Source organism: Quercus lobata, chromosome 12, assembly GCF_001633185.2.
Source record: "Quercus lobata isolate SW786 chromosome 12, ValleyOak3.0 Primary Assembly, whole genome shotgun sequence".
Classification (NCBI taxonomy): domain Eukaryota; kingdom Viridiplantae; phylum Streptophyta; class Magnoliopsida; order Fagales; family Fagaceae; genus Quercus; species Quercus lobata.
The window spans coordinates 19005572-19077660 of record NC_044915.1 but is presented as its reverse complement, the minus strand read 5'-3'; the positions used below and the strand labels follow the sequence as shown (position 1 = coordinate 19077660).

Sequence of the window (72089 nt, the reverse complement as noted above, 5' to 3'; positions counted from 1 at the left end):
AGTTTTTCCCTTTCTTGCTCCAGGAGGGCACTGACATTTGCCAGTGTTAAGTACTGGGGGTTAGTTCTCCCTCCCACTGCTGACCCTCCTTCTAGTTGAGTTCTATCTTGGTTACCAACAAAAGGAACATTATCTCTGATTTCCTGTGTCCTACTTTCTTTGAGAATGCGAACTTCTTGCTCCAGATCCTTCAACATCGCTGTCATCGGAGCCATGGCGTCTGGTTCCTGCCTTGCGTGCCTTTGTCCTGACACGACCTCCTGCTCTACCAAGGGTACCTCGCCTCTCTGTCTGGAAGCTACCTCATTTTCTCCCACAGGCTCAGAGGCCGCAGGTGGCATATTAGTACCTTTACTCTTCCTTTGTCTTGGAGGCATGCTCTGCGAAGGGATTACTTCTTCCCTCTTCTTTACCCAGTCTCCAATGAAGTCGCCAAAATGTGAGAGTGCTTTTTCTTTAGCACACAGGCCCAAGGATCCTGGGCCAAATGATTATGGTTTGGTGGACTGGGCCTTGATTCACCGCAGCTAAAGGGCTGTTTAAGAATCAAGTGGTGCACAGGGATATTTGTATTGAATCAACAATCAAAATAGTAAAAATAATGCAAAGCAAACAGTAAATATACAAGGTAATGGTTAGGGATCCTCAAATCAATAAGAAATACTTCATTGAATTTTCTTTATTATGATTACAGTGTGCTCACTAAGACATGATACAAGGTTCAAGTAAGCTCAAAAATTACAGTCTTAGATGGCTATTCAAGCCTCTAAGACTTGCAAAGTTTGATTCTTTTTGAATCCGAGTATGTGCTATAGTGGCTGTTTCTGGAATATAGAGAGATAATTTACTAATTTCTCTAAGTTTTCTTCTCGACAGAACTTTCTCAATGATTTTGTTGTAATTTTTCCCTCTATGTCCTTCTTTGCAATCCTTCCCCCCTTTTTATAGTGTTATTTTGGAGTCCCGGGGAACTATTGATTCCCTTGTTTTGCCAACTGGGTACCAGAGCCTGTTTTGTGCCCATTGCCAAGAAGGTTCAGTTTTCCCTGTTCTTTATTCTTTTTTTCCTTTTAGTGTTGTTTATTCGAAAGTCCATGGCTGACTATCTATTTCAGAGTGCACTGATGTCACATTCTTCACGATTCAACTTTTGGCCGTCCTTCTTCTTTATCTTTTTTCTCAAATGGGCGGAATCCCACTCTACCGGTTCGAAAGTCCTTTGCTACTACTCCCTTTTTTATAGCCCTTCATTCTAGTTCCCCGGGTACCGTCCACTTGCGCTATGAGAAGTCACTCCAGGTTTTCTTCTTTTCTTGCCGGATCTCTGGTACCTGAGAAGGACGTATCCATCATCTGTTTCTTGTATTCTTTTGGCTTTTCCTTTGAGCTGTCTTAATCCTTTCTTGACTGTGCTACACGCCTCGGGAATCCTGAGCCTTTGGTAGCCTCTGAGAATGCCGACTCAGCTTTCTTTTTACGCTGATAATTTTTCAATCTTCTAATCTGGGCTTCTTTTCTTTTTCTTCTTTCTTTTATCATAAGCTTCCGGGCTTCTTTTTTTTCTTTATGTTTTTGGGCTTCAAGCCTTTTGGGCTTACCATTTCTTTTCATTTTTCCATGGCCCCTTGTGCTTATTTCTTTGGGCTTGAGTGTTGTGATTTTTTGGACCTCAACAAGGTGCTGACTAGGATGAGGCAAACTTCAACTGTGGCTTTGTATAAGGCAGAATTTGAAGCTGTCTAACAAAGTCAAAGGCCTTTCTCCTTTATATAGGCTCAGCTACTTCTTGAGTGGTTTAAGGGATGAAATAAGGTTACCTGTAAGAATGCTCAATCCTCAATCCTTGAATGAAGATTTTGGATTAGCCAAGATTCAAGAAGAATATGTGTGGAGCAACAGAAAAAGCATAATGAGTCATCCAGAATCAAGTAACACTTCAATTCTTGGTCTACCTAAGAGTAATGTAGTGTTAGATACTAAACCAAAAATACCAATTAAGAGAATTACTCCTGCTCAAATGGATGAAAGGAGAAAGAAAGGGTTGTGTTATAATTGTGATGAAAAATGGGGGTCTGGGCATAAGTGTAAAAATGTTAAACTGTTTCTTTTAGAGGGGATTGATATAATACCTAGGTTGCAATTTGGAGTGCAAATTACTGAGGTGGATGAGGAAGTGGGCAGTGATCTTAATAAACCAATTGAACAGGAAGAAGATGTGGGAATTACATTGTATGCTTTAACTAGAACTCTTACACCAGGCACTATGAGGGTTAGAGGAAAGATTAATGACAGTGGGTTAGTGTTACTGGTTGACACAGGTAGTACTCATAATTTTGTGGATGCATTAGTGGTCTCTAGTTTATAGTTAAAGGTTGATGTTTCAAGAATTTTGGAAGTTAAGGTGGCTAATGGTACTGTGGTGAGAACTCAAGGTTTTTGTAGTGTACTAGTGTGTGTGCAAGGAGTGGAATTTTGTGTGCAATTTCATGTTTTGGCATTGGGAGGCTGTGATGCTATGTTGGGCACTCAGTGGTTAAGCACCTTAGGTGTAATACACTGGGATTTTCAATTGTTGACTATGAAATTCCATTACAAGGATCAACAGGTTTTGCAGCAGGGTTCAAGTCCCTTTTTAGGCACTTCCTTCATGGATTGTAATCAGTTGCTTAAGGGATCAGTGAGGAAGGGCTTACTGCTTCAAATCACTCCTACAGCTGATGTGGTGTTGAAAGATAGTGTACCTGCAGAAGTGGAGTTGTTATTGCAGGAATTTAGAGAGGTTTTTGAAACTCCTACTTGTTTACCACCTATGAGGGGTTATGAACATCAAATCACTCTCATGGAGGGCTCTCAACCAGTATGCCAGAAACCCTATAGATACCCTTTCTATTAAAAGAATGAAATTGAGAAGATTGTGAGAGAGCTATTGACTGTTGGGTCAATTAGAAACAACACCAGTCCTTTTGCTTTACCTGTCTTATTAGTAAGGAAGGCAGATGGATCTCTGAGGATGTGCATTGACTATAGGGCATTGGACAACATCACTGTGAAGGATAAGTTTCCAATTCTAGTCATTGATGAGCTGGTAGATGAGTTGAATAGAGCAATTGTCTTTTCCAAGCTTGATTTAAGATTAGGATACCATCAAATCAGGATGAAGGAGGAAGATATAACCAAAACAAACTTCAGAACACATGAAGGGCATTATGAGTTCTTGGTAATGCCATTTGGCTTAACCAATGCCTCCTCAACCTTCCAATCCTTGATGAACTAGGTTTTTAAACCTTATCTCAAAAAATTTGTTTTAGTTTTTTTTTAGGGATAATTACACATAACCCACCTGTGGTTTGGGCGAAAATCACTTTGCCTACCCGTAGTTTGAAAAGTATCACTTAACCCACCTGAGGTATGTTTCCGTCACTCTCCGTAACCCACCTCGGTCTCTGCCGTTACAAAAACACCTTTTAACCCCAAAACAGAACATAACGCAAATCAAAACACCCAAAACTCAAACACTTTTCGAGAGAGAGACCCAAGGTGCGATCAGCTTGTTCTTCGTGGTTTAGAGCGTCTAGAGAGGGAGAAAACACTTGTTTTGCATCATCAAAGCTAGGCAAGGTATATGTGACTGTTGTTCATCTGCATTTGGGTTCTTGATGTCATTTTTTATCATGACCCACCCACGTAGTTAGGTTTTGCTGTTCATCTGCACATTAAAATTTTTTTTGTATGTTAAATGTGCATTTTGCTATTTATATGTAGAATCGCTTAGGATGTAGCTAATGTATTGCTATGGTTGTTTATATAATGCATATACCTGAAAGAATCAAGTTTATTTGTCAATGATTGCACTTGTTTGTGAACTGTGGGTAGTGTGGTCCTTATGAATTTGTTGGGAATCTGGTTTTGTATGTGCTTTATGTGATCCTTTGTCCGTGTGTTGTTGTCTTGTTGTCAATTTGTTGGCTTATTGTCTCTTTTGGCTTCTTGTCATTTTCTGCATGTCAGTGTGTAAACAAACTACTTATTTTAATTGCAGATGGTTGACTTCACATTTGACATTGAAATTCATGTTAGGGGATGTTTTGTGGAGAAGCCAATCATTCAATATATGGGTGGGTCTGTACGTTTACTGACAGAGATTGACCCTGACAAGTAGAGTTTCTTTGAAATTCGGGATTTATGCCATTTAGTTGGTGCTCCTAAAGAACACAATAGATATAAGTATTTACTTCCTGAAGGTGATCTACAGGATGATTTAAGAGACATAGAAATAGATGTAGATGTCCTAAACATGACTACCCTTCATAGGGCATGGCCTGCTGAAAAAATCATAATATATACTGACATAGATGTGGAGCCACTAGCAATTGAGTATCCTGATGGATGGGGAGTGGCAGATGGTAGTGTAGGTGGTGATGGAGGGGGAGCGGCAGATGGTGTAGGTGGTGATGTAAGTGGTGATGTAGGTGGTTTAGGTGGTGATGCAGTAAGGGATGAAATAGATTTGGATAGTGATTATGATAAAGATGATGAGAATGATGATGAGAATGATGAAGAAGAAGATGTTGAGGATGTTGAGATTGGTGCAAGAGATGAAGAACAGAATGTTGAAGGAGATGATGATGATGATGATTGGCTAAATGAAGGCCTAGAGGGGGATGACTTTGGTGATGATATATTTGCTACTCAAAACTCAGCTCCACAACCATGTGCTCAAAACTCAGCTCCACAAGGTTCTGCTCCCAATACAGCCCCAGAATCAAGCAATGCACCCCACACAACCCCAGAATCAAGCAATGCATTCCATGCAGACCCTGAGTGGGCTGAGCCAACCCTTGAAGATGTCCTAGTAAGCATGGATGGGTCTGATGATGAGCAGGTACCTGAGCAAGTAGAGTTTAATGCTAAAAGTGACATGAGAAATGTTGTATTGAAGAAGGAGATGAAGTTTCCTAATGCAAAGGTGTTCAGAGCTGCTTTGAGGGAGTATGCAATCAAAAAACCTATTGACATCAAATTCAAGCTTAATGAGAGGACCAAAATATCAGTTCACTACAAGAATGGGTGTGGGTGGAGATGTTATGCATCTTAAATAAGTGGAGAGCTAACATTTTAAATTAAGACCTTGACTGATGACTGTACTTGCCCCAAGTCTTTTAAAAATAGCCAAGCAATATTAGCTTATGTTGCTAAGAGATTCATTGAGGATTTTAGCAAAAATCCAAATTGGGAGGTGAGTGGTGTACACAACCATGTGATGCAAAATTTATCTGTTGACCTAAGTGTAAACCAAGTGTATAGGTCAAAGAGAAAGACAAAGGATTTGATAAATGGAGATGAGCAACTGCAATATGGTGTCCTTAGGTATTATGCACAAATGATAACCACTGTAGACAAGGGGAGTAGGGTTATACTGCAGACAGAAATGGCTGATGAGACTTCCCAGCCAAAATTTAAAAGGATGTATGTTAGGTTCAATGCTCAGAACGTAGGATTTTTAGGTGGATGCAGGTCATTTATAGGTTTAGATGGTTGTCACATAAAGCACAGATTTGGTGGGCAAATCTTATCTGCCACTACCAAGAATGCAAATGACAACATTTTTCCAGTAGCCATGGCTGTTATGGAACAAGAAACTAAGGAGTCTTGGATATGGTTTTTGGAAATTTTTGTTGATGATATAGGGAGGCCAGAGGAGCTTCAATTGGTCTTCATTTCTGATAGGCAAAAGGTATGCAAGTTTTGTTTTGTTCAATTACACTTGAATAGTTTACTTTGTTTGCTGAACTAACTTGTTTTATTTGTTTGTTTGCTTATTTACAGGGGCTTATACCTGCAATAGAGACATTATTCCCTACTTGGAGCATAGATACTATGTGAAACACATCTACAATAATTTCAAAGTTGATCACAAGGGATTGGAGCTAAAGGACGCATTGTAGAGGTGTGTTGCTGCCACAACAGTAAGGGAGTTTGAGAGATGCATGCAGTACATAAGGGATTTTGATGAAAAGGCATATGAGTATCTTGCAAACATTGCACCTGCACAATGGACAAGGTCACACTTCACTACTAGGGCCTTAACAGATTGTTTGGTAAATAATTTGAATGAGTCTTTTAATGCAATGATATTGAAGTCTAGGGACAAGCCTATCTTGGCAATGTTGGAGTGGATTAGGGTTAGACTTATGACTAGGCTTTACACAAAAAGGGAAGGGATACAGAAGTATACTAGAAAGTTGTGTCCAAGCATACAAGATAGGTTGGAGAAATTGAAGGTTGAAAGTAAGCCATTTAGTGCTACCCCAGCTGGCAATTTCCTTTATGAGGTAGGCAGTCAGTATGAGAGGCATATAGTTGATTTGGTGAAGAAGACATGTAGCTGTAGGTCTTGGGATTTAAATGGCATTCCCTGCAAACATGCCATAACAGCCATTTATATAAACATTGAGACACCAAAAGACCATACCTACCCATGCTACTTCAAAGAAACTTATATGGAGATATACAAGGAGGTACTTCCTCCCATGTCTGGCCTGTCAGAAAAGGCTAAGACTGGACAGCCTGCTCCCCTGGCACCTCACATATACAAACCACTAGGCAGACCACCCAAGCAAAGCAAGAGAGCTTCTGATGAGCCTAGGAACCCTTACAAAGCAAGTAGGCTGAACAGACCTATAAGATGTGGGAAATGTAAAAAGGAAAGGCATAACTCAAAAGGGTGCAAGGCTGGCATCACTGGGGAGACACCATGGCAGTGGAGACAGAGACTTCAAAGAGAAAAAGCTATAAGTAATTAGGATTCAAATGGCAAAAAAAAAAAAAAAAACTTGTTTTAAACTTACAATAAACACTGTATTGAAACTGGGTTTGTTGCAGGCAAGGGGAGGGGTGCCTGCACCTCAGCCTGCACCCCAGCCACCATCCCAGCAACCTACCCAGACCTACAACATGATGTCTACCACTCAGCCTTCATCCTCACAGTAAGGAAATTAACCTAGGCCATCTCACAAGAGTACAGGATGGTTCTCTTCCTCACAGCCAGAGTTTCACACACCTAGGGAGACCTGGGATACTAAGTTCTTCACAGGTAACTTAGTTGAGTAACCTCTTTCTCTTTCCTGGATGGTTGTGTAGACTGGGATATTTTTTATCAAGTGGATCTATTTTTTATTTTGTAGCTTTCACATGCAAATAGGAGCACTGGTGGTGTGAGGACTAGAGGACAGCTTGCTGCACAAAGGCCACCAAAAATGAATTCAGTGGGTGGAAAGAGGAAAGAGTAAAGGCAAGAAATGAATGAAGCTAGTGGGTACGCATGCCAGCATTGGGAGTAAAGCTAGTGGGAACATGTGGGCCTTTTTGTTTTTTTGTGAAGACCACTGTTGACTTTTTGTAATTATCAATTAGTGTAAAAAACAATCACCTTGTTTTGAGCAATTATATGTATGTGTATAGATGTGTGTATATATATATATATATATATATGTAGCTGGCCTTGGAATGTGCTTTTTTGTAATTAAGGTACAATACACTCTAGATTGTTATATGGAAGTTGTGGTATTATAGTTTGTATGGAACAATATTTGTCCAAACTAGATTATATGAAAGTTTATTTATTGCTACTACAGATTGTGTCCAAGTAGATTTTTCCAATATAGATTGTATGGAAGTTGTTATTGTGGAATGGTTGTTATGGTATGCGCAGGTAACTGTATGAAACAATATTTGTCCAAACCAAATTATATGGAAGTTTATTTATTGCTACTACAGATTGTGTCCAAGTATATTTTTCTAATATAGTGTATGGAAGTTTTTATTGTGGAATGGTTGTTATGGTATGCACAGGTCATTGATAATTGACCAATACTTCTTTCATTATATGCCCACAGACTAGTGGCATGACCAATATTTCTTTCATTGAATGATTGTTATGATATGCACAAAATACTCAATAATTGACCAATTCTTCATTCATTGACACATCAAAACATTACATCAGTAGGGTAGTGCTATTACAATACAAATTCATCTAACCAATTAACTACTTCAGGGCAACAATCTAGGTCTCTTCACTCCAGAGAACTCAATTGAGTCAAAACACAACAACATAACAATAACAAAAAAGATCCATGACAAAATGCATGCAGACTTCCACATTCTCTGCTTCTCTTCAGCAAACATGGCTTTTTCCTTAGTTTTTGCACAGACAGCTCGAGCCTTTCTCTCCCTCTCCTTGGCTTTGGCTTCCTCTTCAAGAGCCTTTTCTGCCATTTTCCTAGCTTCTTCTGCCGTTTCCAGAGCTGTCATTTCCCTCTCATTGGCAAGTTGGAGAGCACTCTGAAGCCTAGACATCTTCTCTAGAGCCAAAGGTGCAATGCCATTCCCACGAGGACAGATTGGGTTATCAATCCAAATAAAGAAAGGACACTTAGGACCAACCTTATAACGGCTACAACCCAAGAACCTCCTCCCAAAATTGTACAAACTCAAACTTGTTCTCAAAACACAAGTCTGCTCATTACACATATGTCCACATGAACCCGAGAAATTACCACTTGATGAAGACATATCAACATAACACGATTCCTGGGAAGTACAAATTTAGACTTTCACACAATAAGTTCACACTTGAACAAAATCTGAAACCCTAAATCAAGAACAGACACAAATACGTGGGTGGGTCGCGATAAACAGCAGTCACACATACCTTGCCTAGCTTCAATGATGCAAAACATGTGTTTTCTCCCCCTCCAGACGCTCCAAACCACGAAGAACAAGCTGATCTCACCTTAGTTCTCTCTCTTGAAAAGTGTTTGAGTTTTGGGTGTTTTGATTCGCGTTTTGTTCTGTTTTTGGGTTAAAAGGTGCTTTTGTAACAGCAGAGACCGAGGTGGGTTACGGGAAGTGACGGAAACATACCTCAGGTGGGTTAAATGATACTTTTCAAACCACGGGTAGGCAAAGTGATTTTCGCCCAAACCACAGGTGGGTTATGTGTAATTATCCCTTTTTTTTTTAATGATATCTTGGTTTATAACACTTCTTTGTCTGAGCATGTGACTCATTTGAGATCTGTTTTAGAGGTTTTGGCCTTAAATAAACTGTATGCAAAAAGGTCCAAATGCAAATTTACTTGTAATGAAGTGGAGTACCTACGGTATGTCATCACTGGTGCTGGGGTTCACACTGATCCTAAGAAGACTGTTGCCATGCAGCAGTGGTCTACCCCTACTGATCTTAAGTCCTTAAGAGGGTTTTTGGGGCACACAGGTTATTATAGAAAATTTGTTAAGGGATATGGACAGATTGTTACTCCCTTAACTGCATTTTTGAAGAAGGCTGCATTTGAGGAGGCTGAGCAAGCTTTCCAGCAATTAAAGGCTGCCATGGTTCAACCGCCTATGTTAGCTCTTCCAAATTTTGATAAGCCATTTAGGCAAAAGGCTGGGAGTAGTTTTGATGCAGCAAGACAAGCCTATTGCCTTCCATAGCCAAGCTCTCAAAGGTAGGAATTTGGGCCTATCTACCTATGAAAGGGAGTTATTAGCTCTAGTTATTGCTGTCAAAAGGTCGAGAGCTTACTTGGTTAGTAGTCCCTTCATTGTTAGAACTAATCAACAAAGTCTTAAGTACATACTGGAGCAAAAAATTGGTACTCCTACTCAACAGAAGTGGTTTGCCAAATTATTGGGATATGCATTTGTGGTCCAATATAAAAAGGATAAGGATAACCTTGTTGCTGATGCATTTTCCAAAAAAGTTGAAACTGAGGTGGATTTGGCTGTTGTTGGGCCTTCTGATATGGCTGAATCTGCTCATCTTAATTATGAGGATGAGTTATACTTTCAAGGGGGTGTTTTGTGTATGCTTTCCTTTCCTTCCCCAACTTAGTTGAGTGATCTCAAAACAAGCTATGCCACAGATCAGCAGGTGAGAGGTATTCTACAAGCCTTTAGTTCAAGGCAGGCTACTCCTAAAGGTTATTCTCTGTAGAATGGGTTGTTACCGTACAAAGGGAGGATCTACCTAGGCACTTGTGAAGCTTTGAAGGTTGATGTTCTGCACCAGATTCATGACAACCCATTAAGAGGTCACTCAAGCTTTCTTAAGACCTTGCATAGGGTTAAAAGAGATTTCTATTGGCCTGGGTTGAGAGCTGATGTGAGGAAGATGGTCAGAGAGTGTGACATTTGTCAAAGATTGAAGTATGAAACTTGTAATCCAGCTGGCCTCCTGCAATCTCTACCAATACCAGAAAAGCCTTGGAAGGATGTGAGTATGGATTTTGTAAAAGGACTCCCTAAATCTCAGTTGAAGGATGTGGTGTTAGTGGTGGTAGACAAATTTACTAAATTTGTTCATTTTGTACCCTTGTCACACCCTTATTCTGCAGCCAAAGTAGCTCAATTGTATATGCAATATGTCTTTAAATTGCATGGTATGCCTACCACAATTGTGAGTAACAAGGACCCTGTATTTTTACATCACACTTTTGGTAAGAATTGATGAGGTTACAAGGTGTACAGCTTACCATGTCAACAGCTTATCACCCCCAAACAGATGGACAAACAAAGGTAGTCAACAAGAGTTTAGAGCATTACCTAAGGGCTTTTGTTGCAGACAGACCACAATCTTGGGTGGAGTGGTTACCCTTAGCTAAATTTTGGTTCAATACCAATTTTCATGTCTCTCTTAAGATGACACCTTTTGAGGCCTTATATGGTTTTGCTCCACCAAGACTCTTGGATTGCATTCCTGGCACTACTAAGGTAGACAGTGTGGAGGTGCACTTGAGGACCAGACAGTAGCTCATTTCCTTATTGAAGCAGAATTTGGTGGCAACTCAAGAGAGAATGAAGGTTGCTACTGATAAGCATAGGACCATGAGGGAGTTTGCAGTTGGTGATTGGGTGTATCTCAAGATACAGCCATACAAACATATGTCATTAAGGCAGAAACGATTGGGGAAGTTATCACCTAGATTCTATAGTCCTTTTCAAGTATTGCAGAGGGTTGGCAGTGTCTCCTACAAATTGGATTTACCCCCTGAATCAAAACTCCATTCCACCTTCCATGTTTCATGTTTAAAGTAAAGGTTGGGTCAACATGTGGTGCCTTTGCCATCCTTATCACCTATGGATTCAGAGGGCATTCTTAGACCTGAACCTGTTGTTGTTTTACAAGAGAGGACTCGCCAGTAGAGGAACAAGTCTGTCACTCAGGTTCTGGTTCAATGGCAAGGTGAACGAGTGGAAGATGCTACTTGGGAAAGTCTATACTTGATGCAGCAACAATATCCTCACCTTGTGGGCAAGGTGTTTTAATTGGAGGGGGGGGGGTATTGTTAGGCATAGTTGTTTGTTGTATAATAAGAGAGGGTGCTAGTTTGTATGTTATGCAATAAGAGGGTGCTGGTGCTAGCAAAGGGTGTTGTGATGCAATGCATGATGTTACAGGGTGCTGTGATGCAGCGTAAGGTGATGTGATGCAATGCAGGTTGTGATGTAGTGCAGGCTGTGATGCAATGCAGGGTGCTATGATGTGCAGTGCAGGCTGTGATGCAGAGCTATAATGCAGCAGATGCAGCAGTGACTAGTCTGGCTGTGATAGGTGCTAGTTGTATACGTGACTAAGTGTCCATATGTGAGGTACATTAGAGTTGGTTAGTAACTGTGCCAGTCAGTTAGAGTTAGTTAGGGACTGATGGTCATTGACAATTGTTGTGGGGTTGTATAAAAGACCAATGAGTTATATAGTGGGTAATCAAGCAAAGTGTATTCTTTCAATGCAACCTTTCCTTTCTTTTTCTCTGTTATCTTCTCTCTCTCTATTCTGGAGGCCTAGCTGACCTCGAATCCAGCTACACCATAAATCCACCAATCCAATCCTAACATTCTCTCTCTTTGTCCATATTCACAAACTGATCGTCGACTGGCTATTGATTGAACTTTGACTTTTTCCAAATGGTTGCTTTTTTTTTTGTTGAAAATTTGATACTTGGGAAGATGAAATTTGAACCTTGAATATCTAAAACAAAACATTAAAAATTATACATGAAATCAAATTACATATAGGATTGTGGGTTCCAGTTAGCTTAACTGGTAAAATCTTTTATGGTTTTTTTTTTTTTTTTTTTTTTTTGAATAAGAGATCTACCCACCTACACCAAAAGTCAACTTTTTTTTTTCTTTTTTTGAGAATGAACACCAAAAGTCAACTAGTGTCTTGATCTCATAATAAAGAACATAATCATTAGAAGCAAACGTAGTAGGTAAAAGAAAATTTTACCTATAGGACTTCTCTAAGATAGAGTCCATCCAATAACAAATTTCTAACCCTAAAAATTTGGAGTCAGGATTGACCAAATTTATTCTTCTTCTCCGCTATTCGATCTATCCATCCAAATTATAAAATTTTCTCCATCATTATTATATCCAAAATTATAGTAAAATTTAGAGCTATTTCGTTGCACTTAAAGAAATATGTAGATTTCCTAAAAATCAACGCTAAGTAAATACATCACACAAGTAGTGATTATGATTTGATTACCCATATCACACGCATAATAGCTATTAGGCAAAAATGCAAAACTGACCCTCTAATTTTCATTGTTTTTCATTTCAGTCCTCTAACTTTCCATTTTTGTCAATTTAAGGCTCCGTTACAATCTAGTTACTATTGCCGTTAGATAGGCTCTGTGGAAAAGGACAAAATGGTAAATTGGATTGGAGGTGGAGTTGAGAATTTTCTCGTGATTTTTGATCATGCTGATCATGCCTTTATCAATGAAGATCCAGCCAATCGATTTTAACACGCCAGAAGAGACGATGAGGATCGACTCAGTGAAGCCAATGGCGAAGTCTCGACTAAAGAGGTTTTTTGATTTCCCGAGCATTTTGAGGAATTCCACGGTGGCACCGGAAGAGACGATGAGGTCCAACTTCAATGCGAGAACAAAGACGATGGAGGTGGTGATTAAGACAGAAGGCCAGACAAGGGTTTCTAAACCGAGAGCTGTGGCTATCAGCGCAGTCATTGCACTCATGGTTGATGAGAGAAATACCCACATGAATGTTAGTATTGCGTCCCCGATTGCCGCCTTTATCGCACCCATCTCCTTCACTTCAACACACACACACACACATACTCCATAATTTGTGTTTTGTTCTTTTGGCAGTGGCAAAAGAAAAAGATTGGCGGCAGACACCACAAACAAACAAAGGCACCAAAACACTTTTAGCTCCCTCTCTTCTCCTCTCTGAGTCTGACTGGCTCTCTTCTTTCTCTCTTATCCATATCTAATTTTCTATATACTAATATGACTCAGTTCCCAAGCGTTCTAAGGAATTCCACGGTGGCGTCGGAGAAGGACGTGGACGAGGAGCCACATTTTCAGAAGGACGGCTTTAATGGCTCAGTTGTGGTGGCGCCAGTGGTGGCCGCTGAGTTTGAGCCGAGTTCTGTGTGCTTGGACAGTATGGTACAGAGCTTCATCAAAGAGAACAATAACAATAACAACAACGAGAAGCAATCCGGTGCAGTCAGGTGTGGCCGTAACTGCTACAACTGTTTTAACCGGAATTGTATTGATAGTAGTTCGGAAGATAATTGGGACTCTTTCAGCAATTCTAACTATTCTTCCACGGCGTCGTCTCAACTCCACCTCCAATCTTCAATTTACCATTTTGTCCTTTTCCGTAGAGCCTATCTAACGGCAGCAGTAACTAAGTTGTAACGAAGCATTAAATTGACAAAAATTGAAAGTTAGAGGACTGGATTGACAAAACTGAAAGTTAAAAGACTGAAATGAAAAACAGTGAAAATTAGAAGGTCAGTTTTGCATTTTTGCTTAGCTATTATTATGATTCTCTTGCCCCTTAACTTTGATGAATAAAATATAGCCTTTAAGGAAGGCCAAAATGGCGAAATACCACTATTTGTAAAAAAAAAAATAAATAAATAAATAAATTAGCAATTTATCACTTTTTAAAACTCGAGTTTCAGTAACTCGAGTTCCATAAAAATAGCCACTGTGACATTCGTTGAGGTGGATTTTTCTAATTAAAAAAAGCCGAACTCGAGTTCCTTGTTAAACAATTTATAAAAGTAAAATGTCATGCACGTCATACACAATACATTTGCTTGAAGAAATGTTTCAATTGAATCTCAGCACATTTGAAGTCCCATCCCAAGATAAGAGGCATCCTCAAGAAGCTTCAAAAGCATCTTAAACCATTTATTAATGACTTGTAGCTATAGTGAAATTTGTATTTGATGCTTCAATCAAGCAATCTGAGAGGACAGAAAGTTGTCAAACAAACTCATTCTCATACGGAAAGTATTCACCAACCTCACCAATTATTGTTTACAACAGGTATGAGATTACTATTGAGAGATCATGTGATACACAGTAATCGAGTTTTGCAAACTTGATTATGAATAAAAATTTACAATTCTATGTTCAAATTTTTAAATAACTCGTGCTTTAAGCACTCGAGTTTTGTTCTCATTCATCGCCAACCTCAAGTTCCACGTGGCCTTTTTTAATAAAAAAAAAATCCACCTCAGCGAGTGCCACGATGACTATTTTTATGGAACTCGAGTTCCTGAAACTCAAGTTACACGTTCTTAAATATTTCTAAAACAATGGTAAATTGCTAAAAATTTTGGCCAAGAGTGATATTTGGCCATTTTCGCCCTTTAAGCAGGAATATCTTGGGCCAAACTATAACGACAGCTAACTGACTCTAAAATCGGGCTGAATGCAAGCTTTCGACCCATGAATTTAGCTTTTTTGTTCTCATTCATCGCCAGCCTGTGACCGAAGATAAAAGGTATTTTATGACTACTAACTCTAGCTTGTTAAATCAAACTGAAGTAGAAATAGGAGTTGCACTAAAATTGCAATTCCTAATACAACCCTTTAAATTGTTATCTACATCTATTATCTTTTTGGATAAGAAACTCAACACTACACAAATTCTAATACTAAATACCCGTTTGGATACAGCTTATCTACACAAACCTCTTTTTTCACCAAAATTTTCATTAAAAATGGGTCCTACAGCACTATTCACACATTTAAAAATGATTTTGCTACAGTGTTTTCAGTTTTCAGCAAAATAAACGGTATCTAAACACACCCTAAGTAAATCCTTTTCTACAAATTCTCTAATGACATAAGTATACAAGTAGTAGCCACTTATATGAAAGTAATAAGCACCAGTCTGTTAAAACCCAAAAAATCAGTCAAAGAATTTCACACGGAAGACCAATAATTTAAATCAACAAGGCAATATGGAGATATTGCAGAAGAAATAGACAAGGTTGAGATGATGTTTTAGAAGTTCAACAACTTTGCAATATTTCCAAATCCCCTCCTGATCATCAGTTCTTCCATGATCAGTTCTACCCAGATGAAAACATTTTCATCAACAAAGAATGGAAAACATTGGAGGCAAATCTTCCTGATTCAATTTACATTAGAGCTTACAAGTCAAGGCAGGATCTAATGAGAGCCGTGATAGTAGGTCCTAAAGGTTCCTCTTATTCCCATGTCTGTTCTTCTTTGACATACAGTTTCCAAGCAATTATCCGGCTCAGCCTCCAGAGCTCTTCTACCATTCTTATGGCCTTGATGTGAATTCAAACCTTAAACGGAATGGGAAGGTTAACCTCAACCTGTTGAAGTATTGGCATCAATGGTACGAACATAAAGAACAAAGGTGGAAACCAAAACAATCCATTATAGTACAGGTACTTGTTTCAATCTGAGATTTGGTTTTCAATAGCAAACCTTATCTCAGTGGGTGTTATAACAAGGAGGTTTTAATGCAAATGTGCAAGGCCATGCTTTTCATGCTTAGGGACCCGCCTATAGATTTCAAAGTTTTTGTGGAAGGATATTTAAGAACATATGCTCATCCAATTCTGTTAAACTATAAAGCTCAGATGGGTGACAGTAAAGCTACAAACCAGTTATTCTTCAAGCTGAGGGCATTTGAAGAGAATGGAACTTATTGTAGACATCATTATAATCAGCAACAATATGAACAGACATTGAAGGAAGAGGAGCTTCTGGAGGAGGAAAGTGAAGGGACTATATCGAAGATCTGGGGTAAACTGAAAATACTAGATTCATAAAATTAAGACTTTGGTGGTTTAGTTTAGTTTAGTTTGCTTCTTTTTTCTTTTTATTTTTTCAGATACCATAGGAATAGGATTTGAACCCATGTCATCCATTCCATGAAGATTATTCCTTATCACATCAATTGAGATAATTGGGATCCACTAGTTTGCTTTAATACTGAGTATTTCCTATTTTACTCACTTTTAAGTCTGTAAACATTTGATTATGACTTTACCATTCTATTTTCAAATCTCATTCATCTAGGCTATTTTAGAGAATTCTATTTTCAAATCTCATTCATCTAGGCTATTTTAGAGAACCCATCATTTTTTTTTTCCTTGCCAATTATAGTATTATACTCAATGGATTCAAAAACCCACCTCACCCCTCTACCTTGTTCCCATAAGAAGAGGAGATGCCATTTCAGCTACATTTCATTGACTTAAAGAAACCATAATGGACAAAGAGCACATTCTAAGTCACAAGCATGCCACGCACCTAAAAGACTTTCTAAACCTAAGTTGTATTTAACAATATTAGAAATTCTATGACTATGAATCTTGTAATTCAATGGGATTACCTGATTCTTCAAATAGAGAGGATTTTGAGTTTGAATCCCCTCCCCACTTATTGCAAGCGAATATATATATATATATATAAAATGCAACTTTAAAGCCACACTACATTGTTTGTCTAAAGGTTCAGTGAGTCTCACGTACCATCTAATTGTGCTTGATCATTAGCAATGATTTATAGTTTTTTCTTTTGAAATAACCCAGAACTTACAAACACTGACACACCTATCCACCATCTAGGTTGTGGATCTTAAACCCAAAGCCTCTCCTTCAGTCCCATTCTTATGGGAAAAGTGCCATTTGAAATTTAACTCATTCACTTGTTTAGTTATCAACTATATGATTGCTCTGATTCTAAGACAATGAGCTCTAGCTCAACCCACATCTCCTCCACCTAATAAGGTTTATGGGAAGGGAAAGGTCGTGGGTTCAAAACACATTAGGTGCTTTTGTAACTTACTAATCAAAAATAAAGTATTGCTCTAATTCTGCGCTAATGAGCTCTTCAACTAACACTTCCACCCCTTATAAGTTCTAGGGGAGGGTGAGGTCTTGGGTTCAAGACTCAATGGGTGCGTGTTTAACTTACCAATAATAATAATAAATAGTGTTCGCTATGATTCTGCTATGTGTAACTGATTGCTCTCTGATTCTGTTCTGAGCATTTTGTTTTCACAAAGGTTGACATAGCAAATTGTTAACACCACCACTTTACTATCTAATACTGAGAACTTGCCACCTCAACAATTGCAGAATTTTTTTTTTTTTTGGGGGGAAAAAAGTATACAAGTAGACTTATTGTTCTTAATTGGTAAGAATAGTATTAATAAAGCTCAAAGCCCCTAAGTGCTTTTTGAAGAAGCACAAAAGCACGCCTAGATGCACTTTTTAAATTTTTTTGATAAAAAAAAATATATATGAATCATTGAAATTAATGCTTGATCTTGAAGGAAATGACAGTGGGATCATTCACTTATTTAATATTAAAACCCTGATCTTAAAGGGTTAATATTACAGACACAAAAAAATTGCTTACATACACAAACAATAATAAACTACTATTCTTGTACTTTTTCATCTTTGCCTTTTGGATATAATTTGATTAAATCATTTGCTTCTTTTGATCATGTATAGCAAACTTTCTATAATTAGATTACTATCATATTGTCCATTGATAATTGTTTTCAGATTTACCATATACAAATTTTAAGCAAAAAAATTTGAACTTACAATCTTGGAGCAATTGCACCATCTATTTTAGCAAATAGGAAGAATATATTACTATTTAGATTTATTAGTTTAATTAGCAAGAAATCATGTGCCAAATTTCAACAACCAAAACAAATTTGAGTAAGACTTTAAAATAAATATTAGCTACAAAAGAAAGTAAAACGAAATAAATTATTTATTAAAAGGAAAAGAAAAAAAAAATGAGAGAGAGAGGAGGAGGCTTAAGGTATTGTAGTGTGTACCGGAACAGAGCATCTTCAGGTGGTTTTTACTGGGCCTTGTTGTAACTGAATACAGTTATAGCTTTGTACAGGGAAAAAAAATGAAAAGACAGATTACGAGTTTGTGCGTGAATCTAACAGCATCCAATGAGAAAGAAGGGTTTTGGTGCTTTTGTCATTGGATGTGGATATTAGATTCACACACAAGCCTGAAATATGACTCTTCTTGCGCAAAGTGCAAGTGCTTCTGTATTGTATCTATGTACAACAGAGAGAGCGAGAGAGAGAGAGATTCTTCTTATTAAGCTTTTTGTACGGAGCCCTAGCTAGTTAGGTTTGGCTTGATTTCTTTTGGGCTTTTGGGCCATACTTTGAGTAAACGGACTGATTTGTGTCGTACTAATGTTTCCCCACACTTGGTTGAATGTGTTGGGCCTCTTATTATGGCTGATGGGGACAATGGAGCAAAAGCTGTATCACAATGAAAGGGCTTTAATGATTTTTTCATTTTTTTTGTCCTTAAATTATGTGACAAAATTCCATTTATTTTGTGTCAATTTAACTTATGAAGTTTTGCAAATGTCTCAATACCATCATTGATTTTAGGAAATTGCTTCGTAAATTAATAATATGAGACTAAAAAGTTTGAAAGACACAGTATAAACTAGAGGTAAACATAGAACAAGACTTTAAAAGTAAAGAAACTAAGTAGGTGAAACCTAATTTGTGTTTAATTTGAATTATAACTCAACTTGATACATAAGTATTACAATTTTTAATGCCATATTTTATGAGGCTTGATTTTCTAAGTTGCGTTTTTTAGTCCATTGTGAATCTGCTATGTAAAATACAAATATTGCTACTTCATATTGGAGTTTGTCGTGTTTTTTAGAGAAAAAAATTGTTCTGCCACTCCTTGTATATTTTTTCTAAAAATAACGAAATTATTGCAATTGAAAAGTTAAGGAGGCAGATTATGGAGGAAGTTCATAATACTCCTTTTACAATGCATCCCAGTAATACAAAGATGTATTTGGACTTGAAAACTAATTCTCAGCAACTCCGTAAAAGTAGGCAAATTGCCAATCTAAGTAATTTTTTATGTCGTATGATTGCCTTTGCATGTGTTAATTTTCTTTTTCTTTTTCATTTCCCACATATCTGAGAATTTACTCTTTCTATTTTTGGCCTCTCTTGTACTTGGAAATCTGTGTAAATTCCCAACAAAGATTAAATTAAAATTGTTGTTTTAATTTTTTTTTTTTTAATCTGATTATGTGAAAAGAAAAATAAAAAAGAATGTTAAGGGATTAACTAAAAAGAAAAAAGAAAAAGGAGGGAATGATGATAGTATTGTGGATTGTGGATGAGAATTTATGAGGTGCATGTGACGACGTAATCAAGCACATGGACATGTGGACTTTCCTTTTTTACGTTCCCATGTCCCTCTCGCCACATGAAAACATACTTTCTATCTGCCACGGCCCACGATGGCTGATTGGCTGCCCCTAGTAGTAACCGGCCACTTCCCCCATTGATTCCAAAAGCACCCTGCAAAATAACATTTATAACAAAACTCATTGACAAAATTAGCCATTTAAAACCTAACAACGTTTCCTAATTAAAATTAGTATTTCCAGGCACATGGAGAACATGGCTCACTCCTTGACTCTAGGAAAACGTAAAGGAAAGTAGTGTGAATCGTGTGTGTAACCATTATGGGCCACTTAGGCCCACAACTATTCATTAGGGCTTCCTCTCTGCTTCTTCATTCTTTGGCACATGGTATGGTCCTTTTGTACACAAGACTTGGATTAAAAATTATAATCCTAGCTAGAAATTAATATTATTATTAATGATAATAGAGCCACCTATGGATTCCAGTTACCTCAACTGGTAAAGTCTCTGATAATTGTATATAAAAGATTTGGGTTTCAATCCCCGCCTACACCAAAAACTGACTAGTGTCTTGATATGATGATAAAGAACTATTATCAATTAGTGTAGATACTTCAATTAGCATCTTTTAGTATTTTTAACATAGACATTTAAAGTTTAAATTCATCGAGATTGTAACTATTGAATTATTAAAAACGAAAAAGAAAAGGAAAAGAGAAAGAAAATCATAACCTAAGGGCTTACCATGGAAATGTAGCATATGTTTTATAATGTATTGGATAGTAAAATACTATATTAAAGAGAAAGTTCGTCAATAATGCATGATTATAATTAGCTAGAGTTTCATCCACGCATGTGCACAGCCGTCATACACTTTGTTTTGTGTTTACCAGTAAATAGAAGAAAAATAAATACGTACCAACCAACGGAGATACATGAAAAGAACATCCTAACAATACAACAACACACTCCTTCCTACCTGTATTACTATTACATGCAACACAAACAATTAAAGTGAAAAGCCCCACTATTCCAAAGATCCAGTAAGGACATATGGCTTTAAGACCATACGATCCATAGACTTAGATATATGTTAGCCAGAGAAATAGCCATTTGTTTTATTTACTTGGTAGACGTAGCACTTACTACAGGTGCATGTGCTTGCATGTTCTTGAGCTCATGCTATTGTGAAAAAGCAGAGGAACGAAAGAAACTATACCTTCAAGTTATGAACCGCCACCAGTAATTCTGTCCAAAACTAGAATAGGTAGCAAGCAATAATTAGAAAAAATCAATAATTCTCGAAAATATTTGTGTACTTGATATTTTTTTTCATTTTCTGAAACCATAAATGAATTTTGTGATAATAAGAGAATGTATTGCTTATCCTGAATTATTATTATTTTTCTTGATGAGGAGTACTTAATCACTGGCTAGTGATTAATTTGGAAGATAACGTGCCTAAAATCACAGTGTTTTGTTGTCCAGAAAACAAGGAAAAAACAAAAAAAGATTCTACATTAATGTTAAACCTGGGATCTCTTCCAAAGAATATCACTGACAAAGATGCATGCATCTTTGTCTTTAAGATTGTCTTAAAGTTTATCTATGTTCGTCGCCGTACTATGAACCAGACATGTTAGAACATGATTTATTAGATCGGTGTTTAGGAAAACAATCATAATTTTGATGAAAAAAAATGGGGTTCATGAATGTCAGAAGAAAATCTACCTTATCCCAACATTAAGATCTGAATTGTCCACTATTCTGAACACAAATATTGCCAAGTAAGCCCTATAATTTATAATAGTTTTCATATATAGGTTTCCTGTTTGGAAACATGGCTATAACCACCAGAAACCCTAGAGGCCTATAAATTTTCATCGCTATGTTTATCGATCTGGAAGGAGGAAATTAAGGGGACCCCAATTTCTATGCATTGAATTTAGAAAATGGGGGAGGAATAATCCAGGGTGTTCTCATGAGAGATGGAGGTGTGTGATGAAAGGTAGTGGCTTAGGGGGGTTGGGTGGTGAAGAAGAATCATGTGGGTGCATGTGGATTGAGTTGGAGAACATGCCCAAAGACACAAGCAACATCTTTGCTACACTTGGCTCTCTATTATTCATGTATTGTATCCCATTCTCTTGGACTACTCCTTCTATGAAATTGTCTATGTGGTCCCCACCTTTTTTTAAACAATTTGTGTATTAACTTATGTTATCCTCAATGGCCACCAACCCATGTCCCAATTCACCATATAAAAGCACTCATTGTGTCATTTGGGCTATAGGGGTTTTATCTAGCTAGCTATCTAGGCAACTAAAGTTGTACGGTGTGTGCTTAAAAGTCTTCAAAGTTTGATTGAAATTTTTGAAATATGGGAGTTTCTCCACAATCCCTCCTTGTTTCCCTTGATCTGAAGGGTCTGCTTCAAGGAAATGATCATGAGCAAAGTTGCAGTGCAAAAGGGTCTTTGTGTAGCAAACATATGGGAGCCCAAGCCAACAAGAGAAGTTGGCAAATGAAGAAGCAAAGGGTTATGAGGAAAAATGGAGGAGGACATGTTAAGAGCAAGAGGGCAACGGGGATTTTGATGAAGAGGGTGGCACGTCTAGGTTCAAAAAAGCCGGCGAATGGGATTGTGAGAAGGGTTAGAACCTTGAAGAGGCTCATTCCGAACAGTGAGTCCATGGGCTTGGATGGGCTCTTTCAAGAGACAGCTGATTACATTTTGTCTTTACAAATGAGAGTGAGAGCCATGCAGGTTATGGTTAATGTATTGGGAGTTTCTGATGAGTGATCTATTCATTTGTAAAGGCTGTAATCATCATTCTTTTCTTCCTCTTCCTCTTCCTCTTCTCTTCTTCTTCATCTTCTTCTTCTTTTTCTTTTATTTTTTTTATTATTTATTTTTACTTCTTTTCTATTATGCTTTGTCTTTTCATGTGGTTCATAGACATAGAAGCTTGAGTGTTGATGTTGTCTAGGTTTATTAACAACAGCTTGGTCATTATATTTGGTCATGAAAAGTGACATTGGGATGAACAAGTGATCAGTTAGTGAAATTCATATTTTTATTCTTCACATTTATGTTACCAAATTCGATATATAGCTTTCTGCTCCGTTGTATTGTCTTCAAAATTGTATCGGCTATTAACGGTATGGTTACCATATATAATTACGGCAAAATAGTGTGGCTATTTGAAATTATGAAGAGACTTGAACTGTTGGAACATAATAATGTGTCCAAATCAAATTCTAAATAGACTTGTATCGAGGTATATTTTACAAATTTTCTTACAACTCCTTTTTTAGGGTGGACAATTCTGGATTACAATGGTAATGATGAGATCAAATTCAAAAAACATATCTACATAAGGGGTTTTGTCAACCAATTAACCTTTTTTTTTTTCACAAGGTCAATTGGCAAAGTATTGCTGTTAATTTAATCAAGCTTGATTCAAAGAACATACTAGTTGGTTGGAATATAAAATTATAGAAGATGTTACACATTATATTGCTTGAATTGTTATCTTTTTCAAACTGACACCGGTGATAAAGTATATAAAGACTCTTTTTTATTATAGGATTTCAAAAATGGGGAAAAAAAGAGAAGCTACATTCGTTTAGGATTATTATAGCTTACATAATAAAGCCCTAAAGAAAATGTTAAGTTTTTTTTTTTTTTTTTAAATAAAAAAAATCAGAGCTTTCAAAAAATTATATGCGAGCAATAAAATCACGCCTAAAAAAGTTTTGAACTCGTTTAATCTTGTTACTAGATTGTATTTACGTTCTATAACAACAATGATTAGCGTTTCATGGCTACAATGAATCTCAAGATATTCACAAGCATGGTCTAAATATTAGCATATTGTGAGGACAAGAATAGATAATGGAGCAAACAATATGTAATGTGAGTTGAATAGATTGAAAAAAAAAAAAAAAAAACTTTTAGGATGATTATCCATCTACTTATTATTATATTCGTTACTTTGCACTCCAGCTTCAACTAATATTAGTTGCAAAAATTCACATCCAAATTATAAATTTATTTTTAGCTTGGTTACAAGTGTATTTAATGTTGTTGGAGTATCATGCAAACATCAAGATATTCTTCGTGAAAATTAAACATATTGTTCAAGTTATAGAAACACTACGAAATAATGAAAGATCAGCAAATCGTGGCTTGAATCAAAAGACATATATATAAAAGACTTGGTAATTAATACACGTTGGAATTTTCACTAAGGTGCATTTGTTAGTCTTTCCTGAGTTGCAAATTCGTACCCAATAGTCCATAAGGAGGAACGCCAAACAAAAAGCAAGGCCCAAAAGTCCATGAAAAAGAAAGCCCAATAAAAAGCAAGGTCCAAAGGCCCGCCAAGAAGATCGAAGAACATGAAAGGCCCAAAGAAAACAGAGAAGAAACAAAAACCTAGACTTACGCAAAGAAATGCAAGGGAAAGTGATCTACAATAGAATACAAACCTGCAGCAGAATACAGTTCTTCAGCAGGTCGAGGCAAATTGGGTCCAAGACCATTTTGATCTAGTAAATATTATTTGGCCCACAAAGGCCCAAATCCTTTTGTATAAAAGGGTAAGAGTGAAAACTAATATGAAGAAACACGATGAAAAGAAACAAGTAACAGCAGAAAGTGTCAACAGCAGGAACTGCATAAAGGAAAGAAAAGCCAAACCAAAGGAAATGATGAACACAATAGGAAACGCGGGAAGAAATAAGACAAAGCCAACGGCAAAAAATGTGTGAAGGAGAAAGAAAACAAAATCAAAGAAAAGACAAAAGAAAACAAGGCAAGCCCAAGAGCCTATACTTTCTTCCACAAAAGATAAATATAGGCAGAAAAGACACATAGGAGAATGAAACAAAATCAATCTACTACAATGGAAACAGCGTAGGAATGAAAGAAGACAAAAATAGAGGATAGTGAAGCAAGTACACAAGGGCCGGGGTACCACCAACCTGTACCCAGCAAATACAAGGGAGGTAGGCCCACAGTCAAGGGATTCAGAGGGTGTGGTTTGGTGGTGGGAGGAAAAAGGGTCTATATTTAGTTTCTAGCCATGGCTTTTTTTAGAAATATACCCTCCTGGGATAGTATCTTACCCAAAAGAAGTAGTAAATGGCTGGGACCATTTGATGCATGCCATAGAGGGAGGTGAAGAAAAACCTAAATTCTTATCCGTTTGGAACTGAGAGGTAGATGTCTCACAGTGAAACCAAACAAAGAGGAATTTTGTCATGAAACAAGAAGTGGTGCAATAAATGAGTACTAAGCAGTGGTAGTGGATGGGCAAGCAATGGGTTGGTGAACAGTCTTGAAAGAATGCCCACAACAAACCAAAAACAGTTGGTGAAGCCCTAGGAGGTAGCCATAGATGAAAGCGCAGAGGGGGGGGGGGGACAACCCACGCCAAGATAGCAGTAAGAAACTAAGAGTAAAAAGAACAAAGAGATAGAAAGAAAGAAAGAAAATGGTAAAAAGAAGAGAGAAAACACGGCAGAAATAGGAGAATGCATCAATAGACTATCTTTTCCCTCTCTCTTCAACAAACCCACTCTTTGCAATCTCCAAAGGATGACTACTCTGAGTCACATTCCAAACCACTCAACTTTGTAACCTAATTGGGTAACAAGGTTGTGTAAGTTGGAGTTAAGCTCTCTTAATCATTATCCTACTGAAAACACTGTTCTTTTAATTCATGATTATGCTGGCAGAAACTTTACATATTCTTCGCCAACACGTGTATTAGTGTGTTTAGCTTTAACTATTATTCTATCATACTTATATGTGTATAAATTGCAATCCATATTCTCAAGATTACATTTTACATATTTATATGCAAATACATATATGTGTATATATATATATATATATATATGTGTGTGTGTGTGTGTGTGTGTGTATATGTATATGTGTGTGTGTGTATATATATATACTTGAGATTACACTAACCCATATAAACTAACGTTTGCTTAATGGGTATTTTTTTTGGGTTTTAGAGTTGTTTATGTGTAGGAAGTGGAGAAATATTTTCTGCAAAAGAAAATGAAGAGTAGTCATTCTCGTTACAGAAAAGTGTATAAAACTTTACTGCACTACAGAAAGTTAAGGAAAGTTCCACAGTAGAAGCTAGAAATATGTACCTTTTGCAGTAGAGATGGAGAAAGGTCACTCACATTGTAGAAAAGTGCAGAAAACTTTATTGCATAGCATAAAGTTAAGAAAAGTCTGTTCCGTGGCAAAAACTGGGGAAATGTTCCTTCTACAGTAGAAACAGAGAATAAGCTCATTTTGCAATGCCTTCCCTTGGACTTTAAACTCAATGTTTGTGCACAAACTGGCAGCGGTAGAATGGTACCTTAGAGCCCATTTTGCGGAGCGTCAGGCCCAACTTCCTTCTTAGAAAAAGTCTAGACTATACGTTGTCTAATAACATCAAGATATGTGTCTAAGGTACAAGATGTGTAAAAAAAACACCCTCAACAGTCTTATTGGCATGTTTTCTTCTATATATAATTAATATAATTGATGTGATTGAAACTGTTGTGTAAGATAAGATGGTTTATATTATAGACATAGAGTATAAGCTAATATCTTATTTGGCATAAGTAATAAGTTGTCACAAGCATTATAACAAAAATATCAAGATATTATGAGTGCAAGCTTTATAACAAAAATATCAAGATATTATAAATGCTATGAAGTTGATTGAAGTTTCAAAGTAACATTGGGATTGGGATTGGTCTTATCAATTGCAACAACTATTATAGAAAGGGCTTTCTTTTTTCCGACATTGAACATTGTTTAAAATCTATTTCATAATCAAATGGGAGACCAATCGATAAATTATTACTTGGTGTCATACATAAATATATATATATATATATATATATATTTAAGACCCATTTAAAAAATAATAATAATAATTTGATAGTTACAATGGGGTGGAGGACTTAAACACTAGATTTCTAGGTTGAGATGCCAATTGGGCTACAAGTTTCTTGAAAATGAAGAAATTATAGGAAAAGGTTTCTATTCAAATTTGACTATTTTGAAGAAAAACTTTTCAAACTCCTCCTATATCTTTTCAAGCGAAAATACACTTTTAGTCCCTACATTTTGGGCCGATTCCCATTTTGGTCCCTATTTTTATTTTGCTACCATTTCAATCCCTAAAAATAGAAAATCAATTTTATTTTGGTCCCTACGGTCAACCCGCTAACTGAAAACTCCTACGAGGCAGACGGAGTGTCCTGCTTGCTGACATAGCGCTGATGTGGCCATTAAAATATTATTAAAAAAAATTATTTGGCATTTTTTAAATGCCACGTCAAATTTAAATTAATAAAAAATTAAAACAAAAAAAATAACAATAGGTTATCTGCCAAAAAAATAATAATAATAATTAAAACAAAAAAAATTATTTGGCATTTTTTAAATGCCACGTCAAAACCATTAACGTAAAGCACCGTAACACAAAAAGAAAAGAATAACAACGAAGGTGTCAAAGAAGCTAAAGATTGCTCAACAGGAATTGGTCCAAAAAGGGAACCTAACCCCAATACGAATAACCTACTACAAACTTCTGCCGTTGAAGTTAACCGTGCTAGAGAAAGGGCCTAAATGGTTTTGGATTCCGATTTCACAAAGTTTCAGAGAATGGGAATGTCATAAGGGAGAGAAAAGATGGTCTACTGATACATACCCCTACTTCTGCCATGTTTTCTCTCTTCCTTCTCTCTTTTTTTACCACTTAGTTTTCTTTTAGTTCTCTGATTCTCAATTTCTCTCTTACTCTTTTCTTGTTCACCCTTCCTCCATGTTCTATTGTTCCTTCCTAGCTACCTCTCATCCTTTTTATACCTCTTAATTCTATGGGATTTCTTCCTTTTGTCCCTAAGGCTTCACCAACCGTTTTTGGTTTCTTGTGGGCATCTCTCTAGGCTTGCCCACTAACCCATTGGTTGGTCGGCCACTACCTCTGCTTAGAGTTTGCTTGTTGCACTCCTATCCATTCCCAGACAAAATTCCTTGTTTTGTATCTTCCCTCCCTCATTTCTGCCTTACCTTCAATGGATAAAGATTGGAGGCTCCCACTACACTTACCCCTATGGCATGCATTAAAATGGCCCTAGCCATGCTTACCTCTTTTGGGTGAAATGCCATCCCAATAAGGCATTTCTCCAAAAGAAGCCTCAACAAGAACCTCAAAATAGACCTCTTTTCTCCCCACCACCAAACCACACTGTAACGACCCCACCCTACCTGTGTAGATATTGTCCGCTTTAGGGCCTCATACCCCTCACGGTTTTGTTCTCCCCCAAAGCACACAACAGTAGGGGAAAAGGCCTCTATACATTAAAAGGAGATCATTCCTTATAAACACATTCTCATGTGCTTCCCTAGGCGATGTGGGATTCCATGGAATGCAAGACCCCCCTTTTTAGGTCACTACAATCCACCCCCCTTTCGAGCACACGCTCTGTAACGATCCCCCCCCCCAAACTATGTAGATATTTTCTGCTTTGGGACCCATACCCCTCACAATTTTGTTCTTTCCCAAAACACATAACAATGGGGGAAAATACCTCTACACATTGAAGGGAGGTCATTCCTTATAAACACATTCTCATGTACTTCCCTAGGCAATGTGGGATTCCATGGAATGCAAGACCCCCATTTTTGAGTCACTACAATCCACCCCCTTTACGAGCACATGCGTCCTCGCGTGTGGGGCTCTCATACTATTTGTAACAACCCCACCCCACCTGTGTAGATATTGTCCGCTTTGGGACCTCATACCCCTCACAGTTTTGTTCTCCCCCAAAGCATATTTTGTAACGACCCCACCCCACCTGTGTAGATATTGTCCGCTTTGAGGCCTATGCCCCTCACGGTTTTGTTCTCCCTCAAAGCACACAACAGTGTGGAAAAAGGTCTCTACACATTGAAGGGAGGTCAGTCTTTATAAACACATTCCCATGTACTTCCCTTGGTGATGTGGGATTCCATGGAATGCAAGACCCCCATTTTGGGTCACTACAATCCACCCCCCTTACGGGCACATGCATCCTCGCGTGTTGGGCCCACACTTTCGACTAGGCCATGACTCTGATACCATCTGTAACGACCTCACCCCACCTATGTAGATATCGTCCGCTTTAGGGCCTCATACCCTTCACGGTTTTGTTCTCCCCCAAAGCACATAGCAGTGGGGGAAAAGGCATCTACACATTAAAGGGAGGTCATTTCTTATAAACACATTTTTATGTGCTTCCCTAGGTGATGTGAGATTCCATGGAATGCAAGACCCCCCCTTTTTGGGTCACTACACACACCCTCTGAATCCCTTGACTAAGGACCCCACCTCTCCTGTATTGGCTGGGTACAAGTAGGTAGTGTCCTGACCTTTGTGTGCATTCCAGTATCCTCTGGTTTGTCTTCTTTCACACGTTGTTCCTGTCGTTCTTGCATTGTCTTGTTCTGCTACGTGTACTAGTTCGTGTATATCTTCCACGACATAGAGGATGTGTAGGCTTTTGGGCTTGCACTGCCTCCCTTCATTCCCCCATGGGCTGGGCACTGCTTGGGTAAAAGCTCTTGCCCATCTAGCCCATTGGACTTCTACTTCTACTATTCCTCTTCCTGCCATGGCTATGGGCCTGCTGGCTGCCCTTCCTGCCATGTTGGTCCATTAGAGTTTATTATCTCTTTCCTTGGGTTTCCCCGGCCTATTTACTTTGTCTTTACCTCTTATTGATCCTATGGGCCTACTAACTGTCATTCCTGCCACGTTGGCCCATTTAGTTTATTACCTCTTTTCTTGGGCTTCCCTGGCCCATTTACTTTGTCTTTACCTCTTATTGATCGCATGGACCTACTAGCTACCATTCCTACCATGTTGGCCAATTTGGTTTATTACCTCTTTCCTTGGGTTTCCCGGACCCATTTACATTGTCTTTACTTCTTATTGATCTCATTTTCTCTCCTTTCCCTTATTGTTAGGCTTCTTCTGCCATTGGGCATTTTGTTAAAAATGGTCCTCAACAAAGCTCTCTCTCTCTCTCTCTCTCTCTCTGATCAAAATCTCTATCTCTCTCTCTCTCTTTCAACTTTCTCTTTGGGATCTAGGTTTAAAGAAAGAGATGGGCTAAGACCGGTGGTGGTGGTTGTGAAGCGGTGGTCGGTCTAGTGGTGGATGGGGGTTGGCTTTCTCTTTGACATGTTGCTATTTATGCAGAATGGCTATCGTCATCGTCAACATGAACATCTCTACTCCTGCCACCGGAATGTCATCATCGTCATCAGCTATAGTTTCTTCTCAGTTTTGGGTCTCCAACTCTAAATGATGTCACAAAAGCCCGAAGAAAGCACACACAATACTCTCTTTAATGGACAAAAACTAAATTGTTAGTTTTTGGGTAGTAAACCTCAAATTCACGAGGGGTTCCCTGAATCTACAAGGAGATAAACTAGAATCCATCTGAGAAAAGTTTGAAAGAAACTCTGCAATTTTATTAATAATAATCTGATTTGTCTTTGACATCTACAAAACATATAAATACTAAGAAAGTAAAACCCTAGGACAATTAAGAAATGTCTGAAACTCTAATTTGCACTAATTACGAGATTAGGTGGCAAAATACCGAATTTTAACAAAAATATTAAAATTGAGTTAAATGCAAAATCATAAACTATTAACCTTAAGGGTCGTCCCAAAACAGACAGGATCTTATTCTGAATTTTAAACTAAAAGTTATTAAGGAAAAACAAATATTACTATAAATAGCAAAAACATTATTTTCGAGGCTTTAACGAAAGAATTTGAATCTGGATAAAAATGTCATTTCCCTTCAACCTATCAAATTTCATACAATTCTGACACTGTCACCCCCGATGGCCTCTACTGGCACCCCCCTTTGATCTTGCATTGTGACTTTCGACGCTCTTGCTGCTCTAGGAAGACATGTGTTGTCCGTTATACATCACTAAGCCATTTCAGTTCTGGGGTGGTGGTAGTACCAAGCTTGAGTTGCAGAGTAAAATGGATCGCTTGAAGAGAAAGCTTAAGTTAGTGGTCACTGCAAAGCTCTCCAAGTTTTCCTCCCTCAATTTTAGGTTGGACTCTCAGGTCACGTGCTCTCACTGAAAATCTTTTAACTTAATTTTTTTTTTTTTTTAATTGAGGTAATGGGTGTTTGATTAAATGACTAAGAGAGTTGAAGATAATGTTTCTTTGGAGAGATTTAGTTGGTTGGAGATGTGGGTTGTGTGTGGATTTTGTGAAAAGGTGATAGGTTTGATCAAGTTTTTTGTTTTGGTTGTTAGGCGGAGAAACCGTAGGCTAATTGGTTACCAATTCCATTTTGGTTAGGTTTGTTGTTCGCGTGGGTTGCGGTGGCTTGATGTGTCCATTGGTGACTGATCGGTGGTAGTGGTTGTGATTGGTGGTCTGATTTGTTCATTGGTGAATGATTAGTGGCAGTGGCTTGAGGTGGGTTTGTTGGGTTCAACTTGCTTGAGATGGATTTATTTGGGTTTGAGATTTTTTTTTTTTTTTTTTTTTTTGGGTTGTTGTGTTGTATTTTTGGATTGATTTGGTACTTTGGGGCTTTGGGATTTGATGATTTTGCTGGGGTTTAAGAAAATAGTGGTTTTGAGATTTATGATTTTGTTTTTGAGCTGAATTTTTTGGTTTTTTGTGTGTTTGTTTCCTAAGAAAATTTTTGAATTTGCTAATTGTAGACATAGCATTTTGTACCCCTTACAACTCGAGTCCCCATTCCCCAATGATGGTAAAATTCTAAAACCCGAGGTTGGTTTAGGGCCTGATCAAATTATAAATTGACTTGAGGAAGGTTTTATGGAAAATATAACTCTTTTATGAATTAAATAAAGCTATTTTTGGAAAATAAATACCACGTATGTGTACACAGGTTTGATGTATGCGTACGCATACAGGGGCCTGCGTACGCAACTAGGGTTCCAGAAGCTATGAAAAGCAAGTTTTTTGCATAAAAGACTGAGGTTTGAAATGAATCTCACATCATCTGAAAGCTGTTCCAAACCCCCATTTTCTCAATATAAAAAGTCATACATGGTACCTTTTCAACACACAGAAAATCCTAACGGAAAACCTAAAATTCACTAGAAATAGTGAATCAAAAATGGAGTTTTTCATAAAATTCACTTTTGTATTTGATTTTGAATAGATTGACTGAGGAGAACGGTCAAAATGAAGCTTGAAAAGCTTCTTGTTTGAGGTATCAAGTTCTAACCCTTTTCTTTTCATTTCTCTGTTTTAATTCGGTTTTCTTTTGGTTTTTCTTGCTTTGTTTGTGTTATAACTTGTTTAGATAGCTTAGGGTTTAGTAGTTTTCTGTTTTAAAGCATGTTAGGTTGTTAGTTTCTTTAGTTTTTGTTTCTGCTCTGTTTCTGTGTTTTTGTGTTTCTGGGTTAGGGTTCTAGGGCGTGTTTGCGTGCGCATAAAATCTTCTTGTTTGAGGTATTAAGTTCTAACCCTTTTCTTTTCATTTCTCTGTTTTCTTTTGGTTTTTCTTGCTTTGTTTGTGTTATAACATGTTTAGATAGCTTAGGGTTTAGTAGTTTTCTATTTTAAAACATGTTAGGTTGTTAGTTTCTTTAGTTTTCGTTTCTGTTCTATTTTTGTGTTTTTGTGTTTCTAGGTTAGGGTTCTAAGGCATGTCTGCATGCACATGCTTCTTGCATGCGTACGCAGGCTCGAAGTATGCATACACAGGCCTATGTATGTGTACATGTACTCAAGCCTAGAAACCCTGATTTGTATCTTTCTGCTTCTGTTTCTTCTTTTCTTTTATGCCATATGCTTCTGTTCTCACCCCTTTTTATGTTTTTGAGTTTTTGTTTCTTTGTTTGATTGCACATTTGTCCTTAACGTGTTAGATTAGGGTTTCTCTAATTTTCTTGCTTTGATATGCTATGAACACGCATTCAAATGTTCATGCATTGATGCATAAGTGCCGTTGTGCAGTAAGTTAAGTAAAGGTAAGTCATGCATTTCACATGATCATGCATTTATTTGTTACGTGACCTTGATCTTTCCTTGTTGAATATGTATATGCAAAGTCTATGTGTCATGCTTTAAATATGATAAACATGTTTGTTTGATTGCTGCCATGTTTCTGCCATGATTTGTTTGCTGCCTTGAATGATATGCATGATATATGTACGCTAGGTTTGATGTGGATTAGCATGATAGTTATATGTTAGGGTTTTGGAATGATTGATGCCATGTTGATTGTTAGATGTGTGTGTGTGTGTGTGTGTGTGTGTGTGTGTGTAGAATACAATATTGAATGTGTCTTTAATGAGATTAAGACGTAAGACACAGTTTTTGGAAACCGACCCACGGGTCAAGCGGATTTGGATGCCTAATACCTTCCCAAAATCGTACCTAAACTCTGAACCTATACTCTAGTAGTAAGATCAGTCCTTCTACGTAAAGGCACTATGTGAATGATTCCTAGACCTAATCTAGGTGGCGACTCCATCTTTTCTTCGCCCCAATCCACTCGACCGAGGCGTACTCCCCCTTTCCTTTTAGGAGGAAGACCGATGGCACCCACACTAGTTTGTTTGCTGGGGAAGAACATTAAGTTCATATTACGGGGAATGAAGAACTGTTCTTACAAAAAAAAAAAAATAATAATAATAATTTAATTACATTAATGTTTATTTTTAAATGCCAAATAATTTTTTTAATAATATTTTAATGGCTATGTCAGGGCCATGTCAGCAAGCAAGGCACTTTGTCTGCCACGTAGGAGTTTTCTATTAGTGGGTTGACGGTAGGAACCAAAATAGAATTGATTTTCTATTTTTAGGGATTGGAATAGTAGCAAAATTAAAATAGGGATAAAAATGGGAATCTGCCCAAAATGTAGGGATCAAAAGTGTATTTTCGTCATTTTTTAAATTCACATCCAATAAAAAGATATAGGAGGAGTTTTAAAGGTTTTGAAACCTTGTCCAAAACTATATATGCAACAATTTCAAAATAAGAAAATTATCAAGGGCAACTGACAAAATTAAACTATATATGTATAAAAATATAAATTATAATTTACTAATTAGATCTTTTATAAAAATTACATTATTATATAATTTTTATTATTATTATCAATATCAATTAATATTTTTGTATTAATTTTACTTTCAAATTTGTTTTCTGAAACAAAAATCCTAGCTCCTATTGTATATTTTTATTATATTACAATTTGAGTAAACACGTAAATGATCTTAATCTTTTTTCAGAAAATACGTTCTACTTGCAAGAGAAACTTAAAAGTTAAAACCAGTAGCTTTTCACATCAAATTCAAAATTTAGACCTTTACAGGATTATTCGGTTTTTTTTTTTTTTTTTTTTTTTTTGATAATAGGATTATTCGGTTTATACAGTGGATTTCTTTTTTAAGTTTGTAGTTTTGAAATTTATTTTCTCGTCTGACCAGTTAGCTATTGCTCCTTTTGTATTGGGTCAGGGGCCTGAAACTTAAACCCTGAATCAAGAGACTGAACTATTTTCTTCTTGGTGGACCACAGATCGATGGGCTAATAACTTTAGATTCGGACTGTCTAACCCTCAAGCCCATATCCATGTTCCTACTGTGAAGATCTATGACCGAAAGAAGAAGGCCTTAAAGTACAAAGTTTTAGTACTTTAATGGACTAAGTAGATTGGATCAGGAAAATTTAGCACCTTGAAAAATCATAGACCTTTGGATTGAACCAGCCAATAAAACTAACCCAAGCCCACTAGGGCTTAAAATTTAGGCCTAATATCAGACTCATGCTGGGCTTGGTTGAGCTCGATCTTTAATCCATTTAGTGATTTGCAAAGTTCTTCTTCTTCTTCTTCTTCTTCTTCAGGAATGGTAACAAATTTTATGAAAGATAAAGAAACAAGACAAAAAAAGAAAGGAATATTGCCCACCATACAAAAACAACATCTCTAATCTAATTGATGCCATGGACTATACAATAGCTATTCGGGTCCAATCAATTGGAAAACTTTTTGGATTTCAAAGTTAAAAAATCTTGTTTGGGTTGAAGATGTTAGGCCCGCCCAAGATTCCAGGGAAATTGTCTATCCCAAAATATATATATATATATATATATATATATATGTAAAAAAAAAAAATTTTAAAAAAAAAAAAAAAAAAAAAAAAAGTAGGAGAAAACCAAGATGGTCGGGTGAATTCAAATAAAGGGGACAAAGGTATAGACAGCAGCATTCTATCATGTTCGATAACAGAGCTTTCCAATCTTTTCTCTAAAGATTCAAGATTTGTAACATTTCCAATACCATTTTAATTTGCACCAAAAGTGGATCATAACTTTAGTGTACAGTATAAAGTCAACTAATCAAATAGTGTTACAAGTAAAATATGGGACTCAATGGTGTGCTGCTGTATTCTAGTTCTTCAATTGATGGCTTTGTAGAAACCAGAAAAGGAAAAAAAAAAAAAAAAAAAAAAAAAAAGGGTTGTTGAGCAATAATTGGATTAATCTATATATGTGTGAGAATTTAAGAATTAAATAGTTTTCACGTTTACAGAATGAAATTGACTGATCGAAATGGCGTGCAATGTCTGCATATGATGATGATGAAATTGACCAAATTTTTTTACTCTTGTGAGAGTGTGAAGCAGAATTTATCAATTTAGATGTTCAAACAGACTGACAATTGAGGCTAGCATTTCGGTTAAAGTTTTCAAACATGAGGTACAATTGTGTCGGCACCAACCAAGTACGAAAATGTAAACATAAGTTGGGCTTCACATACCATTGAATGGGTTGTTCTTTCTGCTTTTTTTTTTTTTTTTTTTTTAATTTCAACTTTTATACAATTCTGATGTTAGTCATGTAATGTACTGGCTTGGACCTTGGGTGGGTATACGGTATACCTTGTTGTGAGAGAAACGAAAATTAATAGTCCGATGACGATGAGATGCGTAAAGAATATGACTTGTATACTATTGAATAGAAAAGGAGAGCAGTGTTGTCTATATCATAGTATTCAACATATCGATGCGGCTATGGAAGCTCAGACCACCAGTACTTCAATAAGAGGTCCCATATATATTGGCAAAACCTGTGCCTTGTATATATAATATATATAGTTCCCATCTGCAAATTTGTTGGCTAGCCAAATAATATCTCAATTCAGAATTTGCTACCATCGTACCATGGCATATAAATTATAAAGCATGCCATTCACGTAGGGCAACTTGATCAGAAAATTTGTAGATTCTCCTCCTGCATAGATGGTACAAACTATAGCCATTTGAGACAGGAACAATCATGCATGATACATGTTATTGTTCACTTTAATCATATAAATAAATTATTCTAGTGAGAATATAAATTTAATAATTAATTTTTGCATTATATATATAAAATAAATTTTCTTTCTCACAGCGTGTGAATTTTAACCGTTGTATGAGATTCATGGACTGTGAAAAGAAAAATACAAATTAATCATATGCAATGTGTAACATTTGTCATGCCTTTCCACCTATAAAACACTATTCATTTGGTAGCATATCAGTAGTTAAGCGAACTTTCTCTCTCTCTCTCTCTCTCACAACTGCACAAGAAGACAGGAAGTAGAATGGTGTTCTCCATTGGATCCGGATATTATCAAAGAGAAGATGATTACAAACATAAAATTTTGGATCTTTCCTCTCATTCAATTTTGACTCCCTCCCATAAGTCTCTCTTGGAAACAATATTATTTATATGTACAAGAATCATATTTTAACACGATTCAGCCAACTAAAATGGTTTTACTTTGACTTCCCCCATGTGCAGCTCTCACAATCTGACCCTATAACTTTTTATTCGAAGGTGCAAAATGGGGGATTATGACTGATGGGTTTACAAAAAAGATGGAAGATGATGAAGCAAAAGTTACAAACACTCACGAGTGACATCTACAACAAAGCAAAACACTCAAATACCTCAATTATGTCAAACATCTAGAAGGTCTTTGTTTGGAAGGAGAGAATCACAAAAGATTTTACTCATTTGTTTATTTTTATTATTCTGTATTCAATAGGATAAGTTCAAGACCCCAAGTGGGTGGTCTTTAAATTAAAGTAACGGTTAGGTGGGGTAAGAAATCTGTAATGAATTAAAAATCTTGACCTCCCCTATTGCTACAGGGAGTTTTTTAGCTTATGACCCGGCAATAATGGAGGGTGTTAGCCACTCAATTTTACTATATATTACAGATATTAATTCTCTCTCTCTCTCTCATAAATCATGATTAAGAAAAAGAAAAGAAAGTTTCATGAGAGATTTTTAGTTATAATACTAATTAAGAAAATAGACACAACATGCGAAGTATAATTAGCTTTAGTTTATTTACTTTATTTAATATATATACAAATCTTTGAAACTTTACTTATTACTTTTTTTAAAAAAAAATTAAACTGTATTTTTTGTGCAATTTATTCTTTAATCCCAAAAAACCAATTAAAAAATAAATATCCTAAACGAGCATACTAGTTTGCTGAAATCGTACTAAAATCATTGATTGAAAATTTATATATCTACTAAAAAATTGTTTATAACTTTTAATGACTTAATATTTAGTCTTTTACTTAAAAATTAAAATGTGAAAAAGAGGATAGATGAGATGGTGAGATACTATAATGCTTTTTCTTTCAAGATTTTCATATAAAATGATAGGGATTAAAACATTGCTCTTTAATATAACATTAAATTATTTCAATATATTGGCAAAATATTTGAAAATTAAAGAGAAAATAAATTAAAATAAGAAACAACAAGATGCAGAAATTTGATCATGTTCATGTATAAAAGTAGGGCTGAGTAGGTTAGACTCATGAGTCGTGACCGTAGTCAAATCTTGGGGTTTGAGTCTGAAACTTAGGGTTTGTAACGGTAGAAGGTGACTTTTCAAAAGAAAACAAAAACCTTTCGAACAAAAATTTGTTTAATTTATTTTGTCTCTTCCTGGGTCCTAAACGTATCCAAGAAGCAATACTAGTCAAACAGTCACATATTAACATTTTTAATCATTTCACAATTGTATAGTATCATGAAATGATTTTCATCGTATAAATTATTCTTAATTTAGAATATACTAGTTGATATTAAATTAACTTCCACTAACAAGGATGTAAAAATAATATTAATATAAAGGACAAGATCTTGAGAGCGTGTATCTCCAGCAAATAATAGAATATTCCAAAACCGCGTAAAATGTTGCATCCTCTACCTAGTTACAATATTATCTTATAATTTTTTTTTCCTTTTGTTTTTATTTGTTTTATTTATTTATTTATGCTAACTAAAATATATTGTTGAACTTTGATGATGTGCATTTGAAAAGAGGGAGGTATTTACTATTTAGGGATAGGTTAGTATAGGTTCCTATTACAATTGTCAATGGAGTGTTCCAAGTAACTTACTTCAAGTGAAAAGAATAATCCCAAATCTACCATTGGTCAATTAGTGGTAAGTGTAAAGAGTAAACTATTTCAATTCCCATGTTATTGTTTTTTATATATAATATTAAGAAAAATTATTACCAATTAATCTAGTACACATATTATATTTTAATTATATTAGAGAAGTTATATTGAACTCCCTAAAATATGTAAGAACCCAATTTAAGGGGAGAAGTCCATAAAAACCCCACAATATTGGGCTCCCTACACATTCCCCAAAATAGGAAAACTCTCCAAACCCTTATTTTAATATTTTGTGTGTGTTTGGTAAATGAAATAATAAAAAGTTGATGTATTGAAGAGTTTTTTTTTTTTTTTTTTTTTTTTTTTTTTTTGAGAATCAAAAAAATAAAGAGATCAATATATATGCTCTTATTACAAAAGCTATTCACCTATGTTTAATTTGGGGAAACAAAGTGCCATTAAAAAAAAGGGGGGAAAAAGAAGGGGGGGGGGTGTGGTTAAAAAATGACACTTTACCTTCTTAGATTTGAATGGATTCTCGTAGAAGAGTTAAAGAATGAGAATCATTTTTAGTGGAGCCCATAATTTCTTTGCCACACAAAACGGATGAAATAGTGAAAAAAAAAAAAAAAAAAAAAAAAAACCAAAAAAAAGTTATTGTGTAGTTTATCATTAGAAGCGTTACGTCCATAATATTTTCACAACAAATCTCAAATAGTAACTAGTAAGTTGTTATTTTAATTTGAATCAATAATTTAAATTACTTTATTGCTCACTCGTAATTAGAGATGTCAATTTTGCCCTACCCACTTGACCTGCCCCTCCCCGCTTCACCCGACGCGAATTTTCCCTTCCTAGCAAAGCTAGTGGGGCAAGGATGGGGTGAGATTTTAGCCCCGCCCTGCCCCACCCTACCTTGATAAGGGTTATAATTTGTAAACGTTTAATACTTTAAAACCCTACTATTTAAACAAACATATCAATATCAACTTATTTTATTTTACCTAACATGACTTTCTATCTCTATTTTATTATGTGTTATACTATGAGATTTTTGTTTTTGTTGTGATATTTTCTTGTTAAACACTTAGATAATATTATTTGGTTTTTGTAAAAAATAATTTGATTTGATGGGATAAATTTAGTTGTAATTTCAAGTATATTTTTATTAATGAAACAGATTTTATTAAAAGAATTATAATAGTTATGAGGCAAATTAACAAAAAGTGGAGTTTTACATGATGGAATGGGGCTTCATGAGGCACCAAGGGACGGGGATGAGGTAAGAAAATTTTCTCTGTCATGCAAGGCGGGGTGAGGATTGGACAAGACAAAACCATGCAGTATGGGGAGGAAGATCTCATCTTTCAGTCTTGCCCTGCCCCATTACTAATAACAACTTCATTTAGGATTTATTGTAAAAGTGTTATGAAAATATTATGTACATAGCATTTATCTTTATCATTTTGATATTGTTTTAGTTTTCCCTTACTTCTTTAACCAAATAGGTTAAATGCTATGCATACAACATTTTTACAACATATTTTAAGTGGTAAATTATTACTAATTTTAATTTAAATCTATCACCTAAATTTAATTTTTTATTCACTTATAACAGCTAATAAAAATCTACTACTTTTTTTTTTTATGAACATAAAAACCTACTACTTAGAATATGATTTGAAAATGTTGTGTATATTTCTCTAAAGAAAGATAATTTCATTTTTCCCTTCCCCCCTTTTTTTGAAACCAAACAGTATCCAAAGGCAAGTTAGCAACCCAAAAAAAAAAGGTGTCCAAAGGTACGCATATAATCAAAAAATGACAAAATTGGATGGTTTTTACCAAAGAAAAAGACAAAATTGGATGGTTATTACTACAATATTACGTACCCCCCAAAAAAATTAGATTAAAAGAAATGACTGGATCACGTTTTTCATGAGTAGGGCTCCCATAAGAGAAACGTGTTTGTGATGTCAGCTAGAGGGAAGATCAAGGAAGATGGGCCATTGGATGTAACACGTGTACGGTGATGGAGTGATCGTAGGACCCACAAAACGTGAGAAGGGAATCAAAGTGATCCACGTGGCGAAAGAGAAAGGTCACCGCCCCAAAGGGTTGCGCATGGAGAGTGAGAATGGGACCCAGGAGCGCACTTCATGGGCCAAGCTGGTTTCATGAAAGGGAGCTAACATTGATAAAATCCCTATCTTTGGTTTCGATTTTTAGGGCATATCTTAATTATGCCCCCCCTCTCTCTAATCTTAATCTTGTCCTCTCATTTTTATTTTAAAATAAAAAAAAAAAATAAAAATAGTGTCTTAAATCTTAATTAATTAGACTAGTCCATGTATTATTGAGTTTTGTTTGCCACATGGGTGAGAGAGTTTTATTCCCAGAAGCCAAAATGTGCTTGCTCATGACCACATCATGTGGGGCTGTTATTTATTTGTTATTAAGTTTGTGATATCTTTCAATGACTGATTTATTAGTACAAGTATTCTTTCTTAGTGATGGAGCAAACGAGTGGATGGAATTACACAATCTTTTAAATAATTTTAGATATATTATTGTTCTTTATTGTTGCATTGATCAGCTAGTTACACGTTGCATGTGAAATCATGTTTTCAAACACAATTTTAATTATATTGTGAAATTGTGAAATCATGCTTTTTGTGCTTTCAAAACACAATTTCATCTGTTTGTTTTGTATACATAGTGTGTAACTATTACTACTATATATATAATTTATAGAGAAGTGCTACATTTATAGCATTTTCAAAATTAATCATACGTGGTAGGTTGTTACGATTTTTTAATCTGAATTAATCACTGAAATTACCTTTTTTGGCCCAGTAGTAATAGTACATAACAACCTCCGGCCCACTTAAAATTTATTGTGAACATGTTATAAAAATGTTGTGTACATAACATTTCTCTAAATTATATTTTTTTTAAATGTATTTTCTTTTTCCTTTTTAAAATTACACCCGTTGAAAACAATTTCCTAGGATAAAAAAATGTCAAAGCTTTTGTTGAAAAAAAAAATTGAAACTTCTTACAATTTTAAGTTATGGGTTAGATTAAATAAGGGGAAAAAATGGTTCTAAAAAATGGGTAGGGTGGAATTATATAAAAAGCTTCACCGTTTATATCTTGTTTGAGATTAAGTCTCATGTTTATATTTTTTTCAATCAAATTATAAAGTTATGAAATCACTTCATTCTGAAAATATTTGTTTTTATATTTGTTATTCATTTTTGTTATTTGGGCAACAATGGAGTGAAAAAAACGAGAGACTGTTAATAAAAAAATTTGTTTTCACCTGGGCTTGTTCACCTACCTTTTCTTTGTATTTTTTTATTATTCAAAATAACAAAGATAGACAAAAGTTTCACATTGACAAAATAAAAAATGTAGATTTAATCTAAAAAATAAAAAATAAACCAGCCTACCATTTTTTATTTATATATTCAATCATTCTTTTTGAAGTTTTTTTGCCATTATTTTGAGGTCACCTCTAAGAAATTCATCTATGTAGTAATCTGGTATGTGTAGAATAGAAGACTACACATGCTTGAAGAAATATTCAGATACTTGATGAGCTATGAATACCCTTATTTCTCAAAATAATAAATTTTTTATAGAAATGGAAAAATTCTCTTTTCATTCTTCTTCTCCATTGATACCCAAAACAATAAAACTTCCATTCCCATATAATTAAACTTTATTTATTAGTGAAAAGAAAACTGTGAAATGATGTTATTGCTATGTATGTGCAACATATGTGTGGTGAATTTTATCTTAAAATCAAATTTATAATATTTGAGTTATGTACTTAAATTATATTTATTTATTATAAAATTCAAAGGAGTGAGATAACTATATTAGGATTTTTATTATTGTAAAGGATATTGATAACTTAAATTAATGTCCTATATAAAATTCGTGTTAGGCTATCCCTCAAAAAAATATGAATATTAAAATTTACCTCCACTGACCAAAAAGTTTTGGCTCCACCATTGTTTTCCGTGGGCTTCGAGATCACAGGAATAATAGTTCAAGTTTCTAGCATGAAGGTTGATTTGACATGAGAATTATATCATTTGTCTTTGTGGAAGTCATTGACATTGTGTTTGTTGGAACGTCTACATGTCAATATTGACTCATACGTGCGAGGCATAATATTGGTGAGGTATTGAAACTCCAACAACAATTAATATAAGTGAGACTATATATTATATAATCCGTAATGCAAGAAACATGCATGTACATATATACCAAACAAATTAAACCCAAATTTAGTAAGAATATATTGAGAACCCCTTAATTTTTTGTTGTTATGATCATGGACAATTTATTAGCTTTGACTAAAATGTATAATCCATCATTGAGTTCTTAGGAACTTCAATCAAGTCATAAAGGTAAACCAGCAACATATAATAAAAAATGATATAATAACATGGTGATGTCTCTAAAGAACCCTGCTAAAATGAAAGAGAGCCTTGTGATCTATCAAGACAAATAGTGAAATAGCCTACACCAATAAAAAGATAATTAATGATCCCAACTATGCCCTATATGACTTATTAACTTTCAAAGGTGGTAGCTAGGCTAGGCCATTGATATTGCCAAAGAATTCAATGAAACCTATGTGAAGGCATATGATATTTACCCCAAAAAAATAAAAGTCGCAAAGAAGAAGCTGAATATAAATGTTACCAAGAAAAGTTGGAAACAGAATTATTGCAGCATGTAAGGTAAGTTAGGTTTACACGGAAATTATGTCAGCTAGCCTTGTGTCTCACGGCTACACACGTGCATATACTGTTCCTTAAGGTTCCAACCAAATTAAAGATGTAGAAAAAAAGAGAGAATTTTGATAAATATCTTTTCCATCTTTCTTGCGAATTTTCCTTTGCAAAAGATAAAACAGCCGACATTCACCGACTATAGGAAGCTTATACGGCATTTACATTAATCCTTTTCACACCTAAAGTTAATTCTTTCCACCTTAATAAGGTACTTTAATCTTCAAAAAAGCAGTGTGATTCTGAGCTACAACTTGGTTCCATTGTCTGTCATATAGTTTATAGAACCAATTTTTTTGGTAATTTTTCCCAAACTAATCACAACTCATAAAGAATGGCATACATATGTATGTGTATATAATCTATAATAATGAAGTTGTGTTGAATTGGTTCAATTTTTTTACTCTAAAGAATAGCTTTCATATGAAGTTTGAATTGAAGATATACATATATACATATACATATTCATCATTCTAATGAAACTTTGTCCATTTTTCCAAGGATAAATTCTCAGTTATATTATATATATCATATACTTGATAACAAATAAGACATGTAAACACCCGTCCTTTGGCAATATAAAATGTTCATCACTACATTCTTTGAATTCTTTCTATTCCTTTTTGGTTCGTTCTCAGATGAAGACAATCTGGCCATATGATAGCTGAGGATCTATACACACACTCAACAAAAAGTTATTTAAAAAGACAAAGAGAATAGAAAATAAAAATGAAAACATATAAAGCAAAAGGGAGAAGATTAGAAGCAAAAGAGAAAAGAAAAGAAAAAGGAATATCTTTGGAGGATTCATTGCATTAATAGATTATTATACAAATAGCCTACAGAAATAGACTAGTAGTTCATGAGTTCACATGCACACGAGTGAGAGGTTTAGATAATAGTAGTAGGCTTTTTCTACGGCTTAAGAATCTCACGTGTGGGTAAACCCCGTTCACATACACACACTGAGCTCGATCGAAACCGGTTAACCGGTCAAACTCTTACGTATGAAAGCTACGACCACTTTGTCGGACCATGCATTGAATTGCTACCCAGTTATGAATTTAACACCGTACAAATATCTGACCTGCAATTGCCGGTCAATATAATTTGTTGCCCAAACCCAAACCCTTTCTTTCCTTCTTTTTCCACCCACAAATCTCCCTCTCTCTCTCTCTCTTTCTCTCTCTCTCTCACACACACACACTTCCTGACCCAAAAGAAAAACTCTCTCTCTCTCACTTTCTCTCTCTCTCTAAAAGCTTATAATTAAAACCAGATCAGCCCTATTCTACTCTACTCTCTCTTTTTGCTCTGTGTGTGTTAGGGATAGATAGAAACTTTCACTTTTATTTTTTTAGTGATCTCTTTGGTTGATGAAAGATTTGCAAATTTGAGAGAGTTATGGAGAGGAAGGAGATGATAAAGATGGAGGAGCTTGTTGGATCTTCTTCGTTTACTGATCATATATCAGATAGCTATCCATTTTCTGGGATATTCGACTTCTCTGAAGGAGAAAAGAGCTCTTTAGGGTTTATGGAGTTACTGGGTACCGGTGTTCAGGATTATACAAGTCCTCTTTTTGATTTGCCACCAATATCTATGGCTCCCTCAGCTCCACTTCCAGCTGTAAAAGAGTGCTCTGAGGTGTTGAATCAGCCTGCCACGCCTAACTCTTCCTCGATCTCATCTGCATCCAGTGAGGCAGTGAATGATACTGAGCAGACTAATAATAAAGCTGTAGACCAGGAAGAAGAGCAACCAGATAAGACTAAGAAACAGTGAGTTTTTTTTTTTTTTTTTTTTTTTTGGGTTTTTCCTACTTTTCTTGCTCTTGATTTTATGTTTAGAAGATACCCATTTGAAAACAGGTTAAGATAGAAAATGGGGTTTTTTTTTTTTTTAATGTTTTTTGTTTTCTGTGTTTTAATTACATTAAAAATGATTATAATGGAAAATCTTTTTGAGGGGTTTTTTATTCTTTTTCTTATCTTATTATCATGTGGATGGATTTTTAGATTTGGTTTCGGTGTTTGTGGTGTTTAGGTTGAAACCCAAGAAGACAAACCAGAAGAGACAGAGAGAGCCGAGATTCGCGTTTATGACAAAGAGCGAGGTTGATCATCTGGAAGATGGGTACAGATGGAGAAAGTACGGTCAAAAAGCTGTGAAGAACAGCCCCTTTCCCAGGTATATAAATGCAATACAAATTAACCTCAATATCCAATTTGACCCTTCTTTTTCTTTCTCAAATTAAAGCTCAAGGTTTTTGCATTATTCTAAAGGTCTTTCCTTTGTGGATTTAGGAGTTACTATCGTTGCACTACAGCCTCATGTAATGTAAAGAAACGTGTGGAACGCTCTTTCACAGATCCAACCATAGTTGTGACTACCTATGAAGGGCAACACACTCATCCAAGCCCAGTCATGCCTCGCCAAAACTTTGCTGGAGCTCCACCAGGTTCAGGAGGTGTCTCTGCCACCAGCTTTACTATGCCAATGCCAAGAACCCTATCTCATTATCAACAACAGCACCAACAATCTCTTGCCAATCCCTTAACACATTCCAATTTTGCTTTTAATGGCTTATTTGCAAATAATCCTGGTTTACTTCGTGACACTCGGTTTTGCACCCAAGGAGCTGCTTTGCTTAAAGACCATGGACTTCTTCAAGACATTGTTCCATCGTATATGCTTAAGGAAGAGTAGAGAAGAGGGACCAGTTAATTAATTACTACTACTTATGTAATTTTTGTTTACTAACTTAGTAGGAGAGGAGATGGATATGTAGATGTTTTGGGATGTAATCTTCTTGCTGACAGTGACAGGTGGTGATCTTTCTTGTAGAACCCATTCCCGTTTATACAAACCCGATGATATTATCACTGTAAACAAGGGTTTTTGATCCAATGCAGGGACTAGTTTCTCAATTTGGTTCTTTGTTTCAGCATTTTTTTTATTCTTTTCTTTTCTTTTCTTCTTTTTATTCTCCTGACCCCTTCTTTGTCCTATATCTTTGTTTTTTGTTGTTGAAGGGAATGTGCATTGATTTCATTGAGAGTACAGCAGTCAAGATTTTGAGGGTTTGGGGTTACTCTCCACTCTCCAGAGAGAACAATTAATGTGGAAGCTTTCTGGCTTTTCCTTTGTCTGGGAATCCACAATAAAAGGTTTCAATTTTTGAGGATTTGGTGAGGAAATTTAATGTGCTGTCGCTAGGTATGCATGGGGGTGCAAGTGCAACAAGAAAGAATAACTCAACCACTTCTTTACCCATATTGAGCCTGTTGAGTTAATGCCTCGTATTCGTATTTGTATTTTTTTTTTCTCTCTAATATTATGTCGTGCTAATGTGCAATCCACTAGTGGATTTGATTCATTGAACAATGGTAGGGAGGACGTGGGGTGTGACGAAAGAAATTTTGCTATACAGGGACTCACATGCACAGATGAGGGATTTTGAGTGTGATTCTTTGTTTCTAATGATGGAATAAATCTTGATAGGGATGTGGGTACTTTTAGCTTTACATGTTAAAAAAGAATGGCTCATATATGGTTTCAGTAGCTGCATGTGCTTAGGCCATATGAGATCGTTATCGATGGGAATAACTAGAGCTTGGTGGATTACAATGCCAGGAGAGACTAGCATAATTCTAGCAGTCTCCACCAGTGGAACCCATATATGAATTTGTTGCTTCCAATTATATTAATACTGTGTATCCGCATTACCATGCCTGTATGATATTTTTCTTGTTTTCTCACCGGGCCAATCAGATGCATCTCAAAATATTTATGGATTTAAATACTCGATTGGAGTAATGCACTAGTATAGCAATTATGCTTTCCTCATCTAATTCTAAAATCGGAATAAGATTTTTATTTAAAAATAAAGTTCTTTAAAATATAATATCATCCATTTGGTTCTTCAAAATATATATATATATATATATATATATAATATAATATCATCCATCTGGTCGTCCGCCCATCCACGACGGTGACTCTCCCATATTTTACACAGCCATTAGGCTGGGCTGGCTTTTCCGGAAATCTTGCAATTTCCAGCCATCACGGAGCATGGGACTCAAAAAGATGCTTCGATGGATGGGTTTGTAGAAAAGAATATTTTCTGTAAAACAATAATTGCAATATTCAATCACAAGAACACGTCTAGCATGAGGACAAGCTTAGCCAAAAACACACTGAATACATTCCCTTAAAATCAGCCTCAATTTTCTACATGAAAACCAGCAGAAGCACGCCAAAAATGCAACTTCCGATTTAAAGATTTTGTTTAATTTACATAAATTAGAAAGTAAACGAAATAAATTGTAAAGATTACTACCTTAAGGTAACCTATCAACTGAGATACGCATATTAAAAAATAAAAATAAAACATTTGGTGGCCACCACCTCTACCTAGACCTAATATTACATGCTTTTCTAAGCTCCGCATCTCATTTTCAATTAAAATGCCGTTGGATGCCCCTTTTTCCACCACAATCAACTTCAAACATAAACACCAAAAGTTAATAATGAAGTTGCGTATGTCCAACAAGAAGTCCCCTGCATACAGAATTACATTCATAGTACAGTGCTGTTACCCCCTCATTTAACACCACCTAAAAGCTAAGAAATTATTTGCTACCCACGGTGGACTACACCCTCCTCCCACATAGTGAGAGGGTGTATTACACTGGATACACTAAATAATTTCATCTAAGCCAATCATACATGCTTGGTGAAATATACTCCAGTTAAAATAAATAAATAAAACCCAAAAGAAAAAAGAATAACGCAAAGAGAAAAAAAAAAAAAAAAAGGGGGGGGGGGGGGGGGGAGGGGTGGTGTTGGAACATAGCTTATCTCTTTAAATTCATTAATGTTTTTTGTAACTAATCACTCATGGAAATTGTTTGCATAGCTACCAATTTGCCAAGATGCATGCACAGAGAAGAGCCACCATCAGCATCTCTGCAACCTTTTTAAGAAAACACCATGCAACTACAATTGAGTTTTTTTTTTTTTTTTAAAGCAATAATTGTAGCATGAAAAATAATCACAACCTTTCCAGCATTTAAATTTCAGAAATTAAAAAAGACCAAGTAGATAATGAATATCAGAAATGATACCTCTTAAGCACAAGTTGGGCCAATAACAGGACTAGATTCTGACTGCAGTTGCACATGATCCAATTCCTACAAAATTACAGCGTACTAAAATGAAGCACTTATACCTTCCATCAAGTCAAAAAGAGGGGGGAAAGAGGGGAAGATGAACATTTTAGTTCCTCAAAAGGACATGCTGTGAGAAGAGTCCAGTGTCCATTGGCCATGCGGTACTACAACTGATATCCATAACATAATAAAGATTTGCCAAGATGAGTTTCTGAGAAATGAATGAAAAGCACTTGTTCCATTACACTACAATATAGAAATTCTACCTCCGTCATATAACCCATCCTGCTAAATCAGCATCCAATGATTTTGGACAAGCCCAAGTAATTAAGCACACAACTCATTTCCACCAGACTGTAAAACTTAAAGACACTGGCCAACTCATCAGGTAAATCTGTTACCAAACCAGAGCAATGCAACTTTTGGTGAGGCCATGGTCAACCCTAGAATAGACAAACAGAGGCTACAGTTCAATACATGAAAGTTGCGATTCAGAAGTTCTAACAGGAGGTCTAGTTACGTTTGGTGAGCCAAACTTCACCATGTGAATGACCATATTCCACCATGTGCCTAACTTTGAAGAGGATGAAGTTATGTAGCACCTAAGATATTAGCCGACATTGAAAGGTGTCGAACTACTGAAGTGGGAATGTGTGATGACAATTTATCACACAACACCAGGTGCGTAACTAATTATGCAACGAACAAACAAAAGTTAAGAAAAAAAATTAATTTACAACCAGAAAAAGGGGAAGAAGAAGAAGATAAAACACCAACAAAAACTGAATTCTGACTAGTGCAGATAAGGTAGGGTTTTAGAAGTTTCTGAAGGAAGAGACTGGCTGAAGCTGCACCTGTTCTATCTGAATTACTTGTTGGCTTGAAGGCAAAGAGGGCTGAAGCTGATGGCTTGGATTTTGCAGGTTTTGATGCTTCAGTAATTGATGCTCATGTAAGGAATATTCCTGAGGCTTCATCCACTGCAAAGCAATTTTTCACAGCTATTTACTCATCTTCTCAACGTACCAAAACTCAAACCAGAAAAATGCAAGAAAGATGGTTCAGGGAGAAAACTTACTCTACTCTCACGAGTGACACAATTATAATAATACTTGTGTCCATCAGGACAGGTATGTTCGCTCCAATCACACTCTAAAGAAGTAGTTATATAAGGACTTAAAGGTACAGCAGGTGAGGTAGAACTACTAGCAACTGTTGGAGACTGCAGGGAGGGGGAAAAATAATATCACTGACGGACCAAGTGGCATAGTTGCCAAAATTACAACAACCAGGATCAAGTCTGGACAAAGTCACAAGCTTACATATGATGTGAAGTTAAATGAATCCATTCAACAGTATCTAGTATCTGCGACTAGCAGGTATAACAATAAAACATCTCTTTAAACACCAACTGTAATGAAAGCATATGGCTTTATTATCCACCAATGGGAAATCACAACCAGAAGATATCAACAGCGCCAAAACTTAGAACTGTTGAAAGGATACAAACAATAAAACATCTCTTTAAACACCAACTGTAATGCATGCATATGGCTTTATTATCCACCAATGGGAAATCACAACTAGAAGATATCAACAGCGCCAAAACTTAGAACTGTTGAAAGGATACAAACTCCAATTCGAAACTATCACCACTCCAGGTATTTCTGGAGACACCACACATTCTTGATAGTTTATTGTCTATTGAGGTAAACAAACATTTCTATAAAAGCTTGGATATCCATACTACAAAGCCAATCATAAGTCGTGCTGAAAACAAATGCTATGAGAGGATGCTTATGACATTATTCCTGCAAGTATGCCAATCCCTTCAATTCTGATTTCCCTCAAAGACCAATAGATAACTTACCCCATACAAAGGAACTAAATAATCATTTATCATTTTGTGGTACCTGCTGACTATTTACCTGTGAACTCGGCTGCTGCTCCACTTTTCCAGTTTGATGAGACTGCCTCTGCACTTCAGAGCCTTCTAGTTGAGATGATTGCGAGCTTGTCTGTGGAGTTCGTGTCTGTTGTAATGGCATCTGAGCCAACTGTGAAGGCAGCTGCTGTAGGGGAGGAAATGATTGTTGCATGAAAGGTTCTTGCTTTTCCATCTGAGAAACTGATTGAGGTAATGAACTTGAAGAATTTGGTCGCAGAGGATATGAAGCATTAGGCAAAATACACCCTCCCATAGATTTGCCAAGACTGGGTGCTACCCTGCCAAAAAAAGAATATATATTAGATTTTTTATTATTGTTGTTGGTAAGTTACACACCCATTGGGTTTTGAACTCACACCATACCTTCCACACTATCTTAAAGGGGGAGGAGGTGCTGTTTGAGCCAGAGCTCATTGGCAAATATATATTAGAGTATTTCAACAAGAACAACAAAAATAAGGAAGAAGAGGAATGGAGACACACATGTTCCTAGCAAATGGTTCTTGTGAACAAGGAGCAAAATTTGTATTTGCAAATATATGATTACCCCTGGAGAGAGAAAGAAGACATAATCAGCAAACAAATTATTATCACTTTTGTTGTAGTGTGAGATGAAGAGATATTAGCACAGGCGAGGAACTAGCTGAATTGGACAGAATTTTTCTTGGAGTGGACAAAGAAAAGTGACAACTCCAAGTCCTTTACATGGATCAGTTAACTTGTAATTTAATTACTATCTGATAATCACAAACAGAGCATAGGTTAACAGTTATATAAGAAAGTAATAAGAAAGCAGAAACCTTGGTTCTCCAATCTTAGGTTTCTTAGGATCCGCAAAACGAACAATTAATGGCTGGTCACAACCCTAAAGAATACAAAAAAGGAAAATAATAATGAATAGAAAGCCTCTACAAGTTCAATGAGATAAGTGGTACATATCAAATGCTCTGTTTATTTCGCTGAAAAACCTTCTATAAAGATAGTTTTCCATATTTTCCAGTGTTTGGTAGTATAAAAAAATCAGTCAACGGAAAACTATCTTTATTCAATGGAAAACCCTAATAAAAATAAAGCTTATTTTCTATCGCTTGTTGTCCAATAAAAATATTCGGAAAACAAGCTCTCTCCCTCATGGCTCTTAACTCCTATATATATTCTCTTTTGTTTGCCATGGGAAACAATATTGGTTTGGCGCTCTTTCACTCTTTTTCACGGTAAGCACTCTCAAATCTTCTCTTCCCTTCACTTTTTCTCTCTTCTCAATTCTAATGCCCACATTGTCACTCTCTGGTCTCTTCGATCTCTTTCCATTGATTTCACTTTTTGTTTCTCTCTTCTCTCTGTTTCTCTTCCCTTCTATAAAACTGTTATTTGATAAGGTTTTTTTTTTTTTTTTTTCCTCCCTCACAGATCTGTCAGTAGCTCTTCCTTGCAAGGGCGAACAAATCTGCAGCGGTACTTTTTTTTCATTCCTCTCTTCCAAAATCCTAATTTTATTAGATATTCAGTGTTTTTGTTTGCTAAGTGGTGATTCTATTAACATGCTGAGTAGTGATTCTATTAGATTTTATTACTATGCTGATTTTATTTATCTGCAGAGCAGTACTTTGTTTTTTTGTTTGCTGATTTTATTAATATGCTGAGTAGTGATTCTATTAAATTTTATTACTATGCTGATTTTATTAATCTGCAGCAGTACTTTTTTTTTTTTTGTTTGCTGATTTTATTAATATGCTGAGTAGTGATTCTATTAGATTCTATTCTATTAGGTTTTTTTTTTTTTTTCCAACAGATTTTTATGCGTTGTAGCATGATTTGTATTTGTTCAAATTTTTATAGATTTTATTACCGATTGAGTGTTTATTCATTTACATAATTGCTTAATTAACATAACTGCATAGGTTATAGCTCTTGTTTTTTTGTTAACATTATCACATTTGTTTTTCACTTGTTCTCCAACTCGTGAAGCCAAAACCAATATGGTATTTTAATATAACAATAGGGTCAAAAGAAGCAGAAACTCTGCTGCTCATACAGCAGCAAAGTTCGCATTAGATTCTATGTTGTCTTGTTTTTTTTACTTCAGGTAATCTTCCACCTAGTTTAGCTGCTGTTTGTTTGGAAGATGCCAACACTTGTATTTCCTCGTTTTGATTTAATGCATTGCAGATTATCAAAAAAAATATAACCCCACATTATTTCTAGGATGTGTGAAATCCCTTTTTTCTTTAATCAGTTGACGTGTGCAGTAGGAATTTTATTGTCACACTACTTGGCTGGTGTTACCTATATACAAGAAATGTTACAAAAAATTTGTGAATACCAAACATCGGAAAACATTCTCAAACTCATTTTCAAGGTCGTTACCAAACACCGGAAAATGAGATAGTTTTCCAAAAAAATGTTCTCTGGAAAATGATCCATTTTCCAAAAAACACTAATGCTGAAACAAACAGAGAAAAAGTAATTTATAAGCTTTACCCTCATCTTGAACGTTCCATTTAATGCTTTGATTGCCGCCAGTGCCATTTCCCAATGGGAAAATTTAACAAATCCGCATCCTTCAAAACAGCATAAACATCCATTTCAAATGAAACATCAATTGATAGTGTAACAGAAAGACAGATCTATTGCACTATCTGTGCTTTAAAAATGCAAAACAGAGTTTGAAATTATGAAACTTTATGTGCCAACACAGGCAGATAAAAGAGCTGATTCCTTTTCCCCCAAGCAAAAAAAATTATTAGACAACCACAAAGGAGACAACTCACATACAAAGGAAGTACACAAAAGATACCTCTGAGAGCAGTGTTCATAAAAGCATTAAAAAAATGCCTATATAATTTTATATAATTCTCTGTACTTTATAAAATGCATGAATAGATAGCTCTGATCAAAATGAAGTGTAGCATTCAGTCAAAATACATCCAAAAGGCAGACCAAAAAGTATAAGAATAGTAAATTATCCTTGGTCATATTAAAATGTCATGTCATTTGATATGCAAACAAAAAAAAAATTTGTAGTACAACACCTTAAGAATAGTGTTTGCATAATAAATCAGCGGTCCACATCATTGCCTTCAAATTGAGCAGTTAAGTTAAATGATTCATATTTTTTTAAGAAAGATTTATATATATATATATATATTTATATATAAAAGCACCATAAGATCAACCATTTAATTTTAATCATTCATTTTTTTATAAGAAATATAGAAAACTAAAAATAAAAAGGTGCAGTTAAGTAGGCATTTTGCTTCTTCAAAAAGCACCAGAAAAGCAGTGCCTCTTAAATGAGTTTCATTTTGGTCAAACAAAGCACTTAAACCAGGTCTTTGACCTTTAAGTGTGCTTTTAACAACACTGCTCGAGAGCCAACAAGCTTTAAACAAAAAATATAGGTAAAGTATTCACCATTTACAATGTTTTTCCTTCTTTTTTCTCTAATTTACCCTTAGTACATGGGTACAAAATCAGATAGAAGAAAAAAAAAAAAAAAAAAAAAAAAAAACAATGTAGAATTGACCAAATAATTGCAAAAGTGATTGTATGGGGTCAATTAGAATTGCTGGAGATTTTAGGTGAAACCAATACATTGGGGCTGAAATGAAAGTCCAGAGCAAAAAATACCTACCAACATGTCCAGTCCTAAATACCATAATTCACCATTAAATATGAAAGACAGATTAGATAGTTAGATCAACAACACACCACGACTTTGCTTCAGCTCATCGCGTACAATATAGACATCTTCAATGGGACCATAGGCGGAAAATATCTGACAGAGATAACATCCATATAAAATTCATTGCATCAAATATATAAAGACTATGAGAATATAAAGCTTAATAACTGTAGCTGAGTTGTGAAAGAAAAATGAGCAAGGATGCTTTCCATAAAGTCATGTGAACAACAACAATTACAACAAAGAGGTTTCACATAGGGAAACAGGTTTAACATCAAACTGCAAAGGTCAAACACTGGGACATGCACACAAAAATACATATATATAGCACACAGGTAACATACAAGATATTTTAACCCAAGCACACATTGAATCACATGCAGTTTTAATCTCAGTTGATTTTCTGTCCATGCCCATTCAATGACATACAACATGTATTTTGGAAAGCTATTCATTAAAAGAAGATCGCTCACAACTTGAACAGTCCATGTCCCCACACTGATCTCAGTAAAGAGTTGGCTTTCAAACCTTTGTCCTTATATTTTCTAGAGAATAGTTATAGGTCTCATGGTCCCAATTTTGTTATTCATTCTACCATGTGAAGGAAATGCATCCTCATTTTTGTTGTATATTCATCCCACCCACAAGTGGTGGCTAATGACCCTTCTAGGCATCCTAAACACATTACCCTCACCTCACATATCTCTATGCATCCTGTGTCTGTAACCATTCCTTGTTGGTGCATACATACAAGAAGATACCAAAATGAGAGAGTTCACTTTATTTTGCTGAGGAAGGCAAAGAACTAGAACATTTTTTTGAAAATGGAACATACCTCCTCAACTTCCATTTTTGAAGCATCTTTGTTCAGGCAACCAACATACAATTTGTCCACCACTGCTATCACAAGAAATTATTTAAAAATATAACCAGAAAATGAACAGGGGATAATATATATAAAAAAAATAAAAAATAAAATAAAATAAATAAAATTAAAAACTTTTCTTTATTGATAAGTTACACAAACACCCAATGAGTTTTGGCAAAAATATTGTGTAACCATTGAGAGGGGAAAAAAAAAAAAACAGATGGTTCATATATTTGCAAAAAATATGTGGATAAGTGAAAAACCGGAAGCATCATGCAAGACAAAGCCAATGCATCTGTGCAGATACCATATGTACTCAAATACATGCCAAAGAACATTATCACTATTGAAACTCAAAAACATGTAGAAATGCAGAATTGATAGAAAAGGTAAAAGTAAGACAATGTCAAAAAGAACAACCGCCAAGACGCTCCCGTTCCCTATCTGCATATTTGACTGTGAGGGGAGCATGTTCCTGGAAAAAGAAAATATGTAAATCAAATACACAAACAACAGCACAAAGAGGCTTTGTATTATTTATCCAAGAAGCTCAATAACTCACCCCAGGAAAAGTGTATTGATTGTTTAAAGATCTAATAGCTCTTTCAGCTTCATCTACCGTTGCATATTTCACAAAACAACTTCCTGTACAAGTAAAGCCACATCCACAAGCACAGAAGTATTGATATTCTTCCACAAAACACATATCCATAATATTTCTGTTACTCTTCCATTATGATTTTTGATAGAAACAAAAAATCGATGTTCTCACTCTCAAGCTTCACTCTTGTATCCTAGTTCTATATTTTACATCTATTATATATTATTTTGCCTCTTGACAGTGATGAAAGTAAGGGACAAAGTGGACCATTCAAATTAGCGACCGTTTCAACAGTTCTAAAAAAAATAAAACAAAAAAAGAACCAAGGAAAACTTTATAAGAACACAGATAATAAATGTCTACCATTTTTAAGTAACATCAATGAGAAATAGCACATGGCTAATCATCTTACTAAGGTTTGACTGTTCATAATAAGTTAACCTCTGGGTCAGAGCACCCATGGTACAAAAGCAGGATCTATCCACCTTACAAATTTCATAATGAAATGCTGGCTGCTAGAAAGTTTTGTGGTCATTTCAGTGTTGTAGATAGGAAACCATGGTCAATAAGTGATAAAGGTAATCAAGATAAACAATGAGCATTTTGGCGCTCTAGAGAACTTCTCAAAAGACCAGGAAATACACTAATATGGATCACGAAATATACATATTTTATATATATAACAGCATTACAATACCTTGTTGTTGGCCAGTTCTCTTATCTTTCAATATAACAACTTCAACTACATTTCCATGTTCTTCAAAGACAGGTCGGATCTGATGTAATTAGAAGCAAAATCCAAGAGTTAATAAGAAGTAATAATTATTACAAGCACAGAAAATAGTAACAATTTGAAAGAGAAGAAAAATTAAGGACAAAAATAGGACTTTCTACACCATCAAAAGTCCTACTATTCCTTTCTTGCCCAATAGTCCACAAGATGCAGAAAGGAGCAGCCTTCCCAACTCTTAGACCACTATTATTATGGAACTTTCCGTGCCAACATTTGAACTACCATCTTTGGCATAATCCGAGATATTCCAAATAAAGCAAACACAAGAGACCACGATTCTCTAGCCACAGAACAATGAAGCAAGATGATCTGCCGTCTCTCCACAATTGCTTACACATTCAGCACCAGTATAAGATCACAACATAACACTTTTGCAAATATCAACAGTAAAGATCTTTCCCAGGGCTGCTGTCCATGTGAGGGGGGAAAAATGACCTTACAAGGCACTCTAGCTCCCCAAATGCTTTGCCAAGAAAAAGGAACCCCCCTTTAACCCTTCAAGGAAAAAAAAAAAAAAAAAAAACCTTCTTGACAGACTTCCCTTTATGCGTAAAGACTAGAATGCCTCTCCCTCTATTCCAAAGTTCTGGCTAGGACTAGGTATGCAGTTACATATACACATCAAAAAGGAGAAATTCTAACTTCTTGGAATTTCAACACAACTAAAAGTTGAAATACAAACTTGATGCATGTTTACGGAAGAAGCTAGTTCAAACAGATATGTACTTCTTCTTCTTTTTTACTTTTGATTGATAAGTTCTACATATGAGTTCTGAAACTGCACCCTCAACCTTCATCTCCTACGTTCTTATGAGGGAAGAAGTATCATTTTAGCTAAAGCTCATTGATCTATGAACATTTACATTCACATACAGCAAATATTGCGGACATGTTAATGCCTTGAGGGAAACAATAACTTACATCTCCTTCCGTTGCTGTTCTGGAAACCGGTACAACATAAAGTTTTACATTACCAAAACCGTCCACGCTATCTAAAAGGGGGAAAATTAAAAAAAAAAAAAGGTTACAACTTAGGACATTAATTAAAGTTGCAGTCAGACATAATTAACATGATTTCCACAAGAAAGCACCCCATAAAAGTACAAAGAAAAATTCCCAAGCCAAAATCAATAAATAAATATCGAAACAATTCTTTCATCATATAATCATAATTACACACATGAATTGGATTAAAAGCCAAGTATCTCGTGAGGCAGAGCCGTGCATTCCCATTCTATAAAGTGAAGTTACTATGAACCATGAAGCCTCTCTTGTACGGTCAAAACTTAAAATCCTTACAACAAAAGCCTTAAAAATGAATATCATGCCAAGTTAAATATCTTCAATTCTAAAGGGCTATTTGCAAATTTAGAGCGAAATTCAGAGGTGATTACTAATTACTCAGTTTCAAAAGTTTAGGGACACATTGTAAATTGAAATTTATATTAGGGCGATTAAACCACATTTTTTTTTCAGTATCATTATGATGAAAATTTGAAAAAGAAAAACGAAAGCACTAAGTTTTATTAAGCTTACGAATTTTCTTTTCCTACACTTTTTCTCAGCTACCAAACAGAACATCACATTACTACACACCTGGAGTATCTCCTCGATGCCGGCCTCTTTTGCGTACAGAATAGGCGGAACCGGAACCGGAACCAGAACCAGAACCAGAACCATATCCACCGGCACCACTATTGGGAGGGAAACCTCCAGAGCCAAACGACGACGAATCGTTTGGCTCAAAGTTCACGTGTTGATGGTGATTGTGATGGTGGGGGGGATGTTGTTGATAGTTGGAATTGTTGAAGTGTTGGTCATGGTGGTGGTAGTTTGAATGGTAGTTAGGGTTGTTAAGGTGCTGCTGGTCCTGGACCTGGTAGTTGGAATTGTTGAAATGATGCTGCTGCTGCTGCTGTTGTTCATGGTGGCTATGGTGATCGGAGAGTTGCTGGTTTTGGTGTTGGGACTCTTGCTGCCCATTGAATCGGTCTCCTCTCTGCCTTTCCATTTGTGACTTTCGGTTTTTTGGCGAAACCCTAACCCTATAATTCGATTGAGTGAGCGAAGAGCAACTGAGGAAGGAGAATGAAAGAAGATTAGCAGCGAAGGCGCGAGAAAGAATACCATCAAATCAAAGAACTCTGGGAATTGCCCTGATTAGTCCCATTTTTTTTTTTTTTTTATCTATCTTAATTTTATGACTATATTAAAATTAAATGACACCCAAAAAAAAAAATACAAATCTTATTAGTAATCTATATATCATATTATATCATATTATCATATTATATATAATAAAAGTTGGGTTTAGACGCCGTAGTTGTGCCAAGTGGCTTCACCAAATTGCAGAAATTTTAATAAATTTTTAGATTTTAAGAATAGATATATAAATATTTTTTGGATAAATATGACAAATCAAGTAATGAAATAAAGTAATATTTGATTTACAACTATAGCAGTTGTGTTTATCTAAAATGTTATCAACAAAGTCTAAAATCAATAGACTCTTCATCTAATTCTTTTTTTTTTTTAATTTAAATTATATTATCACGTGTAACAAGAAACCAAAATACGTACATAGTACATGTTAAAGTTGAAAAAATAATCTTAATTAAAAAAAAAAAAAAAACCAACAACATAGTACATGTTTCTATGATATATATATATATAATAAAAGTTGGGCTTAGACGCCATGGTTGTACCACGTGGCTTCACCAAATTGCAGAAATTTTATTAAATTTTTAGATTTTTAAAGAACTAAAAAAGGATAATATACTATGAGGACTCTAATTTATTCTTATCATTAAATAAAATTAGATTTATGACTACCATGACTCTAATTTATTCTTATCATTAACTAAAATTAGATTAACATTGTTTTTTATTTGTTAGGTCAATATACGGAATGGATATTAGAATGAACAAAAATGTTAAATAATGTAAATAAAAATTGATGTTAACCTTTTGTTTTCTTCACTTTTTTATTCTATCTTATAGCTTCTCTCTCTCTCTTTTTTTTTTTTCTTTTTTTGTCACCATAGATCCCGGGATGATCTTAATTTTCCAAGTGTATAAATTCTAGATGATGTTAATCTTCTTCTTTTTTTCAAAGAAAGAGGATAGAAGATTAAGTTTGGAGTCCAAAAAAGAGAAACTACTTGATTCCCTATGAAAAGGAATTATACTTCTTCTCCACTAATTGGATAACAAATATCCAATATTCCAATCCTATACTCTTCTTTAATTTGGAAGATTATAAATTGTAGTTTAGATTTTCTAAACACATATTGAACAATTCAATTACAAAGCATTTTAAAAAAAAAAACTACGAAACTGAAAGATCCCAGCCCTAAAGACATTTTTATAGTTCAATTGTTTCTCCATACATTGAGAATTCTATATATGTTGTTTGTTGAAAGTCCTACTCCATATTATCATTAGTATTTCATTAGTTATCTTCATCGATCCTTCTCTTTTTTCTTCCTCTCCTCATGTGTAGACTACATGATTTTTTTAATATTATTTTTAAGTAACTGTTTTGTTTTATCTGCTAATTTATTTACTTCTTCTTCTTTTTTTGAGAAACTGCTAATTTTTTTACTTACAATTCAATCTACTAATTTTTTTGTTTTCGTTTTTACATTATGGTTACAGAAGATTGTGGAGAAAAATAATTGAATGCGATTGAGGAAGAAGACGGGCTTCCCTTACAAGCATAACATCAGCAATTTTGTAGCAATACTCACACTCAAAAAAAGCCTCAAACTTATCCGGTAAACAAAAACCATTAAATGGATTTGTTTTCAAATATTAATCTCTCTTTGTCTTTATGTTTAATCTCGAAATAATTATTGAACACACCCAAGAAAATATTATTTGCAGACCACAAGGTTATCAAAGTTTATACTTTATAATGCTTAAACTATCACAATTTTTTTCTCTTTCACAAGGTACGACTTTAATTTCTTTAACCTTATTGAGATAATATGATATACTTTTTTCATGTACAGCCTAATCCTAGATTTAATCACATCATATATATATATATATATATATATTATTCATTTACTCAATATTTCTCAAATTAATTATCTGGTATATAAGTTAGGCTTAGAAGTCGTGGTTGTGCCAAGTGGCTACACAAAATTGAAGAAAAATCAAAGAATTTTTTAAAATAAAAATAAAAATTAAATATTATGTATATGACTATATCCTATTATAATTAGGATTTCTAATTAACGTGGTTGTTGTTATCCCATGAAAAAAAAAGGAATAAAAAAGGTCATATTTTTATGGATAGAATGAAAAAAAAAATTGTTGATATCAACATAATGTAAAAATAAATAAATAAATAAAAATAAAAACACGTGAATGACGCCATAAGGATATAAGATAGAGTTTTTTTTTTTTTTTTAAAGAATATTTATTGTTATGGTCCCATTTGACGTAAAATTTAAATCCTATTGAAAATAGAATTGTTAATCAATGTGTTATATTACCAAACTAAAAAAAAAACGTGATTGATCTGTAAGGAAATAGAATATGATTTTTATATATTTATTAAAACCTAATTATCAAATGTAGAAATTTAAAAACAAAATAAAATAAATACACAAAGAACAAAACTAATTTATCCTAAGAAGTGATAAAACAATAGAATAAAGGTTGATAAGAACAAATAATATGTTATATTTATCTAAAAAATCATTGTAATTAAAATAAAATAAAAACCCACAAAGAAGAAGAAGTTGTTATCAACACAACTTTATCCAAAGAAGTTATAAAGCAACTAAAAAGAAAAGTACAACTAATTTGTAATAATCTTTTGCAAAAAAATTGTACGTTTTCTCTCTCTTAAAATTCTATATCAATCATCACAAAAGTAGGTACAATCTAGATACAATTCGTAATATTAAGAATGAAAGGTAAGGAAATTTGTGTTATTAATATGTTCAATCTATCATCCTATCATAATCTCAGTCCAACAACAAACAACAAAAATTAGTGATTCTTATACTTATTTTCTTTAATAGGAATTGAAAGCTAATTCTTAATACTTTTGAAATAGTGCTGTTTTTTATAATCTATATTTAACATCAAAATATATTTTTTAATTTATATATGATTTTTTATCAAACATTTAATTTACATATGATTTTTTTATTAAGCCGTGCATCGCACGGGCATAATACTAGTATATATATATATATATATATAAAACCGAAGCCTTTGGAGCTCCCACAATTTTCCACGTCATCACTATTTTATTTTTCTTTTTATTTGCCACATCATTTTTATTTTTTTGCTTCAATTCCAATTAGAACACATCTTTATTTTACATAACCCTTCTTTGCCAAAAGGCCCAAAACCCACACTTCATCATTGACACAAATAAAGGCTGCCTCCATAAATCCTAAACCTTCAACAACCCTAAACGTTGTAGCTAGTGTCTCCCTCTGCCTCCAAGAAAACATTTATCCATATTGGGTTTTCAAGTCATGTAGCTACAGAGCTTACAGTCAAGCTGCTAAGGATCCTATTGTAGTGTCAAGAGAGAGTGCAAAAGAATAAACAACTAGGAAGAAAGAAGAAGTTGAGAGAGAATTGGAGGCTAGAAGATTAGCCGAAAGAAAGGTATGTGTGTACAAAAATTATATCTTTACTATTGCATAGACCTTCAATTATATGACTTTTTTGAACTATTTTTCCTTTGTTATTTTTTGCTCTATATTTATTTTTCAAACATATTTATTTCTTTGTTATATTTTGCTCTATGGGTATTTATTGTAAAATATAGGTTAATGCACTTTTTTATTTAGTTAAAAATTTGTATTTTGTTATTGTGATTTTCATGTTTTGATACTTTTGTTGTAAGTGAATGGACAAGTGCTTACATTGCGAGTGTCCTAGCCAACGTATTCAAATAATTTTTATTTCTTTGGTTACATCTTTCATAGTTTATGAATTATGTTTGTTTTAATTATTCGAATTAAGCTCTTCTTAATTGGAGGCTTGGAGTGACTAAACTTATTGGGAATTTCTATTGAGACCTTGCATTGAAGATAAGAACATTGGCCTGATCCCTTTGTGACATTCAAGGTTTGGTCTTCTCAAAATGAAAATTTTTCTAAGCAAGGTATGCTTTAGTTTCCCCACCTATCAACTAAAATCCAATTAAATTTAATTTAGTCTTTTACTGTCTTTGATGTTAGGGTGTGCTATCAATTAGGGGTTTCATTGTACATTTTTTTTTTCAAAATTATTAATGTACCTTCAAGCAAATTAAATATATATGATTATTATTGAATTATCCCGTGCATCGCATGGGTTAGCGACTAGTTAAAAAAATTTGCAAGTACAAAAACAGAAGAAAAATTATTAGTTTGATCCTAAAAAATAAAACATGTTTTACTAGTGTAATAATAAGGAGATCATTACTTAATGAGATGAAAAAAAAAATAGTATGAAACCAAGGAAGAAAAAATAATATAGGGAAAGACAAAAATAGTTTTTTTTTTATGAGAAATAATTACAACATACTGCTAATCCCGCAACTCGAAACATTTTCCCCCCACCAAAAATAGTTAAGATGGAAAAGAGAAATACATGTTATTTAGGTTTAAATAAGAGAAGAAAAATACATATTACTTCTTTTCTTTTCTTTTTTTAGAATTTTAATTGATGACGTCCATTCCTGATAATAGCATCTATTATACAACCATCAAAAATTTTATTAATTGAGCTAACTATAACTCACAAAAACACATATTACTTGATCTGATGATAAATAGCTATTATTATATACGGATGTCATCATAGGTTGAAACACTCTAAAAAAATAATAATACAAAAACCATTCACTAAGGGTTTTGGGCTAATGCTATATATTTCCAAAACTTTTATATTTATCATCCAAGGACAATACACATTAAGTGTGTATTTGGGTTAGGATTCAAAATTAAAATTATTTTACTATTCAACTTATTTTTTGCACTATTCATGGGCCCTATTGTACTAGTTCAACTAATTTTTACCTTTATCTACTTTCAATAATAATTTTTCAATTTTAACAAAATAAGCAATATCAAAATATACCCTAAACATTGTTTGAAAGTTGCCTTGCTTTCTACCAAAAAAAGAAAGAAAGCAAAGTTTCCTTGCTTGAAACTGTAGTAACTCTTTAGACCTATTTAGTCAAGACGAGTTATTGGACATCTTCTAACACGCTATTGAGATCAATTTTAATCACATTTGATTACAAATTTCCTATTCACCATCTTGGCCAAAGAGGGTGGGGGTTATGATGTAAAGAGCTACACGAAAGGAAAAAAAATTAATCCTTAGAATATACTAAACCTCATATAATATGGCAATGTACTCACTTTGGTAACTATTTATACTAGTTGATAACTCGTGCAATGCACGAGAAAGTTTAACATAATATGAAAGGTGAATTGCAAACCACACCCTTGAAGTTTGGGGGTATTTTGATTTTATACCCTAAAATTTCAAAGTTTGAATTTCACCTCCCTAAAATTTCATATCATCTTGATAGTTAGCCGTTCTGTTAGTATTGTGTTGATGTGTTTGTTAAGTGACACATCAACTTGCCACGTGTATTGTTGGTCAATGAACTAATGCCAAATGGATTTATCACACCAAAACATTAAATATCTTTTAAACAAATCTTCTAAGAATTAAAATAAATATTAAAATCTACTTTTAATAAATAAATTTAATTGAAACTTTTTTTCCACATTTTTTTTTTATGAAGAACAGGGAACATGGATAGCCCCTTATTTTTTCTCGAACTTTGCAAACTCTCTTTTAAAAGATTCATTCACGCCTGATTCTCACCAATCACTGCTCGCCACCACTCATCGCCACCACCTCTCAGTGGTGAGCTCTCATTAACCACTCTCTCTCTCTCTCTCTCTCTCTCTCTCTCTCAACCCATGGTAGAATTCCAAGTCGCAGCTCTGCCTCTCACCTTTCATTGCCATTGCCATCATTGGCAGTAGCTCAAAATTTCCACAACAAATCCTTCTATTTCTCTCTATCCGAACCAAATCCTAACCTTAGCCTCTCACTCTAACATGTTCTCTTAAAATCCTAAACCCTAAGTTCTCATTTTCTCTCTTTGATTTAAGCCTAACAATACTCTAAAGGGTGCATGGAAGGTGGATTTTTGAAGTAGAGGTCCTAATGGTCATAGAGTGGGGGATGACTGAAACTGATATAGCGGAACATGAAAGAGATGGTGGATGGGTTTGTTTAAAGTTTAGGTTTGGGTTTGATGATTGTAATGATAGTTCATGTGGTTGGATGGGTTTGTTGTGAATTGTAACCCAAATTGGGTATTTTATGATCGGTCAAAGAAATTTATGGGTTTGTTCAAAGAAAATTTTATATGGTTGGTTGAGATTGTTGTTGTTGTGAGCCAAATTGGCAATTTTTTTTTCTAAAGAAAATTTATGGGTTTATTAGATCTGGGCATTTGTTTGGGTGGCAAGAAAATTGCCAAGAAAGTGTGGAAGAAAAATTTAAATTAAAAATTTTTACCTGAAATTAAAATTTTAATTAGATTTTGGTATCTATCTTAATTTTTATAAGATTTTTAAAGTTATTTAATGATGTGACATTATAAATATACTTTTTTTAATAGGTAATAAGACTTTTATTGAATAAAATTAAACATCATGTTCACGATGGTGAACACTCTAAACAAGAAGCAAATACAATGTAACTCTACAAGTATAAATACTTGTGGGGTATGGGGGGCAAGAGCCGAGATTCAAGTTTTCAGGAGGGAGCTTCACACACATATACATTTAGATTAGGTTAGAGTAGAATTCTATCTTGTATTAAAAAAAAAAAAAAGGAAATAGAATCTAAAAATTTGGATAAATAAATACAATTCGTACACCCCCAAATACGAGCCCAATGAAACAAAGTACCAAAGAGGAGAGATTTTAGGTAATCTAATGTTCTCTCCTTGTCCTCAAAAGTGCGGGTATTGCGTTCCTGCCACACTAACCACATTAAACATTATGGGACCATATTCCAAATGGTTGTAAGATGCTTTCCAAACCAGTTTATCCACATAAAGAAAAAAGAGCGGACTAACCTTGGCATTACCCATTGGATCCCAAACACTGCAAAAGCTTTGCACCATAAGGTGTGAGAAACTTACAGTGAAGAATAAGGTAATCTACTGATTCCCCATCACAGTAGCATAAACAACACCTATTAACTAGAGACCGACTTCTCTTAACAAGATTAGCAATGGTGAGTATCCCATCATTAGCTGCTATCCATAAGAAGAAAGACACCCATTTAGGCACCTTTTCACACCAAATGCACTCCCAAGGAAATTCATTGGTGTTAGGACGAGATAACAGCTTATAAAAAAGCGCACAGTATTATTTCATTGATCAACAATACACACGTGACATGCTGATGTGTCACTTAATAAATAATTTTCTTTGATTTATTACACTCCTTAGAAACATAGGGTTTATAATGTCATTTTATTTTTGTTGTTTTTTAGTAATTTTAAGGTCAATGGATTGGGAAAATTGCAATGACCCCCCTCTATGGTTTTTTATTAAAATACCAGCTATTTGCAATTATCTCCTTAAAATACAAACTATTTATAATAGTCTCTCCTCAACAAGGGGGGGAAAAAAAAAACAAAAGGCACGTTTGGTAGGCTGTAATAAATACTATAATGTAATAACTATTCATATGGTTTAACTATACGCATAGTTGTCAGTATCGTATCGTGTGTAAAAAGTTTCATATCGTATCGGCATATCGTAAATGCTCATAAATCGTACGATACAGTGTGTGTACCGTATGAATCGTATCGTAAAATCGTACATATCATACGATACATAGACAAATACTTTAAAATGAGATTTTTTTTGTTAAAATTTGTACTTTTATTTAAATCTAACAAGTTGTTAGACTTGTTTTAAACATAAAATCATCAGGGTACTTAATTTAACCTAATAAAGTAACATATTCATAAGTTTCTTTCCCTCTCTTTCTTTTACAAAATTTGGACTACACAGTATACACTTACACTTCACTTTAATATTTACAAATTTATTTTCTATACTATGAATAAAATATTAATTGAAAATATAATTATTTTTTATTTTTTTCATTATTGTTATAAGTATAAGAAACTAGAATGCCAAGAAGATTTTTTTTTTTTAATTATTAAAATAAAAAGAATAAGAAAAGATAGTAAATGTTAATGACGATGAAGAAAATGTTAATGAAGAAATAAATCTACAAAATAATAAACGTGATGATAGCATTGACTTAGACAATATGATGAATATGATGAAATAAATAAATTTTTGGGTCATTTGTAATATATTATAACTTTTGAATTTAAGCAATTTGAATGTGTATGTTATAAACATGTGCTAGTTTGATTTATTTAGTTAGCTTGTTAAATATTAGGGATAATTACAGTAAACCCACCTGGGGTTAGGCCCGTTTACACTGTGCCTACCCGTGGTTCAAAACTTATCACTTTGCCCACCTGAGGTGCCTTCCGTTAGGGATCTGTTACTCACCTCTCAGTTTGCCGTTAGAAAAACACATTTTTAAAGAAAAACAAACATAACAAAGATCAAAAAGTAGGGTTTTTATTTCTTAAGAACTTCTATAAGAACAAAACACAGGAATAGCACAGATCAAATGCTCAATAAAATCCCTTTTAATCAGGAGGATCACGCAGAGGTGGGAGTATAGGACAATTCCTTCAATAAAGACTTCATCAAATAGTTCCTAACAATCCAATTACATGCTCCACACTTGGAAAACCCATTGAAATGTGGATTAAGAAGCAATTACAGAACCCAAAAAAGAATTCACAAAAGGGTTTATTCACAAAAGAATTCACAAAAGAACCCAAACGTGGAAAACCCAATATTTTCTGGTGTTTGGCGCGATCCGAGATCGCGATCTCACGAAGGCGAGATCGCGATCAACGTCGCGAACGCGAGATCGCGGTCGTCGGACTGGTTGCAGAGAATGGATTTGGAATGAAGGACAAGGATCAACAGCAAAATATATTTCTGGTAATTTGTTTTCTGAGATTTGGAATTTTTTTTTTTTTGGGTTTGGTTTGGTTTGAATAAAAGTTTGAGAGATCTATAAAAAAAACAAAAATAAAAAAACAAATGCTCAATGAAATCACTTTTAATCAGGAATAGCATTTGATCTGTGCTATTCCTGTGTTTTGTTCTCAAAGAAGTTCTTAAGCAATAAAAAGTCCTAACTTTTTGATCTTTGTTATGTTTGTTTTTCTTTAAAAATGTGTTTTTCTAACGGCAAATGGAGAGGTGGGTAACAGATCCCTAACGGAAGGCACCTCAGGTGGGCAAAGTGATAAGTTTTGAACCACGGGTAGGCACAGTGTAAACGGGCCTAACCCCAGGTGGGTTTACTGTAATTATCCCTAAATATTATTACATAAGTGATGAATAAATTACTCATTAGCTGAATATATTCAAAATTTATAATGAATATACCTTTTATATATGTATATCTACAATTTTTTTATAGATTTTATTAAGTGTTTGTGTATCTTATGATACACGATACGATACGATATACGATACACGATACAAAAAAAATTCAAAAATTGATTCACGATAAGATTCACGTTTTGACAACTATGACTATACGGTTGTTTGGTTATGTGTTTTATTAAAAGGAATAATAATTCCTTATGAATAGCTATTCTTTAAAATAAGGAATAATAGTTTCTTATTAAAAGCTCTGAATCTCTATTCCTTCACTTAACATAATACATATTATTAAGAAAATTCCCAAAATATCCCTTGTTATCCGCTTCTCCAAAATTTTGATCTCCCTCCCGCTTCTTCAAAATTTTGTATGTCCCTCTCTTCTCAAAAATTCTAATCTCCTGCAACTAGAGATTTTCTATTTCTACAGCTACTGGTATTGCCTTTCTCTTTTCAAGAAATTTTTTTCTCCCTCCGAGCTCTGCAATTCCATAGGTACTGCTCCTCTCTCTCTCTCCCCCCAAAAGCTTAATGGCTAATACTTTGAACTGACCCATGGTGAAACACGATTGGGTATAAGGCTTACGAACCAGTAGCTTTTGCGAAATGCTCAAATGCGCACTTGAATCACTCTCGCTATAAGCTTAATAGCCCTTTGTTTCTTCAAAAGCAAAGGGAGCAAGGTAGAGATTTTTGACTTCTACAGATCCTGAAAAGGAAGCAAGGTAGAGCTTTTTTTTGGTTTCTTTTTATGCAAACACTAACTTTCATTATTCCTATTTGGATCTGGTAATTATGGTCTAGTAAATACAATTACAACAATATTTTCAATTGGTATCATCCCATGGCAATGATTCAATTGGGCTAAAATCACATTCATGCACTGCACTCAAAACTTTCAGATTTAAAAGCTCGTTTTATGCGCTGCTTTTCTGCATATCATTTACATTTTATTTATCAACTTCCCATTTTATTTGTTAATATTTTTGCTGCATTATGATTTGTCTTTTTATATATGGATTCAAAGATTTTCAAGGTTGTTCTAAACGAAAGTGGACTCTTATTGAAGATTTGAAACTAGTGGGGGCTTTGGTAGAATATCACCATGAAAGGGAAGGTAACCTTGAGCATAAGTTTAAGCTTGGATATTTGAAAGTCTTGGAAGAAAAGATTTCTACCAAATTACCTAGTTATGGATTAAGAGTAAAACTAGATATTGAATCAAGATTGAAGACTCTGAGAGGATTTTACCATTGTTCAAGTAAGATTGTCATTTGTAGGTCAAATTTTAGAAGTGCGGGACACTTGATTGAAGACCCACAAGATTTTTTTAAAGACAAATTGATTATTGATGTAGCTACTTCTTAATTTTAATGCAATGAAATAAAAAGCAATTTTATTTATTTATTTATTTTTTAAAAAGAGAGATTGGGTTTGTTGGAGGTCCTATGCTCAAAGATTAAGTTTGTTAAACCAATCCTTACCAAAAGTGTATTTGTAATTTTAGAATAAGGGTATTTTAGACAATTTGATTTAAAATGCTTTTATTAGTGTTTTATTCTTTTTTTTTTTTTTAAGGGATTCGGGTTTTATTCTTGTGTTGTTATCAAACAAATAAATAGTATTAAGTACTTACATTACAACATCTTGTATTACCATTTTTTTTTTATAGAGTAATACCTATTATTATTCTTATGTAATTACTATGACAATCTACCAAACGTGTCCTAAGAGTGTGTTTGGTTGGGGTGAAAACAGGGAGGATGTAAAATAGGGAGAGAAAAATAAGGTGAAAAATGCTGTTTTCTACTATTTGGTTGAGGAAAGAAAATAGGAGAGACAGAAAATAGGAAAGAAAGTTTTCCCTCCTGAGTCCACTTTTTTTATCCTCCCAAATTGGGAGGAAAATGAGGAGGAAAAAGTTATGAGAAATGCATTTTACACAAATACCCCCACTTTATTACACTCACTTACTTCTCTCACTTTCCCACTATTATATAATAATGACATAATAGTCAATTTATATAAACTACATTTACCATCCTCCCCTTTTTCTCTCAAACCAAACAAAAAAGTTTTCCACCCTCCCACTTTTCCACCCCTCCAACCAAACACACATGAGGGAAAACCAAATCTTTTCTATCCTCCTACTTTTCCATTCTCCCATTAATTTTCTATCCTCTCACTTTTCTACTTCTCCAACCAAACGGACCCTAAGTCATAATATAAATGTTAAAATACAAAACTGACCCTCTAAGTTTCAACTTTTGTCATTTCAGTCCTCTAACTTTAGTTTCGGTCAATTCAGTCCTTTAAGTTTCAAAAGTGTTTCAATTCATGCCTTCCACTAACTTCTGTTAATGCTTTATCGTTAAGTTCAATTTTTTTTTTCTTCTTCAGTTTTTTATATTAAAAAAATACAAAAAACTGATTTAAATTTAAAAAAGAAAAAAGAAATTAAGAAATTCCCATAACACACCACAAACCCAGCACATAAACAACAAAAAATTTCTTTACATTGATCACGAGATTCACAACTAAAAATGGCATCCAAACGGACCGAAAATTTTAATATGCAAATTCAGAACAAAGCATAGCAAACAATTATCTAACATCAACCATCAGTAACATATACAATTTACAAATTCCCTACCCACAAACAATGATTATTTATTCGAGAAACAATGTTTCTGGGTTTTTCTTTTTTTGTGGTTCATTTGGTTTTTACAAACAAAATTAGAAATAAGAAAAGATTTGACTAAAAACTAAACTTGAAAACCCAAATCAGATCAGAGGGAGAAAGAATCCAAGGATACCCGTATTGGATTGGAGAGAACGAATCCAACAACACAGACCATATCAGAGAGGGAGCTTAACTGGGTTGTTCACCAAATCCAAAAGACTTTGAAACCAACCAAACACAATAGCCCAGCTGTGGGTTGGAACTCCAATGAGGGTTTGATGAGAAAACGTAGAGAGAGGAAGATTGGCCTAGTCGAATCGAGTTAAGAGAAAGACAACCACTGCCAAGCAAGGATAGTTGGCAGTGACCGGTGAGGAGCAGTGGCAACAATGTCTTTGGCTTTGACAGGAGGTCATTGGTTGACTCTTTAAATATTAGAGAGGATTTGGCCGATAAAAACAATCCCGAAGAGAAGATCAGAGGGGCAATATCGCGAATGGATAGGATAATCTTCAGTTGATAGCCACAGGAAGGGAAGATGATGAAGAACGAGATGTTTTCCCTATCCTAGAGCACCTCCAACATACTGTTGTGAGAGGATTCCTTTATAGGGTGATTATTAGATTTTACAGAAAGAGAAAACAATTTAATTACATCTTTCTTTCACCATTTTTTTTAATTTAAATCAGTTTTCTGCATTTTTTAATATAAAAAACTGAAGAAGAAAAAAAAAATTACACTTAACGGTAGAGCATTAACCGAAATTAGTGGAAGTTCTGAATTGAAACATTTTTGAAACTTAAAGGACTGAATTGACCGAAACTAAAATTAGAGGATTGAAATAATAAAATGTGAAACTTAAAATGTCAATTTTGCATTTTAGCCTGATATAAATAAGCACATGAGGCATAACATTAAATTATCACACAAAAATATTTAATTTTTAAAGAAATAATAACTAATAATAAGAAATAATATTTTATATAAAAAAAAAGAAATAATAACTAATAAGTTAATAAAAACAAGAAATCGTTCTAAAAATAAATAAAAAAGTTCCAGAGAGCAGAGGCAGAGCAAGTGGTGAAGTTTAAAAAAGAAAAACGAGCCCTAACTTCTTCAATCTCGTCGTTGCGCGAAGCGAAACCCAGCACTATCTGCTTGCCGCTCAACCCTCTCTCTCTTCCTCACTTCAGGTACCACTTTCTTTTTCTTCTTCTTCATTTCTTTCGCTTTTTGTGTATTTCATTTTCATACCATAAGATGCGTAGTTTCATGCGGTTTTTCCATCTTACACTACTCTCATTTCACTTTAACCCCGCCAATTTTGACCTAATTCCGATTTTAATTCGCCTTAATTTGTCTAATTAACATTGCATTTCGTTGCCACTCACTCTTAGACTCTGTTTGTTTCCTAGGAAAATCTTTACGAACAATTATGATAATAATAATAATAATAAAAAAGAGTCAAATTTCACTATTGATAGTGATTAACGATATAATTATCTAGAAACGTACTGGAAAAGGCAATAACTCATAATTGATAAAGTCTCCAATGCAAAATTATTTTCTATCTAAACAAACAAACCCTAATTTTTATAGGTTTATTTTTATTTTCTTGTGTTCATAAGGCATGCTTGAATATATTTTATTTTTTGTTGCGAGTGTTCGAGTTTAATAAGGTAGGATTTATGGTTGGGAATATAGGAGTGGAAATTAGTTAACTTTGTCATAAGATGGCGACAAGACCAGACCCGGATATTGATGATGACTTCAGTGAGCTTTACAAGGAGTACACTGGGCCTCTGGGATCGGCTACCAACAATGTGCAGGATAAGGGGAAGACGAACAAAAGGTCTCAGGCGGGTTCTGACGAGGAAGAGGAACAACGGGATCCG

General features: G+C 34.7%; 5 protein-coding genes and 1 long non-coding RNA gene across 13 annotated transcripts in view; 4 read left to right on the top strand and 2 right to left on the bottom strand.

Annotated features, from left to right (window-relative positions):
• Window positions 1–5987: 5987 nt before the first annotated feature.
• Window positions 5988–7289, top strand: LOC115970348. The gene is made up of 3 exons (XM_031089993.1): window positions 5988–6795; window positions 6883–6986; window positions 7185–7289. The coding sequence occupies exons 1-3, from the start codon at window positions 5988–5990 to the stop codon at window positions 7287–7289; spliced, it is 1017 nt and encodes a 338-aa protein (XP_030945853.1).
• A 7983-nt stretch (window positions 7290–15272) lies between these two features.
• LOC115972118 lies at window positions 15273–18438 on the bottom strand. Its single transcript, XR_004087402.1, has 2 exons — window positions 18183–18438; window positions 15273–15687 (listed from the first exon to the last, which is right to left on the bottom strand). It is a non-coding gene; the product is annotated as an uncharacterized LOC115972118 (long non-coding RNA).
• Window positions 18439–21836: 3398 nt separating this feature from the next.
• Window positions 21837–22644, top strand: LOC115972568 (transcription factor UPBEAT1). The gene has a single exon (XM_031092893.1). It carries the CDS (start codon window positions 21940–21942, stop codon window positions 22360–22362), a length of 423 nt encoding a protein of 140 aa, XP_030948753.1. The 5' UTR covers window positions 21837–21939; the 3' UTR covers window positions 22363–22644.
• Window positions 22645–44057: 21413 nt separating this feature from the next.
• On the top strand, window positions 44058–45834 carry LOC115969965 (WRKY transcription factor 23-like). Its single transcript, XM_031089609.1, has 3 exons — window positions 44058–44668; window positions 44934–45077; window positions 45194–45834. The coding sequence occupies exons 1-3, from the start codon at window positions 44292–44294 to the stop codon at window positions 45594–45596; spliced, it is 924 nt and encodes a 307-aa protein (XP_030945469.1). The 5' UTR covers window positions 44058–44291; the 3' UTR covers window positions 45597–45834.
• Window positions 45835–47074: 1240 nt separating this feature from the next.
• LOC115971381 (flowering time control protein FCA) lies at window positions 47075–58134 on the bottom strand. 7 transcript variants are annotated; one of them, XM_031091268.1, is made up of 15 exons: window positions 57556–58134; window positions 56881–56951; window positions 55864–55942; window positions 55128–55210; window positions 54986–55040; window positions 54533–54594; window positions 53724–53790; window positions 52494–52573; window positions 50813–50877; window positions 50496–50561; window positions 49993–50290; window positions 49143–49286; window positions 48919–49044; window positions 48020–48085; window positions 47075–47868 (listed from the first exon to the last, which is right to left on the bottom strand). In XM_031091268.1, exons 1-14 carry the CDS (start codon window positions 57968–57970, stop codon window positions 48023–48025), a joined length of 1674 nt encoding a protein of 557 aa, XP_030947128.1. In that variant the 5' UTR covers window positions 57971–58134; the 3' UTR covers window positions 47075–47868; window positions 48020–48022. The 7 variants fall into 7 exon arrangements, with proteins under 7 accessions (XP_030947128.1, XP_030947131.1, XP_030947132.1 ...); XM_031091269.1 differs by having other exon boundaries at window positions 47143–47453; XM_031091270.1 differs by having other exon boundaries at window positions 47143–47394.
• A 13105-nt stretch (window positions 58135–71239) lies between these two features.
• LOC115971312 overlaps window positions 71240–72089 on the top strand; it is a 6052-nt gene continuing 5202 nt past the window's right edge. For both annotated transcript variants that reach the window (XM_031091158.1, XM_031091157.1), the window contains exons 1-2: window positions 71240–71387; window positions 71899–72089. The exon at window positions 71899–72089 is cut by the window's right edge and continues 141 nt beyond it. In XM_031091158.1, coding sequence (XP_030947018.1) covers window positions 71928–72089 — 162 coding nt within the window. In that variant the 5' untranslated portion in view covers window positions 71240–71387; window positions 71899–71927. The remainder of the gene's footprint in view (window positions 71388–71898) is intronic.

Excerpts from the sequence above, each read along its gene's own strand:
- LOC115969965 (XM_031089609.1), top strand. The coding sequence starts at position 44,292 with ATGGAGAGGAAGGAGATGATAAAGATGGAGGAGCTTGTTGGATCTTCT. Across the intron at positions 44,669-44,933 it reads CCAGATAAGACTAAGAAACA|GTTGAAACCCAAGAAGACAA; the intron begins GTGAGTTTTTTT and ends TGTGGTGTTTAG. Across the intron at positions 45,078-45,193 it reads AAGAACAGCCCCTTTCCCAG|GAGTTACTATCGTTGCACTA; the intron begins GTATATAAATGC and ends TTGTGGATTTAG.
- LOC115972568 (XM_031092893.1), top strand. The coding sequence starts at position 21,940 with ATGGGAGTTTCTCCACAATCCCTCCTTGTTTCCCTTGATCTGAAGGGT.
- LOC115970348 (XM_031089993.1), top strand. The coding sequence starts at position 5,988 with ATGCAGTACATAAGGGATTTTGATGAAAAGGCATATGAGTATCTTGCA. Across the intron at positions 6,796-6,882 it reads TCAAAGAGAAAAAGCTATAA|GCAAGGGGAGGGGTGCCTGC; the intron begins GTAATTAGGATT and ends GGTTTGTTGCAG. Across the intron at positions 6,987-7,184 it reads ACTCAGCCTTCATCCTCACA|CTTTCACATGCAAATAGGAG; the intron begins GTAAGGAAATTA and ends TTTATTTTGTAG.
- LOC115971381 (XM_031091268.1), bottom strand. The coding sequence starts at position 57,970 with ATGGAAAGGCAGAGAGGAGACCGATTCAATGGGCAGCAAGAGTCCCAA. Across the intron at positions 56,952-57,555 it reads GCATCGAGGAGATACTCCAG|ATAGCGTGGACGGTTTTGGT; the intron begins GTGTGTAGTAAT and ends TCCCCCTTTTAG. Across the intron at positions 55,943-56,880 it reads GAACAGCAACGGAAGGAGAT|ATCCGACCTGTCTTTGAAGA; the intron begins GTAAGTTATTGT and ends TAATTACATCAG.